At 38.9% G+C, this 72,089-nt stretch overlaps 1 protein-coding gene and 3 pseudogenes across 1 annotated transcript in view; 2 read left to right on the top strand and 2 right to left on the bottom strand.

The window, feature by feature from the left end:
• The window catches only part of LOC124968035 (olfactory receptor 7E24-like), a 924-nt gene extending 734 nt beyond the window's left edge, over window positions 1–190 (top strand). The window contains exon 1 of the mRNA XM_047530427.1: window positions 1–190. This exon is cut by the window's left edge and continues 734 nt beyond it. Within this exon, the coding sequence (XP_047386383.1) occupies window positions 1–190 (190 nt within the window).
• A 34,853-nt stretch (window positions 191–35,043) lies between these two features.
• Window positions 35,044–36,552, bottom strand: LOC124968034 (olfactory receptor 7D4-like; annotated as a pseudogene).
• Window positions 36,553–42,460: 5,908 nt separating this feature from the next.
• Window positions 42,461–43,048, bottom strand: LOC124968033 (olfactory receptor 7D4-like; annotated as a pseudogene).
• A 91-nt stretch (window positions 43,049–43,139) lies between these two features.
• LOC124968032 (RING finger protein 10-like) lies at window positions 43,140–60,536 on the top strand (annotated as a pseudogene).
• Window positions 60,537–72,089: the final 11,553 nt, after the last annotated feature.

Below are 72,089 nucleotides of genomic sequence, written 5' to 3'. Positions count from 1 at the left end.
TGTTTGTCTATTTTTTGGAACAGGCTTTGGAGTGTACCTTGGATCAGCTATATCGCATTCTCCCAGAAAGAGTGCAGTGACCTCAGTGATGTACACTGTGGTCTCCCCCATGCTGAACCCCTTCATCTACAGCCTGAGGAACAATGACATTAAGAGTGCCCTGAGGAGGCTGCAGAGCAGGTTGGTCTAATCTCAGGGTCATAGCATTCATTTGGAATACAGAATACAAAATGTTTAAGATCAACATCTTCACCTATACATTCTGCCTTCTTGGTCAGATTACTTTTGTAGTTTAGTGGTCTTAATCATCATCATGTTCATCATAGAAAAGTGACAGCCAGAATTGGGGAGGGAGTAATGGGGAATTTTTCAAGTGTGTATAATTTTCAACTTGGAAATATAAAAATATTCTGGAAGTGGATGATGGTGGTGGTTGTAACACAATGTGAGAGCGATGAATAAAACTGAACTGTGTGGTTTGAAATGGCTAAAATGGTAAGTTCATATTATGTATGTTTTACAACAATAAGTGATGTAAATAGAATGCAGGTGGACCTTTAAAAAAAAATTCCAACAGCACACAGTACACATGACCTTCCTCATGAGTAGAGAAAGAGCCCCAAATGTTTTATGGACATTTCATTTTCTCATCTTATTCTTCACTATTAGGGATTACATGGGGGATGGGTTAACTTGGAACCATTTGGCAAGTTATAAGCTCTGTGCATTGAGTCTCCAGGGCATGGATAGTCAATAATCAGCCTGTGCCCCCAGCTATTCAGCTTGGTTCCAAGAGCACTGGGCTCTGTACCTGTACTTCCTAATTCCAAGGTTGTCTACATTTGGAAGCTCTTATCCAGCACTGTATTATAATAATCCTGAAGACAGAGCCTGTGCCTTCATTGGGTACCAAGAAAGGGAGTAGCTTTGGGTCTACACTCCTTGGTCATGACTCAAAAGTTATGCAATGTAACTAAATAAGTGTGGTGGGAGAAGCTGGATGGAGGAAGGACACTCAGGGGAACTGCTTACTCTTCATCAGAACAAACATGGCAGTTTGGGTAGCAAGAGGAAAGTTACTGATTTGCAGAATTTCAGGTATGGGGCCTATGAATTCTATCTTCTTTGTTGTGGCCCCAGTTTCATAAATCGAATTCAAAGTTTTGAACTCCTACATGAATTCTTCTTCCCATAGTCATCTCATTTATGTTAACATAAAATTTCCTTTAATTTCCAAAATAATAATGAAGTTCATGTTGAGAATGATAAGGATGATAGTAACTGTCACATCACAAACTGTAATTGAGACCTTCCTCATGCCAAGGTCTGAGCTATTTTCTAAGTAGTTTGTATCATTTCATATGTATATTCTTTCCCATATTATGATTACCTATACTATTCCTATTTTACAGAAATGAAAGCAGCAGAATGTCTTTATGTAGCTTGTACTAGGTCCTTATGTAGAGAAGGGAAGACATGGTTTTCTGAGCCTGTCTGACTGGAGACAGCCTATCTTTCCAGGAGAATCTTGGTGATTTGTTCCCTTGATAGCCATTTCATCTTGTCACTCTAGGAAGAAACCTGTTAATCAGTGTAATCTTCCCTTTGGGCATCCTTGGTTAATTACAGAGACACTCTATATTTGACACCTTTTGCATCAACTGCATTAAGGACAACTGGGATCACAGGTGAAGAGTAGACACATGGTCAGTATGACCTCTCTTGCACTCACTCCAGGGAATCCTTTCACCTGACCATGCCGAGGATCATTATCATAATCATTTGAATTAATCTCAGAAGTAGACATATGAGGTAGAGCTAGATGTTGGTTGAGTGTGATCCTCCAGCAATCATCTTGCCTCAGACACAATGAGTTGCACATCTATTCATGCACCATATTATATTTATAAGAGCTGGGGAAATCAAGTGAGAGAGTTTAGTGCCTACTTTCAGCATAAAAAATGAAAAGACATATTGAAGAAAGTAGAAGGGAACTAGTTGCCTGTGTGACCCCTGTCCCATCTCTAAGCAGCACAGTGCACTGAGACATGCCTCCCACTAGGGAGGGAGAGAGATTAAGTGTCTTGGACTTAAAATATAGTACTAGGTGAAAAAATATAGTACTAGTATATAGCCATGGTGAAATCCAGTGCTGGAAAGAGCCCTGCTACACGTGCCACCATGCCAAAAACCATGGGGTGAGCTGCTGAAATTCATGGAGCAGGTGGCAAAGAGACTGCCTCAACACTGTTGCTCCCAGCTTAGGTGACAGAGGAAGCAGCACTGCATACACTGGGGACCCAAGCACAGAGGTTGACACAGGGCTTCGTCTTGGAGTTCAATGTCAGATCCACCCTGGAATTAACTAAATCCCATATAAACTGAAGATGCTATACACAGACTAGACCTCCAAGAACCTCTAAACTGGACCCACTATCAGGCAGAGATGAGTGTCCCAGTGCGACAGACTCAAGTCTCAGCAGCATCATTTTCAACCTTGGATTGTGTCCAGGACATACCTGCCCTCCTCCCAGTGCTGCACAGGTCTCTGGATATGAGGCATAAGCATGACTCTGTTGAGCATCAGTCTAGCTGGGTAAGACACTGACTTCACTTCACCAACACAACTGCAACTTCAGGAAGCATAGTGTCGTGCAGAACCCTGTCCCCTGTGGGCAGGACAGGGTAGTAAGCACAGATCTTTGCCCCAGTATTTGTACTTGGCTGGTAAAATCTGACAGCAGACAGATTCTAATGGCTCCCATTCCTAGACCTGCCTGGGGATATAGTCTCAGAAAGAGATCTAGTGCCAGGGAGAGAAATGTGGCCCAGTCTACCAGATTTCTCTTAGCCACCATCAACTATGACTAATTGCAGCAGTCTTGGGTCATGAGTCCACCAGGCAACCCATAGCACTGTGATCTTTGGCCCTATTCTAGTGTTGTAGTGGTCTTGAAAGACTGTGAATTCAGAATGTGACAGAGTTTGGCAGCATTTGTGGCCATGTATGTGGCATAGAACCCTGAGACTGGTCCATCTCTTGTACTCTATCAGGTTCTGCAAAATTCTACAGTGCCTGAATATGGGTGAGTAACTTGGCAAAGCATCTGGGCCTACTCTGGCCCCATGATGATGCTTGTAGGAAGAGACAAAGTACTCTTCTAGTTCATTCTGAACCATACACCAATGATAGATTTGAGATGGACCTTAGGCTTAGATCACTCTCTGGTGCTTAAAGAGTAACAATACTCCACCAGCAGACTCTTGAGGACATTCACTGGAAGAGTGGAAATGCATATAAGCTCAGAGAAAACTAAAACTAACAGTTGGTCTAGAATTTTGGAAAGACAAAACAAAAGAAGTCAGATAGAAAAGACTGGAGTAAATACAAAATCCTTCAAATGCCTGCATGACATTACAGGCCAACAAGTATCAAGAGCGTTCAGGAAAGCATAACTTCACTTGACAGTCTAAATAAGGTGCTAGCTGGGTGTGGTGGTGCACACCTGTAATACCAGTGACTTGGGAGACTGGGACAGGAGTATCACAAGTTCAAAACCAACCTCAGGAATGTAGTGAGACCCTAAGCAACTTCGCAGGACCCTATCTCAAAATAAAATGTAAAAAGGAATAGGGATGTGGCTCAGTTGTTAAGTAACTCTGGGTGCAATCCCCAATATCAATAATAATGATGATGGTGATGATATGCCAGAAATCAACCACATAGAAATCAGTGTGCAAAAACTCTCAGAGAATTTAAAACACATTAAAAGAAACTCAATGAACTTGAAGAAAGCACAGAGTAGTGATTGAATACTATCACAGATAAACTTAACAAAGAAATTGAAGCAGTTTTTAAAAATCAAACAGAAATCCTTGATCTAATAATACACTTAGTACAAGGCATGGTGGGCACACAACTGTAATCGTTGCAGCTAGGGAGGCTGAGACAGGAGGATCACAAGTTTGAAATTCCAGAATCGTAATGAGATCCTATCTCAAAATAAAAAATAAATAAAGGCTGGGTACAGTGGCATATGCCTGTAATCCCAGTGGTTCAGGAAGGCTGAGGTAGTAAGATCCTGAGTTCAAAGACACTCTCAGCAACTTGTGAGGTCCCAAGCAATTCAATGAGACCTATCTCTAAATAAAATACAAAAAGGGCTAGGGATGTGGCTTAGTGTTTAAGTGCCCCTGGGTTCAATCTCTGGTACAAAAATGAAGAAGAAGAAGAAGAAGAAGAAGAAGAAGAAGAAGAAGAAGAAGAAGAAGAAGAAGAAGAACAAGAAGAAGAACAAGAAGAACAAGAAGAACGAGAAGAAGAAGAAGAAGAAGAAGAAGAAGAAGAAGAAGAAGAAGAAGAAGAAGAAGAAGAAGAAGAAGAAAAGAAAAATATACTTAACAAAAATAAATGCAATATTTATGTGGTTTTGTCTCTGTGTCTTCTGCTCTCAACCATTGGTCTGCCTGTCTATTTTGGTACCAATACCATGCGGTTTTTGTTACTATAGCTCTATAGTATAGTTTAAGAGCTGGTATTTTGATACCTCCTGCTTCACTTTATCTGCTCAGGATTGTTTTGGCTATTCGAGGTTTCTTATTCTTCCAGATGAAGTTCATAATTGCTTTTTTCTATTTCTATGAGGAATGTCATTGGGGTTTTAATTAGAATTGCATTGAATCTGTATAGTGCTTTTGGTAGAATGGTCATTTTGACAATATTAGCTCTTCCTATCCAAGAACATGGGGGATCTTTCCATCTTCTAAGATTTTCATCAATTTCTTTCTTTAGTGTTCTGTAGTTTCCATTGTAGAGGTCTTTCACCTCTTTTGTTAGATTGATTCCCCAATTTTTTTTGTGTGGCAATTGTGAATGAAGTGGTTTTCCTAATTTCTCTTTCAGAGGATTCATCACTTATGAATATAAATGCATAAATACAGTCACTTCATACTAGACAAAGGAGCCAAAAACATACAATGGAGAAAAGATAGCCTGTTCAACAAATGGTGCTGGCAAAACTGGAAATCCATATGCAGTAAAATGAAATTAAACCTCTATCTCTCACCCTGCACAAAACTCAACTCAAAATGGATCAAGGACATAGAAATTAGACCAGAGAATCTGCACCAAAAAGAAGACAAAGTAGGCCCGAATCTTCATTATGTTGACTTAGGATCAAACTTCCTTAACAAGATCCTCAAAGGGCAAGAAATCAGAGTACAAATCAATAAATGTGATGGATTCAAACTAAAATCCTTTTTCTCACCAAAGGATAGAATCAACAATGTGAAGAGAGAACCTACAGAGTGGGAGAAAATCTTTTCCACCTGCACTTCAGATAGAGCACTCATCTCCAAAATTTATAAAGAACTTACAAAACTTTACAGTGTAAAGGTGGGCTATAGTTTGTTCTTGGCCTGATCAATAAATGGGCCAAGGAACTGGACAGAGACTTTAGAGAAGAAGATAAAGAGGCAATTAATAAATATATGAGAAAGTGTTCAACATCTCTAGTAATTAGAGAAATGCAAATTAAAGCAACTCTAAGATTTCATCTTACTCCAATTAGAATGGCTATTATCAAAAACACAAACAATAATAGATGTTAGCATGGATGTGGAGAAAAGGGCAAATTTTTACATTGCTGATGGTGTTGCAAGTTAGTGCAACCACTCTGGAAAGCAGTGTGGAGATTCCTTAGAAACCGTGGAATGGACACACCTTTTGACCCAGTTATCCCACTCTTCAGATTATACCCAAAGGACTTAAAACCAACATACTATAGTAACCCAGCCATACCAATGTTTATAGCAACTCAAGTCACAATAGCTAGATGCCCTTTAATAGATGAATGGATAAAGAAATTGTGGTATATATTCACAACTCAAAATGGATCAAGGACTTAGTAATTAGACCAGAGACCCTGCACCAAATAAAAGACAAGTAGACCCAAATGGAATATTATTCAGCCATACAGAACAAGAATATTATCACATTTGCAGGTAAATGGATGGAATTGGACAATATCATGCTATGTGAAATAAGCCAATCTCAAAAAACCAAAGGCCAATTGTTTTCCCTAATAAGTGGATGATGATATAAAATGGGGGTAGGGGGTGGAGGGTGAGAGAAGGATGAAGGAACTTTATATTATGTAGAGGGAAATGAAAGGGAGGAGGGATGTATGAAAAATGGTGGAATGAGACAGACATCATTACCCTATGTTCATGTATGATTATATGAATGATATGAATCTGCATTGTGTACAACCATACAAATGATAAGATGTAAGATATACCCCGTTTGTGTACAATGAATCAAAATGCAGTCTGTAAAAAAAAAAAAATAAATGCAAAAGAAGGCATCAATAGGAGTACAGAACAAAGAGAAGAAACAATCAGTAATCTTGAAGACAGGCCATGTGAAAGCACATTAGGAGGAGAAAAGGGATGAAGAAAGCCTATAGGATTTTTAGACAGTATTAAATGAGCAAATATGTGGTTATTAGGTTGCAAGAGACTCTTGTAAATTCCAAAGGGATAGAAACCATATTAAAAAATATAATAACAGAAATTTACCTGAAGTTAATGAAGGATACATGTATCCAGGTCAAAGTTCACCAATCAGATAGAACTCAACCAAGTCTATCCCTGAGACCTCTTATAATCAGGTTCTCAAAGGGGAAATTCCACTGATCTCACCTACGTATGGAATCTAGAAGAGTGGAACTCACAGAAGCAGAGTGGAGTGGTTGTTAAATGTGAGAGGCTGGGGTTAGAGAGTGTTCTCAGCTCAAAGGCACAGGCAGGGTACAAGATTCCAGGTAGAAAAGAGACTTATGTTTACCAGATGCATTTTACAACACAGCAACCACAGTTAATAGCAATGCAGTGTACTCTTGAAAATTAGAAAAAGTAGATTTTATGTTCTCTAGACAAAATTCTAAAAGTATGTGAAATAATAAATATGTCAATATACTTGATATAGTAATTTCACAAAATATATGTATTTGAAAATTATATTTACATGATAAATATTTGCAATTTTGATGTCAATGAAAAATTAATAAATTTAAAGTTAAAATATACTTTTAAAAGTATTTAGGAGATTGTGAAGAAAAATATCACAATTGCAAGCAGTTCTAAGATCTTTAAAATTTAATCACTTTTGTTTTGTTTTCTTTTAGCACTGGAGATTGAACCGGCATGTCTATGTTAACTATATGTATCAGAATTTATCAATGAGATTTTTCCCAAGTCCTTTTTATTTTATTTTGGGACAGGTTCTCATTAAGTTGCTTAGGGACTCACTAAGTTGCTGACGCTGGCCTCAAACTTGCAATTCTCCTGCCTCAGCCTCCTGAGTCACTTGGATTTCAGGTTTGCACCACCTCACCTAGCTAAAATCTCATCTTCATCAAGTGTTTTAGCAATAGTTGACATACCCAAAAATGAAATTACAAATAGACTTGTCTTTTTATCATTCAGTTGAGAACCCAGAAGGAAATGTCAGTGTCCGTGATCTATAAAGATGATGTAGAATAAAAAACCCAGTCACTTGACTGCTGCCATTTTGAGACAATAGCCAGGCCCTGTAGGACTCCTAGCAGGACTGACCAAGCCTCGTCTCCAGGAAACCTCAGCCCAACTGATCACTCCCTGCCTCTGGGGCCCTCACATCGACTGACTGCTCCCTGCCACCAGGATCCCCAGACCAACTGACTCTGACCTATAACCGGGACCCCAGACCGAATGATTGCAACCGGCCTCCAGGATCCCACAACCAAACCAAACACACCGGACATCCAGGACCCCTGCCTGACCAACCGCAGCCCATCTCCAGGACCTCCATCTGACCACGTCCACCCCTGAGTTTCAGCTCCCCATTTGCCAACACATTTCGAAGCCAGAGTGGCCATCTTGGATAATACTGGAAGCAATAGCTACAATCTTTGGGTGGGGCAAATCCCATCCTGTGATGTCTGCTGGAGGCTTGAAGCTCATTGTCAGGTACCTCTCATGCATCAGGCTACTGAAAACTGGGAGGTTTCATTAGTATATGACTGTTATACAGTAGATTTTCTGTTTACTCCTTTTTAAAAAAATTAAGTTTTTATTTCTTTACTTTTCTTGCTCTCTTTTCCTTTTGTTTACCTGTTCCCTCAGAGTCTCTTTCTCCCTTTTTTGCATGCTAACGTCCAATTTCTTTTGATTACACTCTCCCCCTTTCTATTTTCTAGAACTTGTGTATATTCTTTTCTTATCCCATTAACAGCCACATTCTACATCCCTCTGCATCCTCCTTGTCCTCCATTAGAAACTGCAGATCTTATTGTAAACATGTTTGTCTTACCAAAGATAATATTTGAACTCATTTTGTTTACTGGGACAATTTTGTTATTGTCCCCATAGGGGCTATTTGGTCTAGGATTGCATAGTGTCTGAATTGGGCATTGCTAATCTTGATCTCCCCTTAAAGAAAGGGTTTTGGAAACGTATAGGGCCACTATAAGCCTATAGGGGGAAATCTGCAATACCCCAGATCTGCACTGCTAGAGGGGAAGATACACGAACAACATGAAAAAACAAGGGAAGAAAATGATCCAAACAAATCTAGATACTATATTAATAGAATCCAATAACAGTATGTTAGCAGAAAAGTCAGAAAAAGACTTCAAATTATAAAAGACTAAGATTATTCGTGAAGCAAAAGATGAGATAAGAGAGCAAATGCAGGCAAGGAATGATAATACCAATAAGCTGAAAGAGCACCTGCAGGAAGCAAAAGATCATTTGAACAAAGAAATAGAAATTCTCAAAAAAAAAAAAAAAAAACGGAAATCATTGAAATGAAGGTGACAATAAACCAAATAAAAAAACTCAATGGAAAGCATCACCAAAAGACTAGACCACATGGAAGACAGAACCTCAGACAATGAAGACAAAATATTTATTCTTGAAAATAAAGTTGCCCAAATAGAGAAGATGGTAGAAAATCATGAACAGAATCTCCAAAACTATGGGACATCATGAAAAGACCAAATTTAAGAATTATTGGTAGTATGGCCATTTTAACAATATTAATTCTTCCTATCCAAGAACATGGGAGATCTTTCCATCTTCTAAGGTTTTATTTAATTTCTTTCTTTAGTGTTCTGTAGTTCTCATTGTAGAGGTCTTTCACCTCTTTCGTGAGATTGATTCCCAAATATTTTATTTGTTTCAAAGCTATTGTGAATGAGGTAGTTTTCCTAATTTCTCTTTCTGAAGATTCATTGCTTATGTATAAAAATGCCTTAGATTTATGTGCATTGATCTTATATCCTGCTACTTTACTGAATTCACTTATGAGATCTAAAAGTTTTCTGGTGAAATTTCCTGGTTCCTCTAAGTATACAATCATATCATCAGCAAATAGGGATAGTTTGAGTTCTTCTTTTCCTATTCGTATCCCTTTACTTTCCTTGGTCTGTCTAGTTGCTCTGGCTAGAGTTTCAAGGACGATATTGAATAGAAGTGGTGAAAGAGGGCATCCCTGCCTTGTTCCAGTTTTTAGAGGGAATGCTTTCAGTCTTTCACCATTTAGAATGATATTAGCCATGGGCTTAGCGCAGATGGCCTTTACAATGTTAAGGAATGTTCCCACTATCCCTATTTTTTCTAGTATTTTGAGCATGAAGGGGTGCTGTATTTTATCAAATGCTTTTTCTGCATCTATTGAAATAATCATGTGATTCTTGACTTTAAGTCTATTGATATGGTGAATTACATTTACTGATTTCCTGATGTTGAACCAACCTTGCATCCCTGGGATGAAACCCACTTGATCATGGTGCACTATCTTTTTAATATGTTTTTGTATGTGATATGCTAAGGGAGAATTAATATTGTCAAAATGGCCATACTACCAAAAGTGCTATACAGATTCAATGCAATTCCAATTAAAATCCCAATGATGTACCTTACAGAAATAGAGCAAGCAATTATGAAATTCATCTGGAAGAATAAAAAACCCAGAATAGCTAAAGCAATCCTAGGCAGAAAGAGTGAGGCAGGGGGTATCGCAATACCGGATCTTCAACTCTACTACAAAGCAATAGTAACAAAAACGGCATGGTATTGGTACCAAAATAGAAAGGTGGATCAATGGTACAGAATAGAGGACACGGACACAAACCCAAATAAATACAATTTTCTCATACTAGACAAAGGGGCCAAAAATATGCAATGGTGAAAAGATAGCCTCTTCAACAAAGGGTGCTGGGAGAATTAGAAATCCATATGCAACAGAATGAAACTAAACCCATATCTCTCACCATGCACGAAACTAAACTCAAAATGGATTAAGGATCTCGGAATCAGACCAGAGACCTTCCATCTTATAGAAGAAAAAGTAGGTGCAGAGCTTCAACATGTCGGCTTAGGACCAGACATCCTCAACAGGACTCCCATAGCACAAGAAATAAAAGCAAGAATTAATAACTGGGATAGATTCAAACTAAAAAGTTTTCTCTCAGCAAAGGAAACTATCAGCAATGCGAAGAAAGAGCCTACAGAGTGGGAGAAAATCTTTGCCAATCATACTTCAGATAGAGCACTAATCTCCAGAATCTATAAAGAACTCAAAAACCTCTACACCAAGAATGCAAATAATCCAATCGACAAATGGGCTAAGGAAATGAATAGACACTTCACAGAAGAAGATCTACAAGCAATCAACAAACATATGGAAAAATGTTCAACATCTCTAGTAATAAGAGAAATGCAAATCAAAACCACCCTAAGATTCCATCTCACCCCAATTAGAATGGCAATTATCAAGAATACAAGCAACAACAGGTGTTGGCGAGGATGTGGGGAGAAAGGTACACTCATATATTGCTGATGGGGCTGCAAATTAGTGCAGCCACTCTGAAAGCAGTATGGAGACTCCTTAGAAAACTTGGAATGGAACCACCATTTGACCCAGCTATCCCACTCCTTGGCCTATACCCAAAGGACTTAAAATCAGCATATTACAGAGATACAGTAACATCAATGTTCATAGCTGCTCAGTTCACAATAGCCAGATTGTGGATCCAACCTAGATGTCCTTCAATTGATGAATGGATAAAGAAACTGTGGTATATATACACAATGGAATATTACTCAGCCATAAAGAATGATAAAATTATGGCATTTGCAGGCAAATGGATGAAACTGGAGAATATCATGCTAAGTGAGATAAGCCAATCTCAAAAAACCAAAGGAAGAATAATATCACTAATAAGTGGATGATGACACATAATGGGGGGTGGGAGGGGTTAGTTTTGGGGTTGGAGTTGGGTTTAGGGAGGGGGGCAGGAATGGAGGAAGGAAGGACTATATAGAGGGAGGGGAGGGGTGGGAGGTGTGGGGGAGAAGGGAAAAAAATGGCAGAATAAATCAAACAACATTACCCTATGTAAATTTATGATTACACAAATGGTATGCCTTTACGCCATGTACAAACAGAGAAACAACATGTATCCCATTTGTTTACAATTAAAAAAGTAAATAAAGTAAACAGCAAAAAAAAAAATCATTGGGATTGAGGAAGGTACAGAGATACAAACCAAAGGAATGAACAACCTATTCAATGAAATATTATCAGAAAATTTCCCAAACCTGAAGAATGAAATGGAAAATCAAATACAAGAGGCTTACAGAACACCAAAAGCACAGAATCACAACAGATCTACACCAAGGCATATTATAATGAAAATGCATAACATTCAAAATAAAAATACAATTTTGAAGGCCACAAGAGTAAAGCCTCAGAATACAAATAGAAGGAAACCAATACAGATAGTAGCTGACTTCTCAATCCGACTCCAAAAGCTAGAAAGGTCTGAACCAAAATATTTCAAGCTCTGAAAGAACATGGTTGCCAACCAAGAATCCTGTACTCATAAGAATGAACCTTCAGATTTGAAGATGAAATAAAATCCTTCCATGATAAACAAAAGTTAAAAGAATTTACAAAGAGAAAGCCTGCACTACAGAATTTTCTCAAGAAAATATTCCTTGAGGAGGAAATGGAAAACAACAATGTAGGTCAGCAAAGGGAGGAACTCCCTTAGAGAAAAACCACTCAAAGGAGAAACCAAGCCAATTTAAAAACCAAAAATAAGCTAAATGACTGGGAATACAAATCATATCTCTATAATAACTCTGAACATTAATGGCCTCAACTCATCAATCAAAAAACATAGACTGGTAGAATGTATTAAAAAGAAAGACCCAACAATATGCTGCCTGCAAGAGACTCATCTCATAGAAAAAGACATTCACAGACTAAAGGTGAAAGGATGGGAAAAAACCTACCATGCACATGGACTCAGTAAAAAAGTGGGGATTTCCATCCTTATATCAGACAAAGTGTACTTCAAGCCAAATTTAGTCAGAAGGGTTAAAGAAGGACATTTCATACTGCTTAAGGGAACCATAAATCAGGAAGACATAACGATAGTAAATATTTATGCCCCAAACAATGGTGCATCCCTGTACATCAAACAAATCCTTCTCAATTTCCGGAATCACATAGAACACAACACAATAATTCTGAATGACTTTAACGCAGTGCTGTCACCACGAGATAGATCTTCCAAACAAAATCCAACCAAAGAAAACATAGAACTCAATAGCACAATCAATAACCTAGACTTAATAGACAAATATAGAATATTCCATCCATCAACAAGTGGATTCACTTTCTTCTCAGCAGCCCATGGAACCTTCTCGAAAATAGACCATATGTTATGCCACAAAGCAGCCCTTAGGAAATGCAAAAAAATAGAGATACTGCCGTGTGTTCTATCAGATCATAATGCATTGAGTAGAAATCAATGAGAAAATAAAAAAGAAATTACTCCACCACCTGGAGACTAAATAATATGCTATTGAATGAAACATGGATAACAAAAAACATCAGGGAGGAGATAAAAAAATTCTTAGAGGTCAATGAGAACGGCAATACAATATATCAGAATGTCTGGGACACTATGAATGCGGTATTAAGAGGAAAATTCATTGCTTGGAGCACATTTCAGAAAAGAATGAAAAGTCAACAACTAAATGTCCTAACATTACAGCTCAAAGCCCTACAAAAAGAAGAACAGAATAACAGCAAAAGTAGTAGAAGACTGGAAATAATTAAAATCACAGCTGAAATCAATGAAATTGAAACAAAAGAAACTATTCAAACAATTGACAAAAAAGTTTGTTCTTTGAGAAAGTAAACAAAATAGACAAACCCTTAGCCACACTAACAAAGAGAAGGAGAGAAAAGACTCAAATTACTAAAATACATGATGCAAAAGGAAATATCACCCCAGACACCACTGAGATACAGAACATAATGAGAAGATACTTTGAATATCTGTATTCCAACAAAATAGAAACTACTGAAGACATTGACAAATTTCTAGAGACATATTCTCCTCCCAAACTGAACCAGGAGGACATACACAATTTAAACAGATCAATATCAAGCAATGAAATAGAAGAAGCCATTAAAAATCTACCATCCAAGAAAAACCCAGAACCAGAGGGATTCTCAGCCCAGTTCTACAAGTCCTTCAAAGAAGAACTCATTCCAATACTTCGCAAAGTATTCCAGGATTTAGAAAAGGAGGGTACCCAACCGAACTCATTCTACGAAGCTAATATCACTCTCACACTCAAACCAGGAAAGGACACATCAAGGAAAGAAAATTTTAGACCAATATCCTTGATGAATATAGATGCAAAGATCCTTAACAAAATATTGGCAAACCGTATCTAAAAACATATTAAGAAAATTGTGCAACACGATCAAGTGGGGTTCATCCCTGGAATGCAAGGATGGTTCAACTTTCATAAATCAATAAACGTAATCCATCATGTCAATAGACTCAAGGATAAGAATCATATGGTTATCTCTATTGATGCAGAAAAGGCATTCGACAAAATACAACACCCCTGCATGCTCAAAACAGTAGAAAAAATAGGAATAGTAGGAACATACCTGAACATTGTAAAGGCTATTTATGCAAAGCCCATGGCCAACAACATTCTTAATGGAGAAAAACTGAAACCATTCCCTTTAAAAAAGGGAACAAGACAGGGATGCCCTCTTTCACCACTTCTATTCAACATTGTCCTCAAAACTCTAGCCAGAGCAATTAGGCAGACCAAAGAAATTAAAAGGAAATGAATAGGAAAAGAGGAACTTAAGCTGTCACTATTTGCAGATGACATGATTCTATATTTGGCGCATCCAAAAACCTCCTCCAGCAAACTTCTAGACCTCATTAATGAATTCAGCAAAATACCAGAATATAAAATCAACACGCATAAATCTAAAGAATTTTTATACGCAAGCAACAAAACAGCTGAAAGGGAAATGAGGAAAACAACCCCATTTGCAATAGCCTCAAAAAAAAATAAAATAAAATACTTGGAAATCAATCTAACCAAAGAGGTAAAAGATCTTTACAATGAAAACTACAAAACATTGAAGAAATAAATTAAGGAAGACCTTAGAAATGGAAAGATCTCCCATGTTCATGGAGAGGCAGAATTAATATTGTTAAAAGGGCCATACTACCAAAAGTGCTATACAGATTCAATGCATTCCAATTAAAATCCCAATGACGTACCTTACAGAAGTAGAGCAAGCAATCATGAAATTCATCTGGAAGAATACAAAAGCCAGAATAGCTAAAGCAATCCTTAGCAGGAAGAATGAAACAGGGGTATTGCAATACCAGAACTTCAACCGTACTACAAAGCAATAGTAACAAAAACAGCATGGTATTGGCACCGAAATAGACAGGTAGATCAATGGTACTGAATAGAGGACACGGACACAAACCCAAATAAATACAATTTTCTCATAGTAGAAAAAGGTGCCAAAAATATGCAATTGAGAAAATATAGCCTCTTCAACAAATGGTGCTGGGAAAACTGGAAATCCATATGCAACAGAATGAAACTAAACTCCTATCTCTCACCCTGCACAAAAATCAACTCACAATGGATCAAGGACTTTGAAATCAGACCAGAGACCCTGCATCTTATAGAAGAAAAAGTAGGTCCAAATCTTCAACTTGTTGGTTTAGGATCAGACTTCCTTAACAGGACTCCCATAGCACAAGAAATAAAAGCAAGAATCAATAACTGGGACAGATTCAAACTAAATAGTTTTCTCTCAGCAAAGGAAACTATCAGCAATGCGAAGAAAGAGCCTACAGAGTGGGAGAATATCTTTGTCACTCACACTTCAGATAGATCACTAATTTCCAGAATATATAAAGAACTCAAAAAGCTCTACACAAAGAATACAAATAACCCATTCAACAAATGGGCTAAGGATATGAACAGACACTTCACAGAAGATCTACAAGCAATCAACAAACATATGGAAAAATCTTCAACATCTCTAGTAATAAGAGAAATGCAAATCAAAACTACACTAAGATTCCATCTCACCCCAATTAGAATGGCGATTATCAAGAATACAAGCAACAATAGGTGTTGGAGAGGTTGTGGGGAAAAAGGTACACTCATACATTGCTGGTGGGGATGCAAATTAATGCAGCCACTCTGGAAAGCAGTGTGGAGATTCTGTAGAAAACTTTGGAATGGACCTACCATTTGACCCAGCTATCCCACTCCTTGGCCTATACCCAAAGGACTTAAAATCAGCATACTACAGAGATACAGACACATCAATGTTCATAGTTGCTCAATTCACAATAGTCAGATTGTGGAACCAACCTAGATGCCCTTCAATTGATGAATGGATAAAGAAACTGTGGTATATATATACAATGGAATAGTACTCAGCTATAAAGAATAATAAAATTATGGCATTTGCAGGCAAATGGATGAAATTGGAGAATATCATGTTAAGTGAGATAAGGCGATCTCAAAAATCCAAAAGACGAATGATCTCACTGACAAGCGGATATTGACACATAATGTGGGTGGGAGGGGGGCAAGAATGGAGGAAGGAGGGACTGTATAGAGGGAAAAGAGAGGTGGGAGGGGTGGGGGGGAAGTAAAAAAATAACAGAATAAATTAAACATCATTACTCTATGTAAATGTATGAGCATGCAAATGATATGCTGTTACTCCATGTACAAAGAGAAACAACATGTATCCCATTTGTTTACAATAAAAATAAATTTAGAAAAATAAAAAAATTTAAAAAAACAAATTAAAAAAATCATTTTACTAAACCTGAAATACTTTATCCCATAAGGAACCGTATTTGTTATTTTCTCAGTCAATTTACTTTTACATTGCATAAAATTCCAACACACCTATTGTCTAATTCCCTAGCTGATAAAGAATACAAACAAATAAATGAAGGGAAGTTATAGATAGGCACAGGGAACTGCTATTTGTGGTAGCTGTGAAATGAGCAAGGGAATTCACCATGACCCTAACTAGCAGGGAGGAGACAGGAAAATGTTAAATGCACCCACCCCAGAAATTCCCAATGTAATTAAAGCATTTCATTTAAAGCAGAAATGCTTCAATGAAGATAACTAACATGTAATGAAGCACCTTGGTTATTTCAAAGAACAACAATAAAGTGAGACATAAGGGTTAAAAATAAAGCTCATTCAAGCTAAGGAGACAGTTACGATCACCTTGGTCAATAGGTTAAGAACAGAACAACACAGGTCAGTAATTATTCTCCAAGGGGTTTAAATGTGCTTCAGTTTCAGAACAACTATTTGCATTATTTAACACACCAGTAAATCTAATAGATGAGTAGAAATCAAAATGCATTTGATAGTTTCAAAGCCAGCAGCAACTGGTTGTGTGTGTGTGTGTGTGTGTGTGTGTGTATGTTAGAGGAGGGATGCACATTCTCAGACTAGAAAAATGAACATTCACCTTTAAAATTATATGTAATGTTGATTTTAAAAAGAAAGTATTTGATTGAACATGAAGCATTATGAAGTTAGAGTTCATGAGCAGGCAAAGAATTGTTGCCAAAACCTTTCAAATAAATGCATAAGATAAAAAGGAAATGGAGACATAAACTTTGTGAAGTCAAAGATCGATGCATCATTATTTCTTCAGATGTGCAGATGAGCAATGGAAGCCAGAGCTTCTTTGTGTGGGTCTTACCTCATCCATTTTAACAAATCCTCAAGGTAGTTGTTCTGAAACTTTTGCCATGTAGAAATAAGATTTACCTAGAGGGTTTATTAGACACAAAGAGCTGCCCTGAACATGGGATGGAGGCCAAGAATACACACCTCTAACGAGCCCCCAGGTGACTCTGACCATGCTCATCAGGTGACAATGCTTTGAGAATCATTGTTCTCTGTGTCCCCAGAGCTTGAGTCTAGTAAAAGTTGTCCTGCACTGTTGGCTTCTGCTATTCCCCAATCCCAGTCCTTGTCAGGTGCAGCACTGTTTCAGATGACATCATGGAAGGCCCTGCTGACCCCACAGGAGGCACAGGGAGACCTTCCATTCAGGAATTCCCAGTTCTCCTGCTAGGGTTCAAAAAGGCTCTGCCCTGGGATTCTGGGAGCTCACTTAAACTTTTTAGGAACTTGGAGACTAAATTCTTAAAGCACCTCATTCAAACACCTCATTCAAGCACCTCTTCTGACATCTTTCTAGTCTTTACACAATTATGCTCCCACAGGATAGAAAGAGAAACTTTCTGCCAATTCCTTCTCCCTAAACATAGCTGTTGTAGGTGAGTTTATTTCTCCAATTATCCCTCCTTTATCAGGTATGTTCAACAGCTTGCAGTTAATGAGATCATTCTCCTGGGGATTTGAAAAGAGTTCTTTATCTGTCCTCAAAGACCACTGGGACCCATTAAGATACTGCTCTGACTGTTTTCTTCTCTTCACAGAGTTTAATTCCAAAGATGGGAGTTTCTCCCTGAGGGATGTGTTAGTGTTCCAAGTATTCCCGTTATGCTTGTCTCTGAGAATCCTGCTGTATCGAAATGAAGTCATCACTACCCACTTGAATGTTCAGTGACTTTGCTACCAAATCAAGCATTTAGAAGACTGGAAATACCCTTCTTCACAACAGACCTCAGGTCAAACTACTGTGGTAGAAATGAAAAGACCTGCTCTGAGTTAGTTGAGGAGAGAGTGAGCACAGGTAAATGGAATTATCAGGTAGACACAGAAAACTCCCAATACAGAGAGCATGTACCAAAGGGAAGTATAGAGTATGAGTAAGTTCCATTTTTATTAAGATAGGTGGGAATCACTGATTCCATCAGAAATTCCTTACTTACATTGAATTTCACTATGTACAGACACTGAAATACAGGGATGGTGAAGTTCCTGCAAAGCAAGAAGGGATGGGATGGAAAGCCCAGGAGGAGATTTTTAAGAGGCCATCACTAACAGAAAATTACACAAATAAGAATGTCAGTTAAGTGGTGCTCACTGCTGTGTGGATCCTATGGAGACTAATGTGGTCTTTGGGGCTTTCTTTGAGAGTCATGTAAGTCAAAGAGCATTATGGGGTCCCTGGAATGAGCACAACAGGGACACGGGTAGGACTCAGGGCGGGATCATCTTGCCTTTCCAACTCCAAATCTCAAGCAGGAAAATTCTCTCTCTCTGTATACAATTAATAGAGTTTTATGGCCACTTGTAGAGACCAATGAAGGCCAAATATTTACATTTGACCTCTAAGAGGTGCTCTCTCAGCACCTCACTCCAAATGTTCCATGAACAATCTGATGTTTTAACATCCTCTCCGATATTCCTTTTGCTATTATAGCTGTATCTTTGAAGATTAACATGATAGCTCTGCAACCCATGGATTCTGCCTTAGGTGTCTATGGCCTACACTTCTTGATTTCTGTCTGCATCACAGACTACTCTCCAAAGCTCCAGGTTCCACTGAGATGTCCAACCACCATCTCAGTTTGTTTATTATAAAATTAAAAGTATAATTTTAACCATTTTTATTGAGATTGGTTTTCACCATATTTCCCAAGATGCTCTGAAACTCTACGATTCAGGCAATCCTCTTGTCTCAGCCTCCACAGTGACTGGGATTAGAGGTGTGCACCAGCATGCCAGCTATCAACCAGTTTTTCCTGTGTGCAGTTCTGTGGCACTATGCAGATTCACTCCATTTTACAACCATCTATCTCCCAAACTTTTCATCATCCAAACACTCTGCACCCATTGAAAGTAATCCTTCTTTCATGCTGGAAACTACCATTCCACTTTCTATCTCTATGAGTTTCAGTATTCTAGGTACTTCCTAGGAGTAGAATCATGTAATATTTGTCTACCTGTTTATCTTGATTTTGATATTTCAAACCTATCCCAAAAAGGGATGCAATAAAAAGCTCAGGAAGAGATTTTTGAGAGGTAATCACTAAAAAAGATAATTGTACGAACAGTTATTGAATTGAAAAGGTGCTCACTGTTGTCTTGGGTGGGCGCCGAATCCATGGACAGCATTGGGCATTTCATTGAGAGCCATGCAAGTCAGTGAGCTTCATGGGTCCTATATAAGACAGTAGCAGTTTGATGGATGGGTTTCAACTTCTCATCTTTCTAACTGCCAACTCTCTCACCTAAACAGGAACTTTCCTTACTCTGTGTACAATTAAGTGATTTTTTTCTCCCATCAGTACAAACCAATAAAGATCAAATGAATACATTTGGCTTCCAAGATCATAACACCATTGGGGTGTTCTGTCAGTTCAACTCAAATGTTTCATGATTAACATGATTTTATCTTCCCTAAGTTATTACCTTTTCTATTTTAACCATCTCTTGAAAGCTAATGCCATCAACACTGTTACACAATGCCATCAGCTCTGTCATACATGGAATTGTTCTGCATTGATGGTTCTCAACTGAGCACAGATTATTCCAAATGATGGTGCCCTGCTTTCTTCAATTTCTATCTCCAGCACAGACTTCTTTCCCAAAAATCCAGACTCCACTGGAATATCAAACTTAAATCTCTGTTTGTTGTACTGTGATAAAATAAATGTAACAAATTTATAGTTTTAACAGTTTTGTGATTTTCATTCATGTATTATAATTATACATAATTGTGGATTCCCTGTGACATAGTTATAGTTGTACATGCACAAAATTTTCCCAAAGCCTCCCCTTACTCTCCCTGATCTCCTTCCTCTAATCAACAGGCCTCACTTCTATTATTGCTTAAATCAAGTGCATCATAATTTTACACAAGGTGGCATTCCTTGTGACACATTCTTACACAGCATAATTAACCATGTTTGTGTGTACACTTCCATGGTGTTGAGCACTATCACACTATTGTGCAGCCGTCACCACCATGCATTGCCAAAACTTTTTCATCATCCCAAGCTGAAACTCTGCACCCACTACAAGTTACCCCTTCACAATCCCTGCAGCCTCGATTACTCCTGTTTTATTTTCTAACACTATTAATTTGGATATTCTTGTGTTTCATATTTTTCCACTTGGTTATCTCAATTTGGACATTTCACACCTTAAACTTCTGATGGCTCCTTTCCCTCCAGCTGGCTCCTCCCATGACCCTCCTTGCCTCAAGCGATGCAATCTCTTCTTCACACCCAAGATCCTGGAGCAGCTGCCTCCTCTCTTTCTATATCCATAGTCTGCTGGCAACAAGCCTCCCAAGTGTACCATGGAAATAGCCCAGCCTGGGCACTCCCTTCCTCCCATCTTCCCCCTCGGATCTTAGGTTCTCATACTCACCTACACTCAAGATGGGTTCCTCTATCTCCCTAGCATGTGTCACTCTCAGATGTACATCACATGCCACTGAAACCTGTTCTCCAGCTAAATTCCTACTCATTATTGTTAATCGATCTTCAAGCATATCCTCCCATGGAAGTTTTTCCTGAATACCAATATTGGTGAAGATGAAGAATAACTGGAAATTTTACTCATAGTTCACAGGAAATAAAAGTGTTGTAAATAATTTTAAAATAGATTTATACTCTCTTAAAAATTAAACATAAATTAACCATATGACCCAACAATATATAATTGCACACTAAGACATTTTCCCAAGAGAAATGAAAGCACGTAACACAAAGATGTGTGAACAATTGTTCATCACATAACTACTTATAACAATCACAAATTGGAAATATCCACATGCCCACTGATGAGTAAATGGGCAAGCAAAATTTGGGATATTCACACGACAAAATACTTTTCATCTATTAAGAGGACAAAAATGCTGATACGTGTTCCATGTTATATTAAATGAAAGAATTCACATGCAAAAGACAACTCTTGCATGAGTCCACATATTACATATTTATATGATATCAAGAAAAGGCAAATTATAGTCAAGAGGGTAGATAAGTTGTCCAAGGCTGGATGAGAGTGCATACTAATGCAAATTGGAACAGGGGAGTTTGGGGGTGATAGATACATTCATACACATTGGTATGTGTAGGGTTGGCTTCACAGCCCCCACCCAGGCCCAAATCCTTGAATGCCCAAGTCCCTGATATAACATTCCCCTGTGGACTTCACCTGTATTTTTCTGGCCTAGCCTCCAGGAACCCAAGTGGACTTCCCCTGGACAGATTCTAGAGAAGAGAAACCTTCTGTGTCAGTCATCAGAGAGAGCCTTTCCCCGTGAAGCTGGTGGAGCAGGAAGGGAAAGAGGAAAGAACCTGGGTACTTGTCTTTGCTCTGGGAAGGTCACATATTTTTCAGTCTGTGAAGGGGGATCCCTGTCCTTTGGAGAAACCCAGTGCCCACTGAGAACACATTACCAGGTCTTGTTCTAATTCCTTCTCTCATATTTGGAAGCTAGAGCTTCTCTCCAATAAGAGTTATTTCCTGGAGAGTCTCCAACTCTTCCCTACTTCTTCCTATAAGCTCTAGTCTCCTAATACATTTCCTACATCCAAAGTATTCAATAAGTACTGAACAAATACTGAACAAATATCTGCTGCACATGAGATACTTTTAACATTATTTCAAATTTCCATTTATGTTTCTATTATATACCCTAACCACTTTTAACATCAGATTTGACTTACTTAAAGTACTAATTAGGTCAATTTTTTTGTAGCAATCATCTCACTTTAATGTCTCCAATGGCATCTACTCTTAATTATGTCTTTTCAAAAATGTTATTGGTGCAGAAAAATTATACATATTAGTAAGATTTTAATTTTTTTTATTTTTACAGACTGCATTTTGATTCATTGTAAACAAATGAGGTACATCTTTTCATTTCTATGGTTGTGCACGATGTAGATTTATACCATTCATGTAATTATATATGTCCATAGGGTAATAGTAGGATTAATTCTTACATTTCCACACATGCTCACTAATCAATATGATCAGTTTCATTCCTCCCTTTTCCTCTCCTCCTCCTTCCCCCTTGACGGCTTCATTTACCTGAGTATTCTCACTTCTGTTTCCATGAGATCTTTTTCCCATTTTCCTCTTTGGCTTCCACATATGAAAGAAAACATATGACCCTTGGGTTTCTGAGTTGGGCTTACTTTACTTAATATGATCTCTCCAATGCCATTCATTCTCCTGCAAATGACATAATTATTTCTGATAATTATTCATAATTATTCAACATTCAGTTCAATTGCTTTTCTCTTATTACCAGTCCTTTAAAATATTCAGGAAAGTGGTAAATGATCAAAGTGGAAGCAGACTTCCTTGGCATTGCAAGAATTCAACCAAAAATATTCTAGTGCTCTGACATAACATCTCCTGTTGGGTGTGGGTTTGAAAACAACCCTTCTTTATTGGTTTTGTAAATTGTCCTTGTTTTCCATCGTGATCCACATCTTCTGGTCCTTGCTGTTGACCACAGTAACTACTGTTACAGTTTCTCTAATACAGTTCTCTATGGTGATTATGTTTATTGTTTATCTCCACTGACCTATTTTGGTGAACAGTTATGTTTACAAGCATCATCAGGTTAAGCTGGCTTTCATTTCCAGAGCTGCGATGAATTGCTCATCATGTCTGGTTCTGTTTTATTTTATAGTAAGGCTATAAATTGAGCCCAGGATTTGAGCATGCTAGGAACTGCTGCCCTCCCATTGAACCACATCCCCAACACGTAAAATAGGTAGGAATGCATCCTATTTAATTTTTGTAATCTCTTTTGGAATTTATGCTTAGAAATGTTAAATTAGAAAAGTCCTTTGTGACGAGGCTGAGAACTCAGTCCTGTAGTTATTTTGCATCCAACATTTGTATTGGTGCAACGCCTGCCTGTCAAGCACCTTGGAGTCCTTGGAAAGGCAAATGATGAGAAAAACTGTCACAACTTCAGAGTCACAAATGAGCATAAATTTACCAGGTTCAAAGTGACATCAGCAAGAACACAAGGGTCTGTTGTGGGTCACCCTCCTTTCTCCTGACCCTCACCCGTACTGTCCATCACACAGGTCTCTAATCCTTCCCACTGCAGCCCACCAGCTGATGGGCAGCTGCACACTCTGCTCTCTCAGCCTAGAATGTGCCTTCTTTCCTTACTTCCTCTCTGAGCCCACACATTCCTATTGCAAACAGGTCTCTTCTATACACATTCTATGCATTTAGAAAAGAAGATCATTGGTCCTCACTGCTATTCTACTGTCTTTAATTAATTCCAGTTTGGCATGGATTAATACAGTAGCCCTTTTAATCAGGTAAATGTAATCAATTTCAAGATTACATGTATCTTTAAGATTTTAGATGGTTTGGGATGGAGAAATCTTGAATAATTGAAATCTAGGTCATCAAATATATTTTGGCAATTAATTGCAGATTTTAACATAATACTTGCCACTCAAAACTCTGTGGACACAGGAGCACACACAGTCACACACTCCTTGCGTGCATTATAATGGATGTGCCTTTGTTTTCTCCACTTATCTGTGTAGACCCCATGTTTTTCCTCTTCTTGGAAGAATTCACCATGCAGGTATCATTGTCTGGAGGAAGGTGTCACAGGATCTTCATTAACTAGAAATGCTCTGTGGAGCTCAAAAGAGGTAAGAAACCTGTTGTATTTGTAGTGATCACAACTCTGACCTTGTGGGCTGCCACAGGTTAAGAAGGATATTTATTGATAAATGATAGCCATGCAGACACACTTTTTGTGATGTACAAAGTGAAATCTCTTATTTATGACATGCCATTTGTATGTCCCCATAACTGTAGCAGAAGAGTTACAATCCTCAACTCATTGAAATTCCCTCTTCAACTATACCATTGAGGGAACATTTTCAATCCCTACTGGGCAGGTGAGTTAATTTCAACTAAAAGAGTTTAAATAACTTTCTCAAGGTCTATAAGATTATAAGTGGAAAGACCAAAACTCTATTTCTAGAAGTCTGATTGAAGAAGTCATTTTAGCCACGTCAGGTGGCACCCACCTGTAATCCCAGCAGCTCAAGGGCTGAAGCAGAAGGATCACAGGTTCAAATCTGCCTCAGAAATTTAGAGAGACCCTGTCTCAAAATTAAAAATTTAAAAATGGCTGTTTGTGTAACTCAGTTTTTAGCACTCTTGGGTTCAATTTCTGGTAAAGAATAAATAATAATAAAAAATAAATATAAAGAAGGAGCCAATTTCCAAATCAGAGCTCTATTCTGCACCTTGTGGGGAGTTAAAGTATCTAAGGGGAGAATTTGATTATAATCTGTAATTATTGTAAAAAATCAAAACTATGCTTATTGAAATAATACCATGCAAAAAGGCATTTTTAAAATTTCACACCAAGGAAGTAATTATAATGCTATTTTTGAAAAGATAAGTAAGGCACTGAAAACTAATTCACAGTTTGCAGAAATGTCAAGCCACTGAATAAGAGTTAATCTGAAAATCCATGTCCAATCATTACTGTAGGGCTAATAGAATAAGCTAGTATGGGGATAATCAAGCTAATGGTATGAAATGTCCTCAAATATATTGGATGGTTCTTACCTAGGCATAAATTGTATCTGTTGATTTATTAACATAAGAGAACTAAAACTAAAGAATTTATGAAGAAAGAGATCTTTTGAATTGAGGAATTCAAGAATAATTACATTTATTCAACATGGAAATGGATACCACTTCTCTGAGTGAATTGCAGGCATGGGTAGGACTCAGCAGTGTGAAGGACATCTGTCCAAGGGTAACCTAGTAGAGTGGTAACTCCTTGAGGTGCCAGTTGCATGGTGTTTAAATGTTGCTTTTGTCTTTTACTCCAGAAGACACACCAGCTTCATGGAAGAAGAGAACCACACTGTCCTATCATAATTCCTCCTCCTGGGACTGCCAGAAGACCCTGAATTATAGCCTGAATTCTCTTTGGACTGCTCCTGTCCATGTACCTGGTCACCTGGTACTTGGGAACCTGCTCATCCTCCTGGTGGTTAGCTCTGACTCCCACCTCCTCAACTCCATGTACTTCTTCCTCTCCAGCCTGTCCTTTGTAGACATCTGTTTCACTTCTACCACCATCCCCAAGATGCTGGTGAACCTCTATTCACAAAGCAAAGCAAAGACATCTTCTACTCAGAATGCCTCTCTCAAGTGTATTTTTTCCTTATGTTTCTTGGAGTGGATAATTTTCTACTCACCACAATGGTCTTTGACCGCTTTGTGGCCATCTGTCACCCCCTGAACTACACAGTCATCACTGAACTACACAGTCCCTGGCCCTGTGTCCTCCTGGTTCTGATGTCTTGACTCCTCATGTTCTGGGTCTCCCTGATTCATATTCTACTGTTGAATCGAATGATATTCTCCTCAGGCACTGAAATCCCACATTTCTTCTGTGAACTGGCTTAGCTTCTCAAAGTGGCTGGCTCTAATACCCTTATCAATAACATCTACACCTATGTTTTGACTGCCCTGCTTTGTGTATTTCCCATGACAGGGATCCTCTTATGCTCAGATTGTCTCCTCATTAATGAGGATGTCTTCTATTGAGAGTAAGTATAAGGCCTTTTCCACCTGTGGGTCCCACCTCTGTGTGGTCTCCTTATACTATGGGACAAGTCTTGTGGAATACCTCAGTTTTACTCTGACCCATTCTTCCCAAGGAATCACAGTGACCTCAGTGATGTACACTATGGTCACCCCCATGCTGAACCCCTTCATCTACAGCCTGAGGAACAAGGATGTGAAGGGGTCCCTGGGAAGACTGTTCAGCAGAGCAGCCTCGTCTCATTAATGGAGCAATGTCTTCAGTGCAAAGTGGACACCTTGCTCCTAAGGCAAATGCTGAATTTTGACATCCTAGATCTTTTTGTTTTCTAAGACACATGCTTCAGTTTTTACTCAGAAGGAATTGGGAGTGAGATTTGAATATATGATTTTGTAATTGTTTCTCCTCAACAACTCCCTAAGTAATTCCTTTTGAATTTTTTTTTCCTATATGGTCCTCATAGTTATATCTTTTATCAATTTGTTATACGTCTTTCTAATATTTCTAACTTTATGTTTAACATACTTACATTACATGAAGGCGTGGTTTACTCAAAATTATCCCCTTGATGACATAAATGATCTCACTACAGATAAATGACAAATATTAAGGTAAAGGATGTGCCAATTATCCTGGTTTGATCTTTCCACAATATATGTATGTATCAAAATATCGCATTGTTCTCCTTCAATTTCCAGATTTACCCCAATCCTTCTTTTCCTTTTTCCTCTCTAGCCTCCACAGATGAGACTCTTGACCTTCTGAGTTTAGCTTGTTTCCCTTAACATAATGTTATTAATTTCCACTCATTTTCCTGAAAATGACATAATTTCATTCTTCTTTATGACTGAATAAAACTCTATTGTCCATATATACCTCATTTTCTTTATCCATTCATTTATTGATGGACACATAGACTGGTTCCATAGTTGGCTATTATGAATTAGACTGCTATAAACATGGATATGCCTGTATCACTATAGTAGACTGACTGTAATTCAGAGGAAAGGGACCAAGGAGAGGGAAAGGGAGCAAGGCAAGAGAGGAGGGGAGGGAAAAAAAGAGAAATACTGGGGAATGGTATAGACCCAATTATACTGCTATACTGTGTGCATGTACAAATATGTAACAATGAATCCCACAATTATGTACACCATGCTTCCGTAATATAAGGAAAAACTCACATTGCTCTCTATAAATATATACACTTATTATGTGCCCACTAAAAATATAACTAAAAAATTATCCTCTTAAATGTTCATGTTGTTCACCTTAACTTGACTGTGTTCCTGTCTTCACTGCATGAAATGGAATGGATGTCATGCAGTAGTCAAGGCAAACTGATTAACATAGGAAGACTGCTTATTGCTTGGAGATACATGTTTTGTTTTAATACTGAAAACATTTCTTTGAGATTTTTCTGACATTCACTCCACCTCAGAAGATACTGGGATTAAAATGGACTATAACCATGCAAACCGACACTGAACTCACACTTCTAACTTTGACACTACTTTTTATAAGACATTGACTATATTCTCAACATTTAAGCTGGAAACAACCTGTGAAAGAGAGTTTGGCCATTGGACTCTTATTGATATAATGCCTAGGGTAAGTCTGAGATATGGCTATATTCTTTGTTATCCTTCTTTCCTTCCTGCCTTCCTTCTTCCTCCCTTTTCTTCATTCTCTTCCTTCCTACCTTCCCTTTTATCTCCTTCCTTACTTCTGACTGTTATATTGGTCATTGTTCATTTGGTTTCTTCCTTCTTTCTCATGGCCAAATAATATTCTACTGTATATATACACAAAGGTCTTTTATCTGTCCATCCATTGGTAAACATTGGGGTGATTTCCATGTTTCTGGTATTATGAGTAAGGCTACTATTAACCTGCATTAATGTTTACTTAAGCATTCAATTTCAGTCATTTGGGGAATTTACCTAGGAGTGAAATTACTGGGTCATATGATAATCATATCTCTAACTTTCTTAGAAATCACCTGTTTTTCACAGTTGCATATTTTACATTTATTGCAATGTATCAGATGATAATGTCTTACATTATTGCCAATATTTATTTTCCTTTTTTTAAACTGTAACCTTCTAGTGGATATAAAGTGGTGTATCCTTTGGATTTCACTTCACTATAACTGATTGAGCATCCTTCCATGAACTTGTTTACAATTTGTAGGAATTCATAGACCTTCTGTGGAGAACAATCTTTCCAACACTTTACTGTTTTGTAATTGCATAGTTTGTATTTTTGTTTCTAATTTGTATACATATTTGGATACTAGCTCCTTATGAATTGTGTGTTTTAGAAATATTTGCTCCAGAAAGATCAGTGGAGTTGAGGAAAGGGAATTGGGGGAGAGAGAAGAAGAGGGAAAGGGGAAGTACTAGGGATGGAATTCGGACAAATTATATCCCATGATTTTATGTTAAAATGAACCCCAATATTATGTATAAGTAAAAAGAACTCATAAAAAATATAAAAAATAATTTCATTCTGTGTGATACCTTTCCACTTTTCAAGTATTCAATTTTTATTATTAACTGTGTACATCATGATGTACGATAGCTCTATGGAGTTATTCCTTCTAACTGAAATTTTTTGTCCATTCACCAACATCTGCCCAACTCCCCACCTTACAGCTCTGGTAGCCACCATTCAATCCTGTTTCTATAAGTCAGACCTATTAAGATTTCACATGTGGGTGAGGTCAGCAGAGTTTATCTATTTATATCCAGCTCATTTCTCTTAACAGAGCTGTATTCACTTACTGGGTACAATGTGATACTTTCATACATGTACAGATTATGCAAAGAGCAAATAAAGGTAGTTAATAACCCAGTACCTCAACCATTTATCATTTCTTTGAATGTGAGAACATTCAACATCCTACCTTCTAGGTATTTTGAAATGCGCATCCCTGTCAACTGTAGTCACTTCAGTATGCAGGGAAACATCAGGATTTATTCCTCCCCTCTAACTGACTCTGTGCCCATTGACCCACCTCTCTCCCTCTCCACTATTACTCCCATCTCTGGTAACCCTGCTCTGAGCTCTACTTCTGTGAGAATGATTGTTTTAGATTCTTCATATGAATCAGATCATGCAACCTTTTTTTTTCTGTGTCTGGCTTATTTCATCAAATATAATGTCTTCCAGGTTCATTATAGATGTTGCAAATTACACAATTTCATTATTAAGAGTATCCAACTGTGAATAGTTTGAGATCTGATGTTTGTCCTTCTTTGATCAGTGAAACCATCAAATCATTTCCTGGTGTTTTCTTAAAAGAATAACAGATTTATCATTTTAGTGATCATTGGTCTGTTCAAATTTTCTTTTTTTCAGAATTCAATCTTGGTAGGTTGTGTTTGTCTAGGAATTTGTCCATTTCTTCTACTAAACAATATATTGGCATATAATTACTTATGATGGTCTCCTATGACTTTTGGTCTTTCTGTGGTTTAGAGTTTAATGAAAACTTTATCTTTTCTGATTTTATTCATTTGAACCTTCTAAATTCTTTCTTTGTTATTCTAGCTAAAGATTCATTTAGCAATTCATAGGGGAAATAATCCTTTTTCTTTTACTCCCAATGAATTGGTTGTACAAGAGTGTGTTTATGAGTCCTACATATTTGTGAGTGTTTCCATGTTTCTCCTGTTTGGTTACAAATTTTTACACCATTGAGTCCAGAAAAGATACTCAATATAATTCAAACCTTTAAACAAACTTATTACAACTTATTCTGTGGCCTCCAATATGATCTTTTCTGGAAACTCCTCAATGTGTCACTGAGAACTGTGTGTATAGGGCAGCTGTTGGATGCAATGATGTGATTCACAGACTTACCTTATGATCAATGCAAAGGAAGGAAAGTTTGCTCCTAGCTCATGCAATACACAAATATTGACTTATAAATGGTTCAACAGTTTTAATGCAATAATCAAAATCATAAACCTCTCAGAAGAAAATCTTCTTCATTACAGGAGATTCTGCAACAGATTCTCAGATATGACATTGAATCCACAAGTAACAAAGCAAAAATAGTTATGCTGAACTTCATCAAAATGAAAATCTGTACATGTCGGCTTAGGACCAGACTTCCTCAACAGGACTCCCATAGCACAAGAAATAAAAGCAAGAATCAACAACTGGGATAGATACAAACTAAAAAGCTTTCTCTCAGCAAAGGAAACTATCAGCAATGCGAAGAAAGAGCCTACAGAGTGGGAGAAAATCTTTGCCAATCATTCTTCAGATAGAGCACTAATCTCCAGAATCTATAAAGAACTCAAAAAACTCAACACCAAGACTACAAATAACCCAATCGACAAATGGTCTAAGGAAATGAACAGACACTTCACAGAAGAAGACCTACAAACAATCAATAAACATATGGAAAAATGTTCAACATCTCTAGTAATAAGAGAAATGCAAATCAAAACCACTCTAAGATTCCATCTCACCCCAATCAGAATGGGGATCATCAAGAATACAAGCAACAACAGGTGTTGGCGAGGATGTGGGGAAAAAGGTACACTCATACATTGCTGGTGGGGCTGCAAATTAGTGCAGCCACTCTGGAAGTCAGTATGGAGATTCCTTAGAAAACTTGGAATGGAACTACCATTTGACCCAGCTATCCCACTCTTTGGCCTATATCCAAAGGACTTACAATCAGCATACTACAGAGATACAGCCACATCAATGTTCATTGCTGCTCAATTCACCATAGCCAGATTGTGGAACCAACCTAGATGCCCTTCAATTGATGAATGGATAAAGAAACTGTGGCATATATATACAATGGAATATTACTCAGCCATAAAGAATGATAAAATTATGGCATTTGCAGGCAAATGGATGAAATTGGAGAATATCATGCTAAGTGAGATAAGCCAATCTCAAAAAACCAAAGGAAGAATGATCTCGCTGATAAGTGGATGATGATACATAATGGGGCATGGGAGGAGTTAGTTTTTAGGGTTAGAGTGAGGGTTAGGGAGGGGGGCAAGAATGGGGGAAGGAAGGACTGTATAGAGTGAAAAGAGGGATGGGAGGGGTGGGGGGAAGGGGAAAAAGAACAGAATGAATCAACCAACATCATCCTATGTAAATTTATGATTACACAAATGGTATGCCTTTACTCTATGTACAAACAGAGAAACAACATGTATCCCATTTGTTTACAATAAAAAAAAAGTTTTCAACAACAACAACAACAAAAAAAATGAAAATCTGTGATCAAACGACATGAAAATAATGGAGTACAGTAGTGGCATACAACCAGACATATAAAACCATAGGAAAGTATAGAGATCAAGAAACAAATCCACATTTGTATGGATCAATTAGTGGCCAACTGGTTTTGACAATTTGACATGAACACACATTGGACAAAGGTGTCTGTCTTCAGTTATTTATGCTACTAAAACTGAATATTAGTAAAATGCAATTAACCACACATAAATCAAATGAAAATTATACCAACTCAGAAATCACTTCACATACACAAATGCACACACTTTAACTCAAAATGAATTAACAACTTAAATGTGAGACCTAAAGCTCTTAAGTACTAGAAGGAGACATAGAAGTAAGTTCCATAATATTTGCTTAGGTAATGATTATCTTGTTATAAACCTAAAAGCAGAGGCAGCAAAAGCAAACAAAGAACTATGAGATTTATATCACACTAAATATCTTCCACAAAAGAAACAATCTAAAGAGTAAAGACACAACTTACAGATTCAGGCAATATAGTTAAAAACTATATAATAGATGAGAGGGAAATATCCAAAATATATTTCTCATATTCTTCAATAGTAAGAAAATTAACTTAATTAAAAATGGGCAAAGGAAACTGGGAGTGGTGTCTCATGCCCTTAATTCCAGTGACTCAGGAGACTGAGGCAGGAGGATCCCAAGTTCAAGGACAGTCTCAGCAACTTAGCAAGACCCTAAGCAATTTGGTGAGACACTGTCTCAAAATAAAAACTTTAAAACAGATTTGGGGATGTGATTCAGTTGTTAAGTACCCCCACCCTGGGGTTCAATTCTTAGTACCAAAAAATAAATAAATAAAGCCAAATAAGCGGAATAGATATCTCCCAATAAAAGGCAAACAATGGTTAATAAGGGTGCAAAAAAAGTGCTTATCATTTTAATCATCAAGATAATGCAAATTCAAACCACAGGAGATGACACCTTACACATGTTAAAATGGCTAATAACATAAAGACAAAAGACAACTAGCTCCCCTGAGGATGTGGAGAAAAGGGCACCCTGACACACTGTTTGTGAGTATGTAAATTGTTTATCCATTATGGAAAATGGTACTGAGATCCCTCAAAAAACAAACTAACAAAAAATATAACTACCAGATGATCCAGCAACCCTAAATCCACCTAAAATCATTTTGCCAAGATAGGTGTCCAATCCCATTACCATGGCAGCATTATTCACAAGGCTCAAGATATGGAATCAATTTCAGTGTCTAGCATCAAATCAATATATAGATAAGGAAATATGGTGTACATGCATATTGGAACACTACTCTGCAAGAAAAAGTGGAAACATCATTTGCTACAACATGGATAAACCTTATTATATTATATTAAGGGAAAAGGAGGCAGATCTAGAAAGACAAACACCACGTGAACTAACACATGGATTTTAAAAGTAGAGCCCATACAAACAGGGAAAAGTGGCTCCAGAGGCCGTGTAGTGGAGGACTGGGTAGACGTTGATCAAAGCACACAAAATTTCAGTTAGACAAAAGGAATAACACCAGAGAAATCTACTGAACATCACAATGCTCGTAGGTAATTACCATAAATGGAGCACTGAAAAAAAGTTAAGATATCACACAGGGTGGGGAGATATTTACAAAACAGTCAGTTGATCTGGGTCAAGTACCAAGATTATACATAGAACTTTCCAAGTCCAAAAAAAAGAAAAAAATTAAAAATAACAAAGTGAACAAAAAGACATTTTTGGACATATTTTCACACTACCAGTGGCCACATGGCCAATTAGTCAGAAGGAGATGAAAACAACACACAGTGAGATGCACTTCCCACCCATGGAGCCTCTACTTGAGACAGAGTTGATGGCATGCCTGTAATCCCAGTGGCTCAGGAGGCTGAGGTAGGAGGATTGTGAGTTCAAACCCAGCCTCAGCAACTTACTGAGGCCCTAAGAAACTCAGCAAGACCCTGTCTCTAATACAATATTAAAAAAAGGGCTGGTCATGTGGTCCAGTGGTTAAGTGTCCCTGAGTTCAATTCCTGGCATACACACACACAAACAAAAGAAGTAAAGAAAATAACAAGTATTGGCAGGATATGAATATGTTGGTATTTACATCAACATTTAGATTAGAATGTAAAGTGAGTAAGGTACTGTGAAGCACAGTCTGGCTGTTGCTCAAAATGTTAATCCCACAATCTCCATAGTATCCCCAGGTCCTCTCTTACATACATAAACCAAAGAATTGAGAGCAACACAGCCACGCCCTGCTGGACGACCCTGAAAGACACCTTCAGTCACTGCAAAGCCATGCAGACATTGCAGAGCGCACCTGCAATAACAAGACTGACTATGACACCAGGACATCACAGAATGCACCTGCACTAAAGAGCCCAGCTACAACATGGATAAACCTGTATTATATTATATTAAGGGGAAAGGAGGCAAATCTAGAAAGACAAACACCACGTTAACTGACACATGGATTTTTAAAAGTAGAGCCCAAACAAACAGGGAAAAGTGACTCCGGAGGTCGTGTGGTGGGGGACTGAGTAGACGTTGATCAAAGCACACAAAATTTCAGTTAGACAAAAGGAATAATACCAGAGAAATCTACTGAACATTACAATGCCCATAGATAATTACCATAAATGGAGCACTGAAAAAATGTTAAGATATCACATAGGGTGGGGAGATATTTACAGAACAGTCAGTTGATCTGGGCCAAGACCAAAAAAAGAAAAAAAATTAAAAATGACAAAGTGAACAAAAAGACATTTTTGGACAGTTTTTCACACTACCAGTGGCCACATGGCCAGTTAGTCAGAAGGAGATGAAAACAACACACAGCGAGATGCACTTCCCACCCATGGAGCCTCTACTTAAGACAGAGTTGATGGCATGCCTGTAATCCCAGTGGCTCAGGAGGCTGAGGTAGGAGGATTGTGAGTTCAAACCCAGCCTCAGCAACTTACTGAGGCCCTAAGAAACTCAGCAAGACCCTGTCTCTAATACAATATTAAAAAAAGGGCTGGGCATGTGGTCCAGTGGTTAAGTGTCCCTGAGTTCAATTCCTGGCATACACACACACAAACAAAAGAAGTAAAGAAAATAACAAGTATTGGCAGGATATGAATATGTTGGTATTTACATCAACATTTAGATTAGAATGTAAAGTGAGTAAGGTACTGTGAAGCACAGTCTGGCTGTTGCTCAAAATGTTAATCCCACAATCTCCATAGTATCCCCAGGTCCTCTCCTACATACATTAACCAAAGCATTGAGAGCAACACAGCCACGCCCTGCTGGACGACCCTGAAACACATCTTCAGTCACTTCAAAGCCATGCAGACATCACAGAATGCACCTGCACTAAAGAGCCCGGCTACGACACCAGGAGGTGCCGTGATGTTGATGGAGCCCCATATACAGTCTGCCCTCACCTGGAGAGTGGTCAGGGGTATGTGACGGAGCCCAGTGTAATAGACGTGCATGAATATCCACACAGCACTGCACACGAAAGCCACAGGGTGAGGTGGCCTAAAGGCTATCCTGGATGAATGGCGAGCCAGCTGGTGTGCGCACTCGCTAGGACTGCATTCAGTCATAGACAGGGATGGAGCAGGTGAGAATTGAAGAAATTAAACCACAGTAAACAGTCAGAAGTGGGGAGACAAGGAGAGAAGGTGGGCATGAGGGGAGGAAAACAGGAAGGAAAAAAATAGGGATACAAAGCAATGCAGCAGCGTCCGGAGGTCACCCGAACACTGGTCCACTGGGAATTGCATGAAGGGATCACCATCAAGGTGCCGTGCAGCTCTGGTGCTGAAGGACTAGGCATTCTTCTTGGAAAAGGTGGGGCAACCAGAGGAGGAGAGCGGGCTTACGGCTCCAACCAGGTCCTCGTTCTTTCCGATCTCAGTCTCCTCCTTTGAGAAATGAGTGGAAAGGCACAGAAAGCTCTCAGAAACATTTCCATGACTGAAGTCACCTGTGTGGATTCACAAGCAGTACGCACAGGCTAAACCTTCATTTTGATGATTTTAATTTCAAAGAAAGAATGAAAAACAGTGAAATAGAATTGTGTTCCATAATGGTACTTTTAGGAAACCGTGTCAATACTTGATATAAGCTCTTTATGTGAAATTAGAAATCATAGGAATATCTATAGGGAATATCTGAAGGAAATATCTGAATTTTTAATTAAATTTATCATGTAAAATGAAAAAAATAATGAATTGCTAGGGCAGTTCATGAGGGGTAAGTACACAAAAACAAATTGCAAAGTCAGGTTGTTTGTGAACACCAGGCACAACTTCTAGGGAGGAAAAGCCAGGATACTGAAATTCACTTGTTGCCTCAGGGGACACAACAACCCCATAGTTCTGAGGTCAGTGATCCATCAAGGACAAGAGGTTGCTCTGCTGAGGAGTCTCACCAGGGCCCCCTTCACATCCTTGTTCCTCAGGTTGTAGATGAAGGGGTTCAACATGGGGGTGACCACAGTGTACATCATTGAGACAATCATGTTCCCCTGAGAAGAATGGGTCCTGAAAGAACTAAGATGAACCCCAAGGCCTGTCCCATAGAACAAGAAGACCACACAGAGGTGGAACCCACAGGTGTAGAAGGCTTTAGACTTGCCCACAGAGGAGGACATCCTCATTAAGGAGAAGACAATCTGAGAATAGGTGTAGAGGATCCCAGTGACGGGAAACACACCCAGCAGGGCAGTCACCACATACAGTAAGATGATATTGATGAGAGTATCGGAGCTGGTTGTTTTGAGAAGCTGAGAGAGTTCACAGAAGAAATGAGGAACTGCCGTGCCTGTGGAGAAGGTCAGTCACTTCAGGAGTAGAATGTGAAGCAAGGACACCCAGAACATGATGAGCCAAGACAGCAGCACCAGGAGGACACAGAGTCAGGGGTTCATGATGACCATGTAGTTCAGGGGCTGGCAGATGGCCACAAAGTGGTCATAGGCCATCAAGGTCAGAAGAAAATTATCCATCCCTGCAAAAATCATTAAAAAATACACTTGAGTAAGGCAACCTCTAGTAGGAGATGTCTTTTCTCTGTGCCTGGATGTTCACCAGCATCTTGGGGATGGTGGCAGAGGTTAAACAGAGTTCAACAAAGAACAGGTTGCAGAGGAAGAAGTACATGGGGTTGTGGAGGCAGGAGTCATAGCTGACAGCCAGGAGGATGAGCAGGTTCCCAAGAAGTGTGACCAGGTACATGCACAAGAACAGGCCAAGGAAAAGGGGCTGCAGTTGTGGATCATCTGAGAGGCCCAGGAGCACAAATTCTGCCCTTCCGGTGTGGTTTGCTGACTCCATGTCACCAACTCTTGTGCTTAAGAAAGAGACACATACTGAGTTGAAAAAACAGGAAACAGGTTACTTGGAAAGCGGTCACTTACAGTATCACTCTTGGATGGATGACCTTCACACTCCATAAGAGTTTCTCGTGAGACTGATTCACTGAGTCAAGTGGTAAAGTTTATGCCCATTTTAAATGTGTATCACTGATAAGCCTTTAAAAAAATTAGCAATAAGCTCTTATTTATCATCTTCTCACTGCTTTTTCCCCTATGTATGTGGATTTATCTAAACCAACCCATTTTTCTTTGGTATGCATTTTTTCAGAGTAGGATGTCAATAAGTAGGAGTAATCACTATTGTTAATGCTATTATCGTGCTCCTCTTGTATGATAATTATGTTACAGAACTCCACATTATAGTCTGGTAGTATGATTTAGAAATTGAGTCCTTGAGTCAGACTTCCTAGAACAAAATTTTGGTTCAATCATTTTTCGTCTGTGTGACTTTTAGAAATTTTAGATTATCTTTGCCACAGATACTCAACTCTATAGTAGGAATAGTAAATATTCACTAAAAGGTGGACTGAAGAGCAAAATAGGATTAGATGGTGCTTGTCCTTTTTTCATGTAGTTCCTGTGACATAATCACAGATGGGAGCTTTTTTCCATAGCATCTCCATCAAATCTGTCTGTATGTTATTATTTTATGTTATTCTCTCTCTCTTTTTTTTTTTTTTTTTGCAGTACTGGGGATCAAACTCAGGGCCTTGTGCTTGCAAGGCAAGCACTCTACCAGCTGAGCTATCTTCCCAGCCCTGTATGGTATTCTTGATTAATTTCCCTTTTAGATTCTGGCAGCCACCAAGGTTAGAATTCTGAGGATTGTGATGATCACAAATAAAGCAGGTAAGTTACATTTTTCACTGCCATGACACACTTCTAATAGTGATCCCTGTGGCTCCTTCTTTCAGAGAATTCCTGCTCAGTGAGTTCTTACAAGAAGAGGAAAAAACACGTAGTCTACATAGATAGACCGAGGAAATCAAAGCACACAGGCATTAAAGCCAAATGCAAGACCCTGTGAGAGTGTATTCATGTGACCATGCTCTTCAAAGGGGGACAGTGTGCTCAGATCAGCAGAGTTCATGGACAAATATAGTATAAGTGGATTTGGATAATATATTCATAATTATTGAAATTGAATTAAAATGAAAAGCAAATTTAACTCTTAAAGATCTGGGTTTATATTCCAGAGGGTGGTTTTTATGAATGACTGAGAATGCTAATTATGCTGAAGTAGACACTGTTCATAGAGACACAGTTTAGTCCGGTGAGGTGGGTAAGATACACTTCCCCGAAATAAAAATATTTTAACTCAGAGAGGAAGGACGGGTCATTGTAACCAGAGCAATTGAGGCAAAAAGCACTGTTCCAGGCTGAGAAATATTGTCCTTCCAGTAGGGTTGGTAGAGCAGGGGGTGTGAGAGACCAGTGAGATGGAGGGTGGGGTGAGGGGCAGCAGGGTGGAGTGTGTGAGAGAAGAGCTGCCTGTGTTCCTCCTCAATGTCCTTCTCAGGTTGAACTTATCTGTTCACTTGTGGGCCTGATGCTGTGACCATTGGGACTCATCATGGGTCTTTCCAGGAACTCGCATAAGCAAATGAAATCCAAGTTTGGCTATGTAACAAGAATTGAGGCTAAAAAGTCAACTATATAACCAAAAGAATCCTCAAAGTTTCACACGCCTAATTTGAACACAGTGTTGAATAATAAGGATAATAACAGACCTTAGTAATGATTTTAAGCAATAAATAGATGACTAAGAGTTGATGTCAGCTGTGGGAAGGGAAATCCAGTCACATAAGGATGTTGATTAACATAATTCATCAGAAAAATGGGCAAATGAATATAAATTATAACCATAACAGCAAAAATGCATTTGAGAGAATTTAACTATCATCACTGTGACTAGGGGCCAGGGATGATCCTCTAAGCAAACAAAGAACCCAAGGGTAATTTTCTAACCCAATAAACAGAAGTTACGTTCAAACCACAATCAAGAGGAGCAACTTCATGAAAACACTAGAGCTGTTGAATTAACTTCTTGGAAACATCCAATACATTCTCCTCCATGTTCAGTCATTGAATATTTTCCAAATATTTCAGTGGACTGGAACATAGGGAGTTTGGAGTTCATGTTGAATGTCAGAAATAATTACATTATTGGTAGACACTGCTGTGGATACGAAGATGAAAAGACAACCCCCTCAGTGAGGAGCTACAGGAAGTACCATTAGTAATTCATATCTGATTGTAAAAATAGGAAATAGACTAGGAGAATCTAATTAGATTAGAAAGAAAACAGACCATACCTTCTGCATGATAGGTTTCTGGTGCATAGTTATGAAATAAATAATTAGATGCAGGAAATCTGACAGGAGATTGCAGTTCATGGGAAGGAGAGGAGAACTGGAGACTCTCCAGAAACTAACACTGATTGGAAAGATGTTTTAGATTCTAAAGAGAAGGAAACCAAGTAAAAATGGAATGAGGTCTCAATTAAAGCTTAAGTTCCTTCCACGTACAGGGACTACACATTCAGATACTAAGAAAAAATGGGTCATTCCAGGACACATCCTTGTAGAGGGAATGCCCTGTACTCACCTCCACCTGTGCTTTCCTTCTGATTCCACCAGCCTCACTGGGACACACCAACTCTCCCAGATGTCTGTCAGGGAAGCTTTGTCTTCTCCACATTCTGTCCCGAGGAAGCCCACTTGGGTTTTGATGGAGGCTGGATCAAAAATGGTTGATGTGGAGCAACATGGGCATGTTTAAACATTCTGTCATCTCAAGTGTTGAATTCTCAGAGCTCCTGATTAAACAAATTGTTCTATTATCTCTCCAGTCTCCAAACATGTAAGCTCCCTTGGGGTAAAATGAAGATAGCAAAATGGGAAATTTTCATTCAATTTCTCGTCTATGTAGGAAGAAGTAGGATGAAATGACTTTATTTCCTCTAAGGAGAAAATTTTCTCCCCATGTGGTTTGAATTCTAGGTCACCAGCAATTCTCAAGGGAAGTCTCATGTCCACAAGGAACACATGGTGGGAGACAGGGCAGGGGAAGGGAGCACCCCTTAGGGTTCCTAGTTCCTCAAAGGGACCTCCCAACCTCCCACCTAAAGCTCCATCCTGTGAGGGGAAACTGGGTCACCATGTTAAAAGGAGAAAGCTGGGTACCACTAGGGGAATTTGAGACCATGAAGGGAAACTTCCCAATCTCCGGCATGCACAGTAGACCAAGCACTGGACTCGAGTTAACTTGTTGCTGTTTATATACCATTAGCATTCCATTGCTTCCCACTGTGCATTTGCTGTGGGGGGAAGAAACTTATGCGTGGGCAATAGAAAATAAATTATATAGAATTCAGCTGTCTATCAAGGTGCCAATGAACCCCAGATCTGCCCAGGGGAGACGGGGTGAGAACTAGAACAACCCAACAAAAGGCAGCTCCAGTTTGTAGCCTGGGCCTCCAGTTACCTGGCAGCTCAACCGCTCTGCTCTCCCATAGTGCTCCCTTTGCTTTCAATAACCTCCATCTTCCCTGCCAATATCTCTCACTTTACTCAATTCTTGGCTCACACCAAGAACCTGGAATCCAGATCCTTTAGGGCCCCCTGACCCTTTCCTGGGGGAACCATCTTCCTGTGACTCACCCTTCTTGAATCATACACTGGAGGTTTCATGGACCATTTTGGGTGCACAATGTTGTGGAGACAAAGAAGTCCTTGATATTTTTCTTACTTTTTTCAGATTTATTTATTTTGAAATGATAAATACAATTGTATGCATTCAAAGCATACACATATTTTAAAGAATTATAAAATTATAAAATTACAAAATTCAAAAAATTAACACAAGCATTACCTCATATTGTTATTGTTCTCATGGTAAAAACACTGACATTCACTCCTCATTTTTTTAGAAACATGATGCATAATCATTAACTATAGTCAACATGATATACAATTGTTCTCTTTAAATTTTTCCTCTGATCCACCTGGAATTTGGTATACTTTGACAAATTTTACATTCACAAATTGAACTCCCAACTTCCTAATCTTGGGTAAACATCATTCTGCTGTTTCTGTACTGATACCTCTTCAATCCATTTGTAGTTAACATTTTAAAAAAATTAGTATCCTGTGGATACACCCAATTCCAGGCTAACCATGCCACATCCATGCATGCACATACACAAGTTCAGTCAGAATCAGTCCACTATTCTTCCCTTTCCCCAGTCCTTCTTCCTTCTCCTCAATCAGCTTCATCTCCTCTACTGATCTTACCTCTGTTTTGGTGAAATCTCCTCCCCCACCCCCTATTTTTTTAAGAAAAAAAAATTGTAGGCAAAGTGTGATGTTAAAACCTGAGATATTGTGGTAAACGTAAAGTACGCCAGCCACCCTTAAAAACATTTTAGTGATTCCTCAAAAGTATGACCATGTAATTATCACATGATTCTGTATTCTCACTCATAGGAATATTCCCCAAAGGACTGAAAAATGCTTAAACAAATAAATGCACATGAAGACTGATAGCAGCATTATTCAAAATACCCAAAAGATGGACATTACCCAGATTGACACCAATGGATGAATGGATGAACAACTTCTGTGTATTCATACAGTAGATATTACTCAGCCACAAGAAGGAAAGAATCGGGTTAACATTAAAAGTGAAAGAATCCAAAAGAAGAAAAGAGGGAATAAGGGAGCGAAGTCAGAAAACAAGAAAGAAGGAAGAAAGAAAGAAAGAAAACACCAGGAATCACAATGGACATACCCACATCTGAGACTTCCCCTTGGCTATCACCATGATTCCAATGGCCAAACCACTGTCAAGGTACATTCCAGCTGCTATGTTGAAAATGCAAGCAATCTTATGAAAAGTAAGGACAATGTAAGGTTGGAATCAATCTTAATCTCACAGTCTCTCCTGCTCAGAAATAGGGTTAATTAGAGAAAATATGTCAAAAAATGTTTTAAAGAATAAATGAAGTTCTATGTCTAAAAACAATAGGCACGGTTTTGATATGGTAAGTAATTTGCCTTGAGTGTATTCTTTTCATTCCATTATCAGCAAGAAAAATAAGAAAACAATCAAGTTAAGGCAAACAATATTAACATTTAAAAGGATAATTTTTAGTTTTACTTTATTTTAAATGGACACTCAATTCTATATCTCAATGGACTAAATGTGATGGATGTTTTGATAAAGGACACATTGCAGAAACAGTAAATCAGGGTTATTACCCCAGACAGCACTTCAAATATCCATTATTTCTTGTGGTTAGAAAATTTAAAATCATTAAGAGGATAATTTTTGAGGCAACTCTTTCAACCTTGACTTGTTAAGTGCTTTAAGCATCAAGTTAGGGCTGGGAGCAGAGGCACACACTTGTAATCCCAGCTACACTAGTGGCTAAAGCAGGCCGATTGTAAGTTTGAGGACAGCTACAGCTTAGCAAGATGCTGCCTCAAAATGAAAAATGAAAAGTGCTGAGAATGTAGCTCATGGCAAAGCACTCTTGGGTTCAATCCTAAAACTGAAAAAAAAAAGAAAGAAATTATAAATATAAGTAATACTTATAAGAACCTGACCTAAACATGGAAATTTAAGGTGAGCAAATGGACCAAAACATGGAACTTTAAGGACCATGCATACAGAGGAAATATGTAAAAGGGGGTTGTTGAAGAGAAACAAGTAAAATAGCATACACTCAAAAGTCTTTCCAACTTTTGGGGATGGGAAAATGCAGTATGTGTTTTAGGGAGGACACTGAAATTCACATCATTTGACATAGGGGCACACAACATCACTTTAGTGCTGAGGATCCAAGTTCTGAGATCAGTGACCCATCAAGGACAAGAAACTGCTCTTCTGAGGAGTCTCCCCAGGGTCCCCTTCACATCCTTTCTCCTCAGGCTGTAGATGAAGGGGTTCAGCATGGGGGTGACCATAGTGTACATCACTGAAGCGATGGAGCTACTCTGGGAAGAATGGGTCACAGAAGTACTGAGATAAACCCCAAGTCCTATTCCATAGAACAAGGAGACCACACAGAGGTGGGATCCACTGGTGGAAAATGCTTTGTACTTGCTCTAAATGGAGGACATTGTCATTAATGAGGAGACAATCTAAGAGTAAGAGAACAGGATCCCTGTCATAGGAGATACACAAAGCAGGGCACCAGCCACATAGGTAAAGATGTTATTGATAAGGGCATCAGAGCCAGCCACCTTGAGAAGCTGAGCCTGTTCACAGAAGAAATGTGGGATTTCAGTGCCTATGGAGAAGGTCAGTGGATTCAGCAGCAGAATATGAATCAGGGAGATCCAGAACATGATGACCCAACACATCAGAACCAGGAGGACACAGAATCGGGAATTAATGATGACTATGTAATTCAAGGGATGGCAGATGGCCACGAAGTGGTCAAAGGCCAACAGTCAGTGGGAAATTATCCACTCCAAGAAAAATAATAAAAAAGTACACTTGAAATAGGCATTCTGTGTAGGAGATGTCTTTGCTCTGTGAATGGATGTTCGCCAGCATCTTGGGGATGGTGGTAGAAGTGAAACAGATGTCTACCAAGGATGGGCTGCAGAGGAAGAAGTTCATTGGGGTGTGGAGGTGGGAGTCAGAGTTGACAGCCAGGAGGATAAGCAGGTTCCCAAGCACGGTGACCAGGTACTATGGACAGGAACAGTCCAAAGAGGATGGGTTGTAGATCCAGAACCTTTGAGAGTCCCAGGAGGAGGAATTGTGTTATGGCTGTGTGATTCTCGGCTCCCATGTATCTAGTGTACCTTGTGGGTAAAACGTGGGGGGAAGTAACTTTCAAAGACCAGCCAAGGGGTAACTGAGGTAGCTACCACCTTACAGTATGACTCTTGGGTGGACACCCACACTGCTCATTCTCTAGGCCCCACCATACCTATTGAAAACAGACTTTCAGGTCCACTTTTATTCCATGACTTGACATTTTCTAGGAATGTGCGTTAGTTCTCAGAGGATTGTTTATCATCTTTTAAAAAAATATGAATGTCTTTACTTCCTTGATTGTGGAATTTTAAAATGTCTGTATGTATAGTAGAATTTTAATAAGTCATAGTTGTGACATATAATTATTACTGATTATTATTAAAATTCTCCTATAAAATCTGGGAAAAATATTTGGATATGTATCTTCTCACAAGATACAGAAGAGTTGTGATTTAGATATTGGCTTCTTGAATCCAACAACCTGGAATGGAGCTTTGGTCTACCTACTTATAATGTGTGTGGCCTTGAGAAAGTTATTTAAATTCCCTGAGCTTAAATTACCTCACCTCCCCACTAGGGATTGAAAATGTTCACTGTATAGTTGAAGAAGGAATTTCAATGAGATGAGGATTGTAATTTTTCTGCTACAGTTCCTGGGGCATACAATGAGTTTTCACTTTGTACATCACAATAAGTGTGTCTGCATGGCTGTCATCTATCAATATTTTTCCTAATCTGTGCCAGCCCTCAGGACAGAGTTGTGATCACTGCAAATACAACAGGTTTCTTACCTCTTTTGAGCTCCACGGAGTATTTCTAGTTAATGAAGATTCTCTGGCTCCTTCCTTCAGACACTGATGGCTGCATGGTGAATTCTCCAAGAAGAGGAAAAACATGGGTAATACACAGATAAGTGGAGAAAACAAAGGCACATCCATTAGAATACATGCAAGGGTGTGTGATTGTGTGTGCTCCTATGTCCACATGGCTAATTGGTATATATTGCGTTAAAAACTGCAGTTAATTGCAAAATATATTTTATGAACTGGGTTTGAATTATTCAAGGTTTCCCTATCCCAAACCATGTAAAATCTTAAAGAAATAAGGAAGACCTGAAAACAATTACATTTCCTTGGTTAAAAAGTGTCAGTTTATTAATCCCTGCAGAATGGGAATTAATTAAAGGCAAAAACCACACTGAGCACCAATTTATGATGGGAAGTAGACAGAAGAGCCTTCTTTGCAATAGGAATGTGTGGGCTCAGAGAGGAAGTAAGGAAGGAAGACACATTCTAGGCTGAGTGAGCAGAGTGTGCAGCTGCTCATCAACTGGTGGACTGAGTGGGAGGGAATTGAGGCCAGTGTGATGGACAACAGGGATAAGGGGCAGGGGGAAGTGAGGTCCACAGCAGGTCCTCCAGTGTTCTTGCTGATGCCCCTGTTAACCTGGTAAATTCATGCTCATTTGTGGCCTGAAATTGTGACAGCTTTCCTCACCATTTGCCTTTCCAAGGATTCCAAGGTGCATGAGAGGGCAGGCATTGCACCAATAAAAATGTTGGAAGTTCAATAACCACAGGACTGAGCTCTCAACCTCATCACAAATGACTTTTCTAACTTTGCATTTCTGAGCATAAATTTAAAAACAGAGTGAAAAAATTAAACAAGATGCATTGCTATCTATTTTAAGTGCTCAATAGAAGGGCAGCAGTTGCTAGTATGCTCAAAGCTCTGGGCTCAATCTCCAGCATTACCACAAAACAAAACAGAACAATACCTCTTGAGCAGTTCATATCAGCTCTGGAAAAGAAAACCAGGTTAACATAATGATGTTTGTAAACGTAACTGTTCACAAAAAGAGGTCAGTGGAGTTAAACAATAACCATAATCACCAGAGAGAATTCTATTCGAGAAAATTTAACAGAAGTTACTTTTAACAATAGAATCAGAAGCTGTGGATAAACCAGGAAAACAAAGACAATTCCCAAACCAATAAAGAAGAATTGTTTTCAAAGCACAGACAAAAGGAGATGTTACATATAATCACTAGACTATCTGTATTAAATTCTTGAAAATGCCAAGGGAGTCTGCTCTAACTTCAATCATTTGACACTTTTCTGAATATTTTAAAGGACTGGTAGCAAGAAAAAGGCAACTGAACTGAATGTTGAATATCAGAAATAATTATGTCATTTGCAGGAGAATGGATGGTATTAGAGAGCACCCTGTTAAGCAACCCAAAGGTCATATGTTTTCTCTCATACATGGAAGTCAGAGAGAAAAATGGGAAACATATCATGAAAACAGAAGTGAGAATAGACAGGTAAATGAAGGGTACCAGGGGGTCAGAGGAAAAGAGAAGGGAGGATGGAACTAATCAAATTATGTTGTGTGCATGTGTGGAAGTTTAACAATAAATCCTAATATTGTGTATGATTTTTCTGCACCAATAAAAGTTTTAAAACAGCATAATAACATTATTGATACATTTCTTCAGGGACACTAAAGTGAGATGATTCCTACAAAAACTGTTGACCTAATAAGAAACTTCAGTAAGTCAAATCTGCCATAACAAGTAGTTAGGTTATATAGCAGACAAATAAAATGAAATTTGAACAAAATTAACAATATCTCATGCAGCAATTTTTTAATGAATAATTGGATGCAGGACATGTAATAGGAGCCAAGAGCTTATAGGAATCAGTGGTAAAGATTTGGAGACTCGACAGGAAATGACTCCAGAGAGTCTGCTATTAGTATAAAGAAATGCTTCTGATTTTGTATGTTCATTTTATATTCTGCAACTTTATTTACTTTATGACTTTATGTATTGGTGCTAACAGTTTTTTTTTTTTTGTTTTCTATACAGCATTTAGGGTTTTTTACACATATGATAATGTCACCTTCAAACAGGGGCAATTGATTCTTCTTATGTAACCTGGATTCCTTGCATTTCATTCTTTCTTTTGAGTGCACTGACCAGGATGACAGGTAATCTGTTATGCAGAAGTGGAGCAAGTGTGTATCTTTTTCTTCTTTAATATCTTAGAGGAAAAACTTTTCATTTCTCCCCATTGATTGTGATACCTGTGGGTTAGTCATATGTAGATTTTACTGTGTTCAGATTTGTTCTTCCTATGCTAAATTTTTGGAGAGTTTTTAATTAAAAAAAGTCAAATTTTGTCAAATGCTTTTTACTTTTTCTGTTGAAATGATCGTATGGCGTTTTTGTCCTTCATTCTGTAAATGTGAGAGTCACATATCTGTAATATGTAAAAGCTAGGTAATTTTATATCTGGGACTTTTGCATCCAAGGATTTGGGCAGTGGGTGGGGGCTGTGAAGCGACCACTTTAACTACAAAATTGAATGCAGATCTTTTACCCCCAGGTTCCGCTATTGCAAATTGCAATATATGCACTGCCATCCAACCAGGGACAACTTATGTGTCCTCTCTATGACGACTCACTTTTTCTACAGTGAAGCAGGAGACATCACAATACCAGACCTTAAATTATACTACAGAGCTGCAGTAACAAAAACAGCATGGTATTGGCACCAAAACAACCATGAAGACCAATGGAACAGAATAGAAGGCACAGAGACAAACCTGCATGAATACTGTTACCTCATACTAAAAAGGCTCCATAAACACACCTTGGAAAACAGATAACCTCCTCAATAAATGGTACTGGGGAAACTGGAAATCCATATGTAGCAAAATGAAATTAAATCCCTATCACTCACCCTGCACAAAACTCAACTCAAAGTGGATCCAGGGTCTATTCCTTAGAGGCACTCCGTAACCTGGAGTACGGGCTGGGCTGTTCACCTCTGAGGTGAACAGGGTGCTCTACATTCATCCATGTGGGTTTGGGCAAGGCCCAGACCAACAACACTCCTTTCTCCCTCTTCATCAGCTGCATTTTAATGGTATCACTAACAGCATACTGACTAGGTCCTGTGGCAACAGCACTCTTGAGATCCTTCTTATGCACAGAATTGTAACAGATGGGACATTTACTCCAGGTCTTCTCACTCAGAGAAAGAGTACAGGATGCAAGCCCAGCAGAAGATGTGTCCACAATGGGCTATTGTAGCTGCAACACATGGAGAGAGACATATTGGTCAAGATGGCCCTTCATGGCTATAGATGCACTCTTGTCCCACAAAGTCCCACATAGTGGGTCATTCAAGAAGAGGAAGTAACACTGGAGAAGCAACTGACTGAGGAGGAGCACACTCCTGAGTCCTGCTTTATTGAGGCAGCTATCCAGGAACTCAAGGCCTGGGAAGAGGCTCTGTCGGCACCAACTGAGAGCAGAGGGAAGTCTCTGGTGTTGTGGCTGTGCTACAACAATTGGTGCTGATGGCTCCCTTGGTGAAGCATTGTGTTTCTCAACCAAGCTAGGGCGTGCTAGAGTATCTGTCTCCTTTTGATGAAGAAAACACAGAAGCTTGTTCTCTGGATTCTCCTCATCCTCTTGCTCTCCCTCTGGTAGAGGAAGAGGGAGCAGTATCTGAACCAGAGCCTCAGGGATTGTCAGAGGCCTGTGATGACTTGGAATTAGCTGCTGACAGTCTTGGGGAGGGGACCATCTGTATTGAGTTCAGCCACCAGGATCCCATCACCAAACCAGACCTTACACACCTGAGCATCTCTCCTTGTTACTAGGTTTACCACGTGGAGGATGGAATGTAATGTTCACGCACCCTGTGAATTAACACTGCTGCCTGTGGGAGTATGGCAACCTGCAACTGAGCCCAGAGAAGTTCTCAGCAACCCTGGTTGAGATCGGAGTTATTCCATGTCTGAGGATGGTCAACAGCATCATAGATATCTCTCTCACTTGCCTCTCATCTTTGAATTCAGCATCTGTGAACTGGTTCTGTATCCTCCTATGGAAACCCTAAAGATGTTTTCAGATGACATTGAGAAGAGAAAGCGTCAACACCAGAAGGCAGCTGGGATGAAAGCTGCCAAGAGCTAGGAATGAAATGGAGCAGAACAAGAAATAGGGCAAGTACCCAGAAGTCCACCTCTTTCTGTTGGGAGAAATCCTAGTTCTTGACTCGCAGCAGTTAATGTCTCAACCTTCCTACAGTGATAGTGCCACATTATTAACTTGCCTGAAGCAACTTTTGGTCAACCTCACCACATTGGGGTTACATGTGGCAACTGACAAGTTTCAGCACTAACCACCCTTTGAGTTTTTAGGATATAAAATTTCATCAAAAATTAGGCCCCTCAGACCAGCTATACTTATAAAACCTAAATATACCATCAATGAATTACAACTGCTTTGTGGACATATTAACTGTCTCAAACCCTTTCTGCCCATCCTTCCAAAGGACTTGACCCCCTTGTTCAACTTGCTCAGGCAAGACTCCTGTCCTTCAAAGAAAATTACCCTAACTCCAAAAGCCCTGAAAATAGTTAATCACATTAATAACTGTCTTGCTAACCTCCAAACACAATGTTATGATGAAAGCCATCCCCTGCTAGGGATTATCTTGTTGTCCCCAGGGGCACCCCTTGGTGTCATTTGGCAGCAGGATGGCCTTCTGTTCTGGGTACATCTTGCATGGAGTCACTGGCACAAAATCACCAGCAGACTGGAAAGCATTATTCTTATAGTGCTTAAGGTAATATTACTGTAATAAGGTCTTCAATGCTGAGCCAGATACTCTGGTCCTTCCATTAACCCAAGTTGAAATCTTACACCTCATATAGAGCAATACTCAATTCCAAACCTTAATCTCTTACTTTCTAGGACAATTAGATAATCACCTTCCTCACAATAAGATGCTTCAGATGCTAAAATCCCTAGATATTTCTCCTTCGAGAAACGTTTTCCCTTCCTCACAACCCATACCCATTGCCCCATGTGCATTTACCAATGCCAATAAGCAAAAGTTTGGGGTACTTATAAAAACAGTAAATGAACCAGACGTCACACATCTAGAAAACCATACAGGGTCTGTTCAACTAGGTGAATTGAGGACTGTAATTCAAGTATTTCTTCTATGCCTAGAAAACCCCATTAATATATTTTCTCACAGCAAATACACTGTATAAGTGGCAAAAACTCTCCCCTTTTCTGTGTTCAGACTGATCAATAAACCCATTGATCAAGCCCTCCACACCTTAAAGGAACTTACTGAAAGCAGATAGTTTTCATGATATAATACCCATGTACAATCCCACACAAATCTGCCAGGGATCATTGCACAGGGCAATGATAAAATAGACAAACTCATTTCAAGTTACTCCATTTCATTGAGTGCCTTAAAGGAAGCATGCATACTGCATACTAAGTTTCACATGTCAGCTAGCAATTTGAAGGTTTTGTTTCCTGAACTCACTTTGGCACAATGTAAACACATGGTGCAACCTTGTAAACATTGTGCCCCATGGCACCACTTGGTCCCTTACAACCTCAAGGAATTAACCCTAGAGGCCTATCCCCTAACAAACTCTGGCAAATGGATGTTACCCATAAGCCTTCCTTTGGCAAATTAAAATATGTTCACATCATTGTGGACACCTATTCCAAGCTCACATTTGCTATTGCACAATCTGGGGAAAAAAACTTCAAATGTAATAAAAGCTATGAAAATGGCTATGTTAATGATGGGAGTTCCTTGGGCCATAAAAACTGATAATAAGGGGATCCAAGATGGCGGATGAGAGGGAGGCTGCATTCCTTGTCACTCCATAACTTCAGTTTCAAGCAGAGAATATCTGTTTCTTGGTGAGGCAGCTTATTCTGCTTATTGATCCCCTGCTGTTTACCCCATTTGTCTACTGCGATCCCCTGCAGTCTGCCAGCATATCGACACGTTTTTTGAGTGCAGATTGCTTACTGTCAGGCACCTATCTTCTACCATTTGCCTGCCTCTTGCCTGTCCATTGCCTGCTTTACACCTATCCATCACCCACCTTAGGAGGTTCACCTCCCGGTCATCAGACAACAGTCAGCAAAATGAGCAAGGACCACCAGTGGAGTGCCAGCTGCCTCCTGTTGCCTGGAAGTCACTGCCACAGTACCTGCAGGTTTGATTACACATGGCTGCCGCCATTTTGAGACAAAAGCCAGGGCCCATAGGACCCCTGGCCAAACTGACTGAGTCCAATCTCCAAGATCAATCAGCCCGATGGATCACACCCTGCCTGTGGTACACTCACATCGATTGACTGGTCTCTGCCACCAGGACCCCCAGACTGACTGACTGTGCCCTATTACCAGGACCCCAGATTCACTGATTGCATCCCGCCTCCAGGATCCCACAAAAACACCAAACACACCCCACCTCTAGGACCCCTGCCTAACCAACTGCACCCCACCTCCAAGACCTACAGCCGACAATGTCCACACCCCAAGCTGCAGCTCCCCATTTGCCAACACATTTGGAAGCCAGAGTGACCATCTTGGATAATCCTGGAAGCTGTAGCTTCCATCTTTAGGTGGGGAAAATCCCATCCTGAGACACCTGCTGGACACTTGAAGCTCATTGTCAGGTACCTCTCATGCATCAGACTACTGAAGACTGGGAGGCTTAAATACTATATGACTGTTATAGTGTAGATTTTCTTTTTTCACCTTATTGAACCATTTTAAGTTTTTATTTATTTACTTTTCTTCCTCTCTTTTCCTTTTGTTTACCTGTTCCCTCAAAGTCTCTTTCTCACTTTTTGCATGCTAATATCCAATATCTTTTGATTATACTCTCACACTTTCTATTATCTAGAACTTCTGTATATTCATTTCTTATCCCATTAACAGCTATATCCTACATCCCTCTGCATCCACTCTGTCCTCCATTAGAAATGGTAGACCTTATTGCAAATCTGTTTGTTATACTGAAGATAATAATTGAACTCATTCTGTTTATGACAATATTGTTAATGTCCTCCTAGGGGCTATTTGGTCCAGGATTGCATAGTGTCTGAAGTGGGCACTACTAATATTGATCTCCCCTTAAAGAAAGAGTTTTGGAAACCTATAGGGCCACTAATAAGCCTATAGGTGGGAATCTTCAATACTCTATATCTGCACTGCTATAGGGGAAGACACATGAACAACATGAAAAAACAAGGGAAGAAAATGATCCCAACAAATCTAGATTCTATATTAATAGAATCCAATGACAGTATGTTAGAAGAAATGTCAGAAGAGAACTTCAGATTATACATGATTAAGATGATTTGTGAAGCAAAGGATGAGATAAGAGAGCAAATGCAGACAATGAATGATAATACCAATAAGCAGTTGAAAGAGCACCTGCAGGAAGCAAAACATCATTTCAACAAAGAGATAGTTCTTCTAAAAACAAACAAACAAACAAACAAATGGAAATCCTTGAAATGAAGGGAACAATAAACCAAATAAAAAGCTCAATAGAAAGCATCACCAAACAACTAGACCACTAGGAAGACAGAATCTCAGACAATGAAGACAAAATATTTAATCTTGAAAATAAAGTTGCCCAAACAGAGAAGATGGTAAGAAATCATGAACAGAATCTCCAGAACTATGGGACATCATGAAAAGAACAAATTTAAGAATTATTGGGATTGAGGAAGGCACAGAGATACAAACCAAAGATATGAACAACCTATTCAATGAAATAATATCAGAAGATTTCTCAAACATAAGGAAAGAAATGGAAAATCAAAAGCAAGAGACTTACAGAACACCAAATGCATGAAATCACAACAGATCCACACCAAGGCACATTATAATGAAAATGCCTAACATTCAAAATAAAGACAGGATTTTGAAGGCTGCGAGAAAAAAGCATCAGATTACATAGAGGGGGAAAACCAATATGGCTAGCACCAGACGTGTCAACCCATACTCTAAAAGCTAGAAGGACCTGGAACAACATATTTCAAGCTCTGAAAGAAAATGGTTGACAACCAAGAATCCTATACCCAGCAAAAATAACCTTCAGATTTGAAGATGAAATAAAATCCTTCCATGATAAACAAAAGTTAAAAGAATTTACAAATAGAAAGCCTGCACTACAGAATGTTCTCAACAAAATATTCCATGAAGAGGGAATGGAAAACAACAATGTAGGTCAGCAAATGGAGGAACTACCTTAGAGAAAAATCCACTCAAAGGAGAAACCAAGCCAAGTTAAAAATGAAAAATAAGCCCAAATGACTGGGAATACAAATCATATCTCAATAATAACCCTGAATGTTAATGGCTGAAACTCATCAAAAAAAAAAAAAAAAAAAAAGGCATAGACTGGCAGAATGGATTAAAAGAAAGACCCAACAATATATTGCCTGCAAGAGACTCATTTCAAAGAAAAAAGACTTCCACAGACTAAAGGTGAAAGGATGGGGAGAAACATACCACACACATGGACTCAATAAAAAAGCGGGGGTTTCCATGCTTATATAAGATAAAGTGGACTTCAAGTCAAAGTTAGTCAGAAGGGATAAAGAAGGACATTTCATACTGCTTAAGAGATCCATAAATCAGGAACACATAACAATTGTAAATATTTATGCCCCAAATAATGATGCATCCTTGGACATCAAAGAAATGATTCTCAATTTTAGGATTCAAATAGACCACAACACAATAATTCTCAGTGACTTTAACACACCACTGTCACCACTGGATAGAACTTTCAAACAAAAACTAAACAAAGAAACCATAGAACTCAATAACACAATCAATAAACTAAACTTAATAGACATATATATAATATTCCATCCATCAACAAATGGATTCACTTTCTTCTCATCAGCACATGGAAACTTCTTGAAAATAAACCATATGTTATGCAACAAATCAGCCCTTAGGAAAAGCAAAAAAATAGAGATACTGCCTTGTGTTCTATCAGATCATAATGGAATGAGAGTAGAAATCAATTACAAAATAAAAAACAGAAAATGCTCCAACACCTGGAGACTCAATAATATGCTATTGAATGAAACATGGATAACAGAAAACATCAGGGAAGAGATAAAAAAATTCTTAGAGGTCAATGAGAATGATGATACAATATATCAAAATCTCTGGGACACTATGAAAGCAGTACTAAGAGAAAAATTCATTGCATGGAGCACATTCAAGAAAAGAATGAAAAGTCAAGAACTAAATGACCTAACATTACAGCTCAAAGCCCTACAAAAAGAAAAACAGAATAACAGTAAAAGTAGTAGAAGACAGGAAATAATTAAAATCAGAGCTGAAATCAATGAAATTGAAACAAAAGAAACAATTCAAAAAATTAACAAAACAAAAAGTTTGTTCTTTGAAAAAGTAAACAAAATAGACAAACCCATAGCCACACTAACAAAGATAAGAAGAGAGAAAACTCAAATTACTAAAATTCTTGATGAAAAAGGAAATATCATGACAGATACCACTGAGATACATAACATAATGAGAAGCTACTTCGAAAATCTGTATTCCAACAAAATAGAAACTACCGAAGACATCGACAAATTTCTAGAGACATATGCTCCTCCTAGACTGAACCAGGGGGGCATACGCAATTTATACAGATCAATATCAAGCAATGAAATAGAAGAAGCCATTAAAAATCTACCATCCAAGAAAAGTCCAGAACCAGATGGATTCTCAGCCAAGTTCTACAAGACCTTCAAATATAGTGCATTCCAATACTTCTCAAAGTATTCCAGGAAATAGAAAAGGAAGGTACCCTGCCAAACTCATTCTATGAAGCTAATATCACCCTCATTCCCAAACCAGGAAAAAGCGCATCAAGGAAAGAAAATTTTAGGGCAATATCCTTGATGAATGAAGATGCAAAGATCCTTAACAAAATACTGGCAAACCATATCCAAAAACATACAAGTGGGGTTCATCCCTGGAATGCAAGGATGGTTTAACATCCATAAATCAATAAATGTAATCCATCATGTCAATAGATTCTTGAGGATAAGAATCATATGGTTATTTCAATTGATGTAGAAAAAGCATTTGACCAAATACAATACCCTTCCTGTTCAAAACACAGAAAAAAATAGGAATAGTAGGAATATACCTGAACATTGTAAAGGCTATTTATGCTAAGTCCATGGCCAACATCATTCTTAATGGAGAAAAACTGAAAGCATTCCCTTTAAAAATGGGAACAAGACAGGGATGTCCTCTTTTACCACTTCTATTCAACATTGATCTTGAAATATTAGCCAGAGCAATTAAACAGAATAAAGAAATTAAAGGGATAGGAATAGGAAAAGAGGAACTTAAGCTGGCACTATTTGCTGATGACATGATTCTCTATTGAGAGGATCCAAAAAACTCTGCCAGAAAAATTCTAGACCACATCAATGAATTCAACAAAATAATAGGCTATAAACTCAACATGCATAAATCTAAAGCATTTTAATACACAAGTGATGAAATATCTGAAAGGGAAGTGAGGAAAACAACTCTATTTGTAACAGCCTGAAAAAAAATAAAATACTTGGGAATCATTCTAACCAAAGAGGTAAAAGATCTCTATAATGAAAACTACAAAATATTGAAGGAAGAAATCGAGTAAGACTGTAGAAGATGGAAAGATCTCCCATGTTCTTGGATAGGCAGAATTAATATTGTCAAAATGGTCATACTACCAAAAGTGCTATACAGATTCAGTGCAACTCCAATTAAATTTTCAATGACTTTCCTCATAGAAATAGAGCAAACAATCATGAAATTCTTCTGAAAGAATAAGAAACCCAGAATAGCTAAAGCAATCCTTAGTAGGAAGAGTGAAGCAGGGGATATCACAATACCAGAATTTCAACTATACTACAAAGCAATAGTAACAAAAACAGCATGGTACTGGTACCAAAATAGACAGGGAGATCAACAGTACAGAACACAGGACATGGACACAAACCCAAATAAATACAATTTTCTCACACTAGACAAAGGGGCCAGAAACATGCAATGGAAAAAAGATAGCCACTTCAACAAATGGTGCTGGGAAAACTGGAAATCCATATGCAGCAGAATGAAATTAAATCCCTATCTCTCACCCTGGACAAAAATCACGTCAAAATGGAACAAGGAAGTTGGAATCAGAACAGAGACCCTTCATCTTATACAAGGAAAAGTAGGACCAAATCTTCAACTTGTTGGCCCAGGATGAGACTTCCTTAACAGGACTCCCATAGCACAAGAAATAAAAGCAAGAATCAATAACTGGGATAAATCCATCTAAAAAACTTTCTCTCAGCAAAGGAAACTATCAGCAATGTGCAGAGAGAACCTACAGAGTGGGAGAAATTCTTTGCCACTCATAATTCAGATAGAGCACTAATTTCCAGAATATATAAAGAACTCAAAAAACTCTACACCAAGAATACAAATAATCCAATTAACAAGTGGGCTAAGGAAAAGAACAGACACTTCACAGAAGAAGATCTATAAGCAATCAACAGATATATGAAAAAATGTTCAACATCTCTAGTAATAAGAAAAATTTAAATCAAAACTACCCTAAGATTCCATCTCACCCCAGTTAGAATGGTGATTATCAAGAATACAAGCAACAATAGGTGTTGGAGAGTGTGTGGGGAAGAAGGTACACTCATACATTGCTGCTGGAGTTGCAAATTAGTGCAGTCACTCTGGAAAGCAGTGTGGCGATTACTCAGAAAGCTTGGAATGGACCTACCATTTGATCCAGCTATCCCACTCCTTGATATACCCAAAGGACTTAAAATCAGCATACTACAGTGATACAGTCACATCGATGTTCATAGCTGCTCCATTCACAATAGCCTTATTGTGGAACCAACCTAGATGCCCTTCAATTGATGATGAAGAAACTGTGATATAAACATATATATATAATGGAATATTACTCAGCCATAAAGAATGATAAAATTATGGCATTTGCAGGCAAATGGATGAAATTGGAGAATATCATGCTAAGTGAGATAAGCCAATCTCAAAAAACCAAAGAACGAATGAACTCACTGATAAGCAGATGATGACACATAATGGGGGGTGGGAGGGGGGAAAGAATGTAGGTAGGAGGGACATTATAGAGGGAAAAGAGTGGTAGGAGGGATGAGGGGTAGGAAAAAATAACAGAATGAATCAAACACCATTGCCCTATGTAATTGTATGATTACACAAATGATATGCCTTTACTTCATGTACAAACAGAAACAACATGTATCCCATTTGTTTGTAATAAAAATAAATCTTAAAAAGTTATATGTATTTATGCATATATATTCATATGTAGATGTAAATACACACTGATGTATTCTAGAACCTGAATTTGTTTTTTTTCTGAGGCAAACTTTTGAGCATTGGTGGAAAACTGTAACATAATCCTGTGAATGCTCTGATTTTAATCTTTTAAATAAAAGTGACAGTATTTGTTCTAAAAAGAATAAATAAATAAAAACGTGCCTGCCTACACTTCTTCAGGCTTCCAACAGTTCTTAACATCATGGGGTATCTCCCACACAACTGGTGCTCCATATAACCCACAAGGGCAAGGAATATTGAAAGGACCAATCATACATTAAAGGAAACATTGCAAAAACAAAAGAACATTCATATATGCCTGGATCCTAACCTCACACTTGCACCCGTTCTGTTTACACTTAGTTTTCTCACATTTGATAACAATGGAGTGAGCCCTGCATATTAACATTGGGGCTCCTTTCCTTCTCTGACCCCCTTCTCTTACCCCCAAGTACACTGAAAAGACCCACTCACAGGTTCATGGCAAGGACCACACCCTCTTATCATCAGGGACGAGGGTTTGCTTGTGTTTTCCCAGAGTCCACTTCTAACCCCATTTGGATAACAGTCAGAAATGTCAAGCCAGCCACCACTAGCCAAATTCCAAAGATTGAGCCTATGGGACAAGAAATGATGTTGATGGCTCCCGCATCAGAGAGCCCACAAGATAACATGAGTGACATAAAGGCATTAGCCACCCAAGCCATGGACATGTCACCATCCGGGGACCGTATTCTTACTCACATGTACTAATACAACTGCTAACTCTCAGGTAAGTACCACACAGGTAAGTTCTCCCCCCAACCTTTGGACACTTGTTCATCAACACCCCGTACTTCATATTGTCCATAATCAGGCTTCTTAATTTCCTAGGTTTTCCACTGTGCCAAATGCCCCAACAAAGACACCCATTAACATCAGCATTGATATAAAGAATTCTGTAAGTTTCTTGCTTATAAACACAACTTTTACATATGCATGACTTCACACTGATGATCACATCCAATTCAATTATCCAAGTAAAAGAGACGACTTTCTACGGTATTGCTGGACTAATAACATCCTTTGCCTCCTGAAAGACATAGAATCCCTAGAAAGATGCAAGGTGTGGGACTTAAGTCACAAAAAGGCCAACAAATCAGGCCTTGGGGGTCCTACGTTGGCTAATCCCGTTTACTTTTAGGAACCATTAGACAACATTGAGGAGACAGATCTTTATCCAGATGACCCCAAGGACATGATGAAACCCCCCAATCCCCAATGTACCCTTCCTGATTTCTCCAAACCTAACACATTTAATTACCCTCTGTCTCGTGTTCTATGCCACAGACCCTACATGACTGGAATTAATGGAACACTGACTTATCATGTTGCAGCCATTCCTGTGGTCTTCACTGATCTGTCATTCAATGATTCATGTGAAGCCACAGTATTTCACTTCGAGGCTGATAGTGCTAGTAATCCCTTTGGCATAAAAAACCTGTGCAACTGTGATAGGCTGACAGATCTGGCTCCATGAGAATGTTATAGGCCAGACTCTAAGGGAAATGACTAAACAGACTCCATTTGCTTTGAGACTCCATGTTATGTAGGTAATAAGCTTCTCCCATGGGAACACCCCACCTCTGTGCCCATCATCAGTTACTTAGTGTGACATGTTTAACAATACGGAATGATAATTCCTATGTAAAGAAAAATTGCTCTCTTTTGATTCCTATTCCTCCTAAACAATGTACCATGTGAAGAGTGATTGTGCGCATGTTAGCAACCATTCTTTAGTTTGTACCTGGGTAAGGGTCATTTTGACCCCACTTCCCCCTCTGTCAATGATCTCATGATGTTAATGTGTAATTTTGAATCATAGCAACAGACACTTATGATTGATGTGATTTTTGGTGTAAGAACCCCTACAACCCTGTGGTCAGGACTGTTCTCCCTATAGCCATTTTTGGGGCATTGTGTGAGACAGTCAGCCGGCCGGCTTTAATGAAGGTTCTCAAATTTGGGTTTCTCAGTGGTGATTGGTCTGTTCTAAGTTGCACCCCATAACACAACAAGTACACTTGCACAGACCTTTCTCCTCTGAAATTCCTGAATGCCACTGTACCTGGAGATAAAGACCATTACCACCGGCAAGATAAAATACTTGTATATCCTCCATTTTATGTTATTCAAGTTTCAAACTTCAATTTGACCACCCTTGCAGGTGGCATGATTAACTGCGCACAATTAAGCTGTGCTCTTGCTAACCATCTGGATATTAGTATCCCACATCATATCATGGTTCATATCCCCTCCTTTCTGAATACGATGGTTACTCACACAGATCTAATGTTCCCTACCACGTTAACAGAATCAATCTCGTCACGACCGTCAACTGAATTCCTCAGATGACGAGATTTCAGAATCTCTGCTGCCATAGCTGCCACCTTGATTGCTTCCACTGCTGCTACAGCTGCCTCTCCTGCTGCCTTAATCCAGTCTGGATCTACCGCTGCTGCCCTTCAACAAACTATACACTCCTCCTCTGATTTGTTCTATGGCTTACATCATTAGCCACGCTTACCTTTGATGGCATACACAATTTACAAGCCCAAATAGACATTCAACAATAGCAAATAGATTCTTTAATGATAACAAAAAGTTTCCAGTGTGCCATTATTGCTCAGCCTTCATCTGTTTGTATACCAGATGTTACTGTTTGTAACCTTACACATGCTAGAGATTTACTTGTGCAACAACTAAAGGCTAAATGGGCACAAAAATTTCTCAATGTAACATGCCTCATTGAACAGGAAATCACAAACATGACAAAAATCAGGGTTAATCAACCTGTTAAAACTACAATACAACAAATATGGTCAAAACTAAAAAACATGCTGAATCCTACAAATCTGATAATCTTAGGACTAGCCTGTATATTTTTTCCTTATAATTCTTGAAGTTCTCAAATGTTTGTGGTCCATTTTCAACAAGATACTCATGAAGGTTCAGGTCAATCAGGTCCTCCTGAAGGAATCCCTTGTCCAAATTAATAAAAATGGGGGAAATATTGGGAGAAACCCTAGTTCTTGGCTTGCAACAGTTAATGTCTCAAGTGTGTAAACTTGCAGAGAGGAGTATTTCACTCTGACCACTTAGGAAAGTAAACAACTGCCCCCAAATTTATCTAGTGTTACCAAGGGAACCTGTATAGGGGCCTGGTGGTCTGATGCACCATGGCACATTGTGATTGGGCTAAAAGTCTATAAAATGTATGGTTTTTCCTACAATAAATGAGTTTGCAGGCTGCTTGCCACAAGCCTGCTCCTACCCAACTCCCAGGGTCTGGGTCCTGACTCCATGGGTCTTACCTGAGCCTGAGCTAGCCTGGCACACCCTACATCCCTCTAGAGAATCTACAGAAGTTTCCTGCCTTCAATTCCTTTACCTGATCCTCTGATTCTGCTTTGGGTCCTAAGAGCATCCAGGGTCATGGACCCTCCCCCTTTCCCCTCTTGGCAGAAGTCCAGGCTCCCATGCAGACTTTCTGCTGATCCTTCTTGTCCCCCACTTTTGGTCAGGGAAGTCCTTCATTTTGTGTTGGGGGTCTGGAAGAAGACACTCTCTTTCCTTCCTTTGCCCAGATGCTGAGAGTTGGAGCAGGAAAACCAGATGTGTGGCCCAAAACTACTCCCAAGAAAGATGAGAGAAGCTTAATTCCTCCTGCCCCTGTGGACAGTGATGGAGGGAGTGATAACTCTGACCATGTTCCTGCACCCAGATTCCAAAATTCCTTCAACCAAGCTATGGAAGCAGCCTTCATGAAACTGGACACACCAGCTACTTCAGATCTCCTCTTTGAAGAGTAAGGTGGAAAGAAAAGGGAAAAGCAGAAATAGAAACTCCTGTTCAGCACCTCAGTTGTCCTCACCCAGTGACACTAGTGGCCCAAACTGGCTTCTTCATCTGGTGTTCTTTTTCTGTGTTTTTATTTTAATGCTGCAATTTTTAAGTATTTGAGTTTGAAGAGGTTAGCTCAGGGTGGGGGGTGGGGGGGACTTTCCACAATGTGAGGTGCATTTTCCAGCTTCCCTCTTTATACCAAAGAAGTATTGATATTCACAAGAAAAAAATACACACACAAAAAAACATGCAATTACCACATGATCCCATGGTCTGTCTTCTAGGAATGTTCCCCCAAAGGATTAAAAAGTGCTTGAACAAATAAATGTACATGCAGACTGATAGCAGCACTATTCAAAATACCTAAAAAGTGCACATTACCCAAATGGACACCAATGGATGTAGGAGGAGCAATTCTGTGTATACATACAGTAGACTATTACTCAGCCATAAGAGGAAAGGATCAAATTAACATTAACAAGGGAAACAGTAGAAAAGAAGAGATGAGAGAATGAGGGAGGAAAGACAGAAAACAAGAAAGAAGGAAGAGGTTTTCAAGATGGCGGACTAGAGGGTGGCTGCATTTGATGTTGCTCCAGGACTCAGGATTCAAAAGAGGAGATATTGAGAGACGCCGGGTGAGTCTCTCCCATTGGGGAGGCATCCCGGATGGGGTGGTAGTCCTGGAACGCAGGGAACTTTGTGAAGTAGAGTTGCCGGGTGAGACACCCCTCCCCCCGCTGGGGCAGTGAACACAGACAACTGGGAGCATCGAAGAGGAGGCCGCTCAGCACAGCGCTTAGACTCAGAGTAACCCACAGGGCTTCAGCGGCTGCTGAGGGGCGGGGTCGCATAGTCAGGTGATTAGGTGCAGAGCAGGGTCCCAGGACCTAGGTGGCTTCTCGGTGGAAGAGCTGCAGAGACAAACTGAGGGGTGGAGTGAAGGTTCCAGGACTGCAGCCAGCTTCTCTGAGGAGAGGCAGCCTAAGGAGACTCATCTACGAAGGGCAAGGCTCCCAGGCCCTGGAGGTAGGTTCGGGCCCCTGGGAACATTGCAGAGGAAGACTGCCCAGGCCAGGAGGCAAGACACCTCTCCCCCCACTGGAGCAGTGAACACGGAAAACTGGGAGCTTTGTACAGGAGACTGCTCAGCACACGCTTGGTTTCAGAGCAACCTGCCAGGGTTCCATTAGCTGCCCAGAGGAAGAGCTGTGCAGTGAGCTCTTTGGACCCAGAGCAACCTCCTGAACAATGGGGGAGGGGGCTGCCCTGAGGAGGAGGAGGTGTGAGGTGAGTTGCTTGGTCTCCAAGTGACCACACAGAACACCGGGTGGCTGCCTGGAGGAAGGGGCGTGCTGTGGGTCACTGGGGCTGAGAGCATCTGTACGGGGCTCCAGGTGGCAGCTCAAAGGAGGGGCCGCATAGCCAGGCTATTAGGTGCAAAGAACGTTCCGGGGACCTAAGTGGCTTCTCGGTGGAAGAGTTGCACAGAGACAAGCTGAGAGGCGGAGCGAAGGTTCCAGGACTGCGGCCAACTTCTCTGAGGAGGGGCAGTCTAAGGAGACTCATCTGCAAAGGGTGAGGATCCCAGGCCCAGGAGGTAGGTCCAGGCCCCTGGGAACATTGCCTGGGAAGGCTGCCCTGTCCAGGGGGTAGTTGTGGATTGAGGGGAACCTCCAGGAGGGGAATTGACCAGTGAGACCTCCCCACCGGGTGAGTCTTCCCCGCCGGGTGAGGTTTTCCCACAAGGACAGTAAAACCAGAGACATAGGCACAAACAGGCCTTGCCTAAGCCCGCAGCCTAGTTCCCCATTGGTTGACCACTGGTCAACAAGTGGAGGCACCTCTGCCCACTAGCAGGGAATATACCCCACCTGAAGGCCACCACCAATAGAGAGGCAGCTTCCTTGGGGAGCACATTATCAACTTCCTCCAAGACTTCAGGCTACTGAAGGCTAAGAGGGGATATACTAGAAATCTTCAGGGATATTATAAGTCAATAGAGGAAATGTGCAATATCTCAGCAGTCCACTGATACCCGAACAATATGAGAAAAAAGGGAAGAAAATGCCTCAAACAAACCTAGATGTTACATCAATAAAATCCAACAACAGCATGGAAGAAGAAATGACAGAAAGGGAGTTCGGAATGTACATAATTAACATGATAAGGGAGGCAAATGATGAAATGAAAGAGCAAATGCAGGCATTGAATGATCGAACCAATTGACAGTTAAAAGAGCAAATACAGGAAGCAAAAGATCATTTCAATAAAGAGTTGAAGATCTGGTATTGCAATACCCCCTGCTTCATCCTTGCTACACTTGCAAATTAGTGCAGCCAGTCTGGAAAGCAATATGGAGATTCCTCAGAAAGCTTGGAATGGAAACACCATTTGACCCAGTTATCCCACTCCTTGGCCTATACCCAAAGGACTTAAAATCAGCATACTACAGAGATACAGCCACATCAATGTTCATTGCTGCTCAATTCACCATAGCCAGATTGTGGAACCAACCTAGATGCCCATCAGTTGATGAATGGATAAAGAAACTGTGGCATATATATACAATGGAATATTACTCCACAATGAAGAATGATAAAATTATGGTATTTGCAGGCAAATGGATGAAATTGGAGAATATCATGCTAAGTGAGATAAGCAAATCTCAAAAAACTAAAGGACAAATGATCTCGCTGATAAGTGGATGAGGACATATATTGGGGGTGGGAGGGGTTAGCATTAGGTTTAGGGTTAGGTTTAGGGTTAGGGATAAGGAGTGTAGTAAGAATGAAAGAAAGAAGGACTGTATAGAGGGAAAAGAGGGGTGGAAGTGGTGGGGGGAAGGGAAAAAATAATGAATCAAACATCATTGCCCTATGTAAACGTATGATTACACAAATGGTATGCTTGACTCCATGTACAAATAGAGAAACAACATGTATCCCATTTGTATACAAAAAAATTTTTAAAAAATAAAAAATAAAGAGTTAGAGATATTGAAAAAAAAACAAACAGAAATCCTTGAAATGAAGAAAACAATAAACCAAATTAAAAACTCCATAGAAAGCACAACCAATAGGATAGAACACCTGGAAGACAGAACATCAGATATTGAAGACAAACTATTTAACCTTGAAAACAAAGTTGAAGAAACAGAGAAGATGGTAAGAAATCATGAACAGAATTTCCAAGAACTATGGGATATCATGAAAAGGCCAAATTTAAGAATTATTGGGATTGAGGAAGGCTTAGAGAAACAAACCAAAGGAATGAACAATCTATTCAATGAAATAATTTCAGAAAATTTCCCAAATCTGAAGAATGAAATGGAAAATCAATTTCAAGAGGCTTATAGGACTCGAAATACACAAAATTACAACAGACCCACAACAAGGCACATTATAATGAAAATAACTAACATACAAAATAAAGACAGAATTTTAAAGGCTGTGAGAGAAAAGAACCAAATTACATTCAGGAGGAAACCAATATGGATATCAGCAGATTTTTCAATCCAGAACTTAAAAGCTAGAAGGGCCTGGAACAACATTTTCAAGCTCTGAAAGAAAATGGATGCCAACCAAGAGTCTTATACCCAGCAAAACTTACCTTCAGATTTGACGATGAAATAAAGTCCTTCCATGATAAACAAAAGGTAAAAGAATTTACAAAAAGAAAGCCAGCATTACAGAACATTCTCAGCAAAATATACCATGAGGAAGAGATGAAAAACAAACAAGCAAATCTGCAAAGGGAGGAGCTATCCAAAAGGAATTGTCAAATAAAGGAGGAAACAAGTCGTGTCAAAAATAAATAAATAAATAAATAAAATCATCAAATGACTGCAAATACAAATCATACCTCAATAATAACCCTGAATATTAATGGCCTGAATTCATCAATCAAAAGACATACACTGGCAGATTGGATTAAAAAGAAAGATCCAACAATATGTTGCCTACAAGAGACTCACCTCATAGAAAGAGATACCCATAGACTAAAGGTGAAAGGATGGGGAAAAATATACCATACACATGGACTCAGCAAAAATCTGGGGTATCCATCCTCATTTCAGATAATGTGGACTTCAAGACAAAGTTAGTCAGAAGAGATAAAGAAGGACATTTCATATTGCTTAAGGGAAGCATAAATCAGCAAGATATAACAATCATAAGTATCTATGCCTCAATCAGGGGCTCATCCATGTATGTCAAAAAAATCCTTCTCATCTCAAAAATCAAATAGACCATAATATAATAATACTAGGTGATTTTAACATGCCTCTCTCACCACTGTACAGATCTTCCACACAAAAATTGAACAAAGAAACCATAGAACTCAATAACACAATCAATAATTTAGACTTAACAGACATTTATAGAATATACCATCCAACGAAGAGTGAATACACTTTCTTCTCAGCAGCACATGGATCCTTCTCTAAAATAGACCATATATTATGTCACAAAGCTAATGTTAGCAAATACAAGAAGATAGAGACACTACCTTGTATTCTATCACATCATAATGGATTGAAGTTAGAAATAAATGAAAGAGTAAAAAACAGAAATTACTCCAACACCTGGAGATTAAACAATATGCTATTATATGATGAATGGATAACAGAAGATATTAGGAAGGAAATTTAAAAATTCTTAGAGGTAAATGAGAACAAAGAAACATCATATCAAAATCTCTGGGACACTATGAAAGCAGTACTTAGAGGAAAATTTGTTTCATGGAGTGCATTCAATAAAAGAAGTAAAACTCAATAAATAAACGACCTAACACTACAGCTCAAAGTCCTAGAAAAAGAAGAACAGACCAACATCAAAAGTAGTAGAAGACAGGAAATAGTTATACTCAGAGCTGAAATCAACAAAGTTGAAACAAAAGAAAAAATACAAAAAATTGACAAAATAAATAGTTGGTTCTTCAAAAAAATAAACAAAATTGATAAACCCTTGGCCACACTAACAAAGAGAAGATGAGAGAAAACCCAAATCACTAAAATTCGGAATGAACAAGGAAATACCAAAACAGACACGATTGAAATGCAAAACATAATTAGAAGCTATTTTGAAAATCTATACTCTAACAAAATAGAAAATTTTGAAGACATCAACAAGTTTCTAGAGACATATGAATTGCCTAAACTGAAGGAGGAGGACATACACAATTTATATAGACCAATTTCAAGTAATGAAATAGAAGAAGTCATCAAAAGTCTACCAACAAAGAAAAGTCCAGGACCTGATGGGTTCTCAGTCGAGTTCTACAAAATCTTTAAAGAAGAGCTCACTCCAATACTTTTCAAAATATTCCCTGAAATAGAAGATGAGGGAATCCTCCCAAACTCATTCTATGAAACCAATATCACCCTGATACCTAAAGCAGACAGAGAAATATCGAGGGAAGAAAATTTTAGACCAATATCCTTAATGAATATTGACGCAAAAATTCTCAACAAAATTTTAGCAAATCGCATACAAAAAACATATTAAAAAGATAGTGCACCATGATCAAGTGGGTTTCATCCCAGGGATGCAAGGTTGGTTCAACATCAGGAAATCAATAAATGTAATTCACTATATCAACAGACTTAAAGTCAAGAATCACATGATTATTTCAATAGATGCAGAAAAAGCATTTGATAAAATACAACACCCCTTCATGCTCAAAACACTAGAAAAAATAGGGATAGTGGGAACATTCCTTAACATTGTAAAGGCCATCTATGCTAAATCCATGACTAATATCATTCTAAATGGTGAAAAACTGACAGTATTCCCCCTAAAATTTGGAACAAGGCAGGGATGCCCTCTTTCACCACTTCTATTCAATATCGTCCTTGAAACTGTAGACAGAGCAATTAGACAGACCAAAGAATTTAAAGGGATACGAATAGGAAAAGAAAAACTCAAACCATCCCTATATCCTGATGATATGATTATATACTTAGAGGAACCAATCAATTCCACCAGAAAACTTTTAGAACTCATAAGTGAATTCAGTAAAGTAGCAGGATATAAGATCAATGCTCATAAATCTAAGGCATTTTATACATAAGTGATGAATCTTCAGAAAGAGAAGTTAGGAAAACTAACCCATTCATTATAGCTTCAAAAAAAAAATACTTAGTAATCAATCTCACAAAAGAGGTTAGAGACCTCTACAATGAGAACTACAGAACACTAAGGAAAGAAATTAAAGAAAACCTTAGAAGATGGAAAGATCTCCCATGTTCTTGGATAGGAAGAATTAATATTGTCAAAATGGCCATACTACCAAAAGTGCTATACAGATTCAATGCAATTCCAATTAAAATCCCAATGATGTACCTTATAGAAATAGAGCAAGCAATTATGAAATTCATCTGGAAGAATAAAAAACCCAGAATAGCTAAAGCAATCCTTTGCAGGAAAATGAAGCTGAGGGTATAGCAATACCAGAACTTCAACTGTACTACAAAGCAATAGTAACAAAAATGGCATGGTATTGTTACCAAAATAGACAGGTAGATCAATGGTACAGAATAGAGGACACGGACACAAACCCAAATAAATACAATTTTCTCATACTAGACTAAGGGGCCAACAATATGCAATGGAGAAAAGATAGCCTCTTCATCAAATGGTGCTGGGAGAATTGGAAATCCATATGCAACAGAATGAAACTAAACCCATATCTCTCACCGTGCATGAAACTAAACTCAAAATGGATTAAGGACCTCAGAATCAGACCAGAGACCCTGTAGATTATAGAAGAAAAAGTACATCCAGATCTTCAACATGTCGGCTTAGGACCAGACTTCCTCAACAGGACTCCCATAGCACAAGAAATAAAAGCAAGAATTAATAACTGGGATAGATTCAAACTAAAAAGCTTTCTCTCAGCAAAGAAAACTATCAGGAATGCAAAGAAAGAGCCTACACAGTGGGAGAAAATCTTTGCCAATCATACTTCAGATAGAGTACTAATCTCCAGAATCTATAAAGAACTGAAAAAACTCAACACCAAGAATACAAATAACCCAATCAACAAATGGGCTAAGGAAATGAACAGACACTTCACAGAAGAAGACCTACAAGCAATCAACAAATATATGGAAAAATGTTCAACATCTCTAGTAATAAGAGAAATGCAAATCAAAACCACTCTAAGATTCCATCTCACCCCAATTAGAATGGCGATTATCAAGAATACAAGCAACAATAGGTGTTGGCGAGGTTGTGGGGAGAAAGGTACACTCATACATTGCTGGTGGAACTGCAAATTAGTGCAGCCACTCTGGAAAGCAGTATGGACATTTCTTAGAAAATTTGGAATGGAACTACCATTTGACCCAGCTATCCCACTTCTTGGCCTGTACCCAAAGGACTTACAATCAGCATACTACAGAGATACAGCCACATCAATGTTCATAGCTCCTCAATTCACAATAGCCAGAGTGTGGAACCAACCTAGATACCCTTCAGTTGATGAATTGATGAAGAAACTGTGGTATATATATACAATGGAATATTACTCAGTCATAAAGAATGATAAAATTATGGCATTTGCAGGCAATGGATGAAATTTGAGAATATCATGCTAAGTGATATAAGCCAATCTCAAAAAACCAAAGGAAGAATGATCTCAGTGATAAGTGGATGATGACACATAATGGGGCCTGGGAGGGGTTAGTTTTAGGGTTTGAGTTAGGATTAGGGAGGAGGGCAAGAATGGAGGAAGGAAGGACTGTATAGAGGGAAAAGAGGGGTGGGAGGAGTGGGGGGAAAGGGAAAAAATAACAGAATGAATCAACCAACATTACCCTATGTAAATTTATGATTAAACAAATGGTATGCCTGTACTCCATGTACAAAACAGAGAAACAACGTGTATCCCATATGTTTATAATAATTTAAAAAAAGGAGAAAGAAGGAAAGAAAGAAAACATCAGGAGTCACAATGGTCATACCCCATATCTGAAATTTCTTCTCGGCTATCACATGAATCAAATGGCCAAACCACTGTGCAGGTATACTCCAGCTGTTATGTCAAAAATCCAATCAAACCAAGTAAGGATGCTAAGTTAGAAACATAAGCTCAGTGTCACTTTGCAAGGTTATAATCAATCTTAATATCATGGTCTCTTCATCTGAGAAATGGGGCAAATATGAGAAAATATCTCAGATATTTTGAAGATTAAATGAGTTTATATGTCTAAAAGAATCAAGCACAATTTTCATATGGGAAGCAATTTGCTTTGATGTGGTATGATTTTCATTCCAATCTTTTCAAGGGAAACAAAGACAGAAGTTAAAGTGAACAATATTAACACTTAAGAGTGTAATTTTTAAGCTATCTTTATTTTTAATTGACACAAAATTGTATATATTTATGGGCTAAATTTGATGGATGTTTTGATACAAGTAGAACTTGTTGCAGAATCATCAAATCAAGGTATTTGCCACATACATCATGTCAGTATATGTCATTTCTTTGTGGTTAGAACATTAAAATCAGTAAGAGCACAATTTATGAGAAACCTGTGTCAGAGCAAGATATGCTAACTGCTTGAAATATCAAGATAGGGCTGGGAGTAGAGGCAACACCTGCAATCCCAGTCACTAGGGAGGATGAGGCAGGATGATTGCAAGTTTGAGGTCACCTATGAAAACTAGCAGGACACTCCCTCAAAATTTTATCAGACAAAGGACTTGGGGATGTAGCTCAGTGTTAAAGTGACCCTAGGTTCAATACATAATACTGAAAAAAAATTTTAAATTAAGTTAGAAAATGAGGAATGTCTGTAAGAAAACTGACCAAAACTGAACATTAGGGACCATGTATACAAAAGAAATATTTAAAGGGATTACAAAGGGAGTTGTTTAACAGGAAACAAATAAAATACCATATACACAAAATTCTTTCCAAATTTGGGGGGATTATAAAATGTGTTTTGGGGAGGACACTGAAATTCACATCATTTGTCATAGGGGCAGACAACATCCCCTTAGTTCTGAGGTCAGTGATCCATCTCTGCTGAGGAATCTCCCCAGGGCACCATTCACATTCTTGTTCCTCAGGCTGTATATGAAGGGGTTCAGCATGGGGGTGACCACAGTGTACATCACTGAGGCAATTGTGCTTCCCTGTGGAGAACGGGTCCCAGCAGAACTGAGGTAAACCCCAAGTGCTGTTCCATAGAACAAGGAGACCACACAGAGGTGTGACCCTCAGGTGGAAAATGCTTTATACTTGTTTACAGAGGACATCTTCACTAAGGTGGAGACAATCTGAGAGTAGGAGTAGAGGATCCCAGTGACAGGAAACACAACCACCAGGGCAGTTGAAACACACATAACGATGATACTGATGAGGGCATCAGAGCTGGCCACCTTGAAAAGCTGAGCCACCTCACAGAAGAAATGTAGGATTTCAGTGACTATGGAGAAGGTCAGTTGCTTCAGCAGTACAACATGAATCAGGGAGAACCAGAACATGATGATCCAAGACATCAGAACCAGCAGGACACAGAGCTGAGGGTTCATGATGACTGTGCAGTTTAGGGGGTGGCAGATGGCCACAAAGCAGTCAATGGCCATCACAGTCAGAAGGAAATCATCTATTCCAGCAAAAAAACATTAAAAAGTACACTTGAGTGAAACAGTCTATGTAGGAGATGCCATTGCTCTGTGAATGGATGTTCACCAGCATCTTGGGGACCGTGGTGGAGGTGAAACAGATGTCTACAAAGGACAGGTTGGTGAGGAAGAAGTACATGGGGGTGTGGAGGTTGGAGTCAGAGCTGACAGTCAGGATGAGGAGCAGGTTCCCAAGCACTGTGACCAGGTACATGGACAGGAACAGTCCAAAGAGGATGGGCTGTAGATCTTGGTCCTCTGAGAGGCCAAGAAGAAGGAACTGGGATATGACCCTGTGGTTGTCTTCTTCCATTGAGTGTCTTCTGGGTAAAAGACAAAAGCAGTTTTCAAACACCAGGCAACTGGCAAATGAGGTAGTTACCACTTTACAATCTTGCCATGGAATTGAAGTCCTTCACTCTCTGCTGAGTCCTGCCCAAGACTGCAAATCACCCAGAGAAGTGATAGCCAATTCCTTTTAAGTCTTATATTTGTTCAGTCTTTCTTTAATTTCTTTCATCATCAACTCCTATTTGAATTAATCAACATAAGTAATTTCCTTCTTGATATGACACATCCAAATAAGTCTGGACATTTCTCACCATTACCTTGATTATCCCCATACTTCTCATTCCATAAATCCTATGATATTTATGAGAGTGGACTTTCCTATCCACTTTTATTCCATGACTTGATACTTTCTAGGAATGTGCATTAGTTCTCAGTGCCCTATTTATCGACTCAAAAAAAATATGATTGTCTTTACTTCCTGGGTTGTGGAATTTTAAAATGTCTTTATGAACAATAGATTTTTAAAAAGTCATAGTCATGACTTGTATAATTATTGCTGATTAAAATCTCATTAAAATCCTCCTATAAAATCTAGAATAAATACTTTGGACATTTAACTCCCCACAAGGTACGGAAGAGTTAGATATTGACTTTTTTAATCAAACAGCCTAGAAAAGAGTTTTGGTCTACCTGCTTATAATGTGTGTGACCTTGAAAAATTTATTTAAACTCTCATGGCTGAAATTATTTCACCTCCCCACTAGGGATTGAAAATGTTCACTGAATGGTATAATTTAAGAGGGAAATTCAATGAGATGAAGATTGTAACTTTTCTGCTACAGTTCCTGGGGCATACAAAAGGCATGTCATAAATGTGAGCTTTCACTTTGTACATCACAATAAAGATGTATGCATGGTTATCATCTATCAATAAATATTCTTCTTAACCTGTAGCAGCCCTCAAAGCCAGAATTGTGATCAGTATAAATACAGCAGGTTTCTTACCTCTTTTGAGCTCCACAGAGCATTTCTAGCTAGTGAAGATCCTCTGGCTCCTTCCTTCAGACAATGATGCCTGCATGGTGAATTCTTCCAAGAAGAGGAAAAACATGGGTACTACATAGATAAGTGCAGAAAACAAAGGCACATTCATTAGAATGCAAGCAGGAGTGTGTGATTGTGTGTGCTCCTGTGTCCACATGGCTAATTGGCATGTATTGTGTTAAAAACTTCAGTTAATTGTGGAATAAATTTGATGAACTAGATTTCAACTATTCAATGTTTCTCTATCTCAAACTACCTAAAATCTTGAAGATATATGTAAATGTTGAAAACATTCACATTTTCCACAGTAAAAAAAAAATGGTCAGCAGAATGGGAATAATTAAAGACAAAAACAGCACCGAGAACCAATTTATGATGGGAAGTAGACAGAAGAGTCTTCTTTGCAATAGGAATGTGTGGGCTGAGAGAGAAAGCAAGGAAAGAAGGCACATTCTAGGTTGAGAGAAGAAAATATACAGCTGCCCTTAAGCTGCTGAGCTGGGGTAGGAGGGATTTGAGGCCAGTGTGATGGACAACAGGGATGAGGGGTAGGGGGAAGGGTAAGGTCCACAGCAGACCCTCCTGTGTTCTTCCTGATGCCCTGTTAACCTGATAAAT

Source organism: Sciurus carolinensis, chromosome 17, assembly GCF_902686445.1.
Source record: "Sciurus carolinensis chromosome 17, mSciCar1.2, whole genome shotgun sequence".
In the NCBI taxonomy this organism is placed as follows: domain Eukaryota; kingdom Metazoa; phylum Chordata; class Mammalia; order Rodentia; family Sciuridae; genus Sciurus; species Sciurus carolinensis.
Note: the sequence above shows the minus strand (reverse complement) of the source record. Positions and strands in the feature narration are given on the sequence as shown.